Source organism: Sylvia atricapilla, chromosome 10, assembly GCF_009819655.1.
Source record: "Sylvia atricapilla isolate bSylAtr1 chromosome 10, bSylAtr1.pri, whole genome shotgun sequence".
NCBI lineage: Eukaryota > Metazoa > Chordata > Aves > Passeriformes > Sylviidae > Sylvia > Sylvia atricapilla.
The window spans coordinates 2,412,468-2,484,556 of record NC_089149.1 but is presented as its reverse complement, the minus strand read 5'-3'; the positions used below and the strand labels follow the sequence as shown (position 1 = coordinate 2,484,556).

The window sequence follows — 72,089 nt, the reverse complement described above, 5'->3', positions numbered from 1 at the left end:
CTTGTTTGGTTTTTAAACAGCAGCTGCACTGGGCATCTCCAGGGAGTGAAAAAGTGAAAGGATTACAGTTTTGACCCGTTAAAATTGATTTATTAGAGGGATTTTTTTTTTCCCCTCCTATTATGTCTAAGTGATGAATTGGTCTCTCAAGTTAAGGCTCTGTGAAAAACTGATTTGTCAATTGTAGGCTGACCAAAAAAAAAAAAAAAAATTGGAAAATTACCCACTTTGCTTAAAAATATGCAATGATTTGTGTGGTTTGGTCTTTCCTTCGGAGACAGGAGGAAAAAAAATATGTGTTCCCAGGATGTTTGATGGTGGGCAAGAAGAGAATGAGGGATTGAAGGAGGAGCAGAGGACTTTGGGTGTGACACTCACCCTGAAAGAAGAGAGTTGGGCAGCTTTTCCACCTTGGAGGGAACCAAAAGACACCAGGAACTAGAAAGAGGAGACAGCAAAGCCCAGAAGTGATGGATATCTCTCAAATATATATTAAAAAAAGAGTAAAATCCAGTTCTTGCCAATCCTTTCCCCCAACTCTCACATCTCCCCAAGATGGTGTTTGTGTCCCATCCCACGAATTCCAGGAACAATAGCAAAGGGCAGGAGCAGAGCAGTAAAAGGAGGATTTTTGCAGGATTTTAAAGGCGGGGAAGGAGCTGAACTGCAGCTCCTGCAGGAGCTTCAGGCACCAGGGAAATCTGGCCTGGGCCAGGGAGGGAATTCCAGCCCAGTGGGTTCTGCTGCCTCAGGCTCTGACCTCCAGGGCAGGGCAAAACAAAACAGCAAAGGAAAAACAGAAAAAAAAAACCTCATTGAGGAGTCCAGGGAAGGAAATGGAGTGAGGATATAAAGAATTTGTCCCTTTTTTGGGAGGGAGGAAGATGTTTTTCTCAGTACAGTGAATGATGTCCCAGGGCAAGGAGGAAATACTTGGACACACATTTGCTCTGGGAGTCTGGTCACCAGCAAAGAGTACAGAGATTCCCCCCAAAATAATAATAATAATGATAATAATAATAATAATAATAATAATAATAATAATAATAATAATAATAATAAAATAAGCAATAAAAAGAAAGATAAATAATAAAACAAAATAATAAAAATAAAGACACATAATAAAAACTATACAAGTAAGAAAACAAAATGGAAAATATTAAATAATAAATAAACACAAATAAAGCATATAAATATTTTCTTTATCAATAAAAATAGAATATTTTATCATATAAAATAAAGAAAATCATGAAAATAAATATAAATATTAAAAAATAATAAAATAGAAATAAGTAATATAAATAAGTAATAAAATAGAGTATTGGAATAAATAATAAAAATAATACAAACTCTAAAAATACTATAAATTCTAAAAATAATACAATTTTTTTATTATAACTTAAAATTATAATTGAAAAAAAAATCTTAGAATACTGGCTACAAAACCCATCAAGTACTCAGCCCAAACCAGCACAGAGTGATCCAGCTGGGACCCTTAACAGTGACAATTTGGGTTAGGCCAGGGTCTGCCCAGTCTCAGCACAGAGCACAGATGATCCCAGCCATGGAGCCCTTTGTGCCACCCCTCTGGCATTCCAGCAGCCCAGGAAATCCCTGTGGGATGTTCTGTGCTTGAGTGGAGTGCCCAGGGATGGACACAGGAGCTTTCAGGGCTGGTTCCACCAAAGCCTCAGAGTTTGGGCTCTCACAAGGACAAAGCACTCACAAGGACCAAGGTCCCACTGAAGTTTCTCCAACCAAATCCAAGAGAAATCACCAATGGAGCTCTGACAGTTTCACACCACAACGACACAGACGCTGAACTTCACAAGGCTGAAAATGTCTCCTTTATTTTTGAGGTGTGTCTCCCTTTTATACTATTTCACACAGACCAATCTGATTGGTAAAAACAAAGACAAACCTCTTCACTCCCATTGGTCAGAGCAGAGGGACATCAAGGACAAGTCCCTCCTAGGGAAAGGAATGAATAACAAAGTCACAGCTACAAAAACATTTCTCCTGTTTACAGACGATTCTGTGGGAAAAGAATTTCGGAATACCAAAACATCAGGCACAGAACCAGGGCTACGGTGCCCTCTCCCAGCCAGGGGGTAACCCAGGGTTTGGAGACCCCAAACCCAGGACCCACACCCCCAAACCAGCACACCAGAGGCAGCCCTTTGGAATTCCCACTGCCACCCCAAACTCACCCTGCCCCACCTCTCCCTGCTCCAGGTTCATCAACACCTCCCAAACCACTTCAATTCCCACTGGTCCAACCTCTGAGATCCCATTTCACTCACTGCCTTTTCTTTTTTTCCTCTCCCTTGTGATAGATTTCATCCCAATAAATAGGAATAATCTGAAAATTGGTTCTCTCATCTTTACCAACAACAAGTACTTAGAGGAGCGTTGAGAGGATTAATTCTGAAGTAGTTTGAAAATGTCAAGTGCTTATTAATTATAAGCTAATTGGAGTTAGAATTACATTATGGTAAATAACAATAAATTACCATAGCTGATGGGCAAGCAGGAAGATTTTGAACAGCATTGTGCAGGCTCTGAACAAGGCTTTAGGAGAAAAAAAATTCTGACTGATGGCATTCAGTGAATTCACTTCTACAGAGAATTCTTATGGATGTGGAGAACGGAAAATTATTTCTTGTCACCTGCCAGTTTTGATTCACTGTTGGTTTTCTCTCATCTCTGGCCTGGAGCAAAAGGCCTCCATGACTTTTAGGAGAAGAACAAGCTTTAGCATCAACTCCTCTCAGCTGAGGGAGCACCACGGAGGAGGAAGTGTTCATGGAAAACACCTTCATCCTGCAGGGGGGAGAAGAGAAGCCTCAGCATTTGTGATGTGGGCAATAATCCAGGTGAGCTGAGAGTGGATTTGACAAAGGGAAATCTTCCCTCTGCACCTGAATCCCCCACCTTGAACTTCACCTGTCCTCAAAGGCTCCGGGCAGGAGAGCCCCCAGCATGCTCAGAATCGCTAATGAGTCAATCAGGAGTCAAAAATCACACAATAAATGAGTTTGTGCCGCCAGCCCCAGCCCCAGCTCCAGCCGGTGGAAGCCAGCAGCTATCTGGAGCCAAAGATCAGGTGGTGTAAAAATCCCCTTCCCTCCTCAAAGCCCCCAAATCCCTGCTGGAACGAAGGCAGAGGATTCTGTGCAGGCTCTGTGTGAGGAGCAAGGGAAATGTGAGGGATCTCCAGCTCAGCTAGGGATTAAGGGAGTCTTGTTCAGTCAGATTTAGAGCTCTAATAATTTCCTGCTGAGTCTGAAGGCCCCTGCTCGTGGCTGGGAGAAGATCCTGGGAAGAGCAAATGCTGAGATGTGGAAGAGCTTCAGGACCTGCTGCCCACCCATCCCAAATTTCAGCACCCCACTTCTCCCTCTCTACAATTCCACGGAGATGTCAGAGAGGATTGTGCATTTATCATTTGCTGTAATGAAGATTAAGTTTCTTTTCTAAGCAAGCTCATGGGAAATGACTTCAGACAATGGGCTACCATAATTCTGGAGAAAACCAACTTTTTAAATCCCTTTTTGGCCTTTAAAACCGTCCTTAAGCAAGAGAAGATTTTTATGTTCTTTGATGCCAGAAGTTCATACCTTCAGCTTGCCAGTAGTTAAGCCTCTTAACAAAAACAAATGAGAAAAACTTTATAGATCAGAAAGGTTATTGGCATCAATATTCCAAATCACATTTTGAGACCATATGAACTAAATAAATGTTCCAACTGAGCCAAACAGCACATTTACATTTAATATTGTGAGAGGAAATACTGTGCTTATTTCAAAACTGCTACTATTTATAAAGATATTTTAAACGAGTCCTGAAGTGGCTGAAGAGTGCAGCTTATTTAAACCACAATTAAACAGAACACATCACTAATATTCCAGGATTTCAAAACTGTTGCTATTTATAAAGAGATTCTGAACGAGTCCTGAAGTGACTGAAGAGCGCAGCTCATTCCAACCACAATTAAACAGAACATTTATCACTAATATTCCAGGATTTTCCTTCCCTTTTGTTTAACTCGGGCCTGCAATAGAAAAGAGCCTTTCATTGTAATTCTTTCAGCTGGTGCAATAATCCCCTTGTTTCTCAAGCATTACCAGCAGATTAATCCTAAAGTGCCTTTGCAGGGCCACAGGAACAGCACTGAGGTGAAAGGGAGCAAAGTCCCCCCGGAGCACTGTCCTCACTCCAGATTCCAGGGCTGGACATGGACTTTTCCCTTGGATTTGGATGATTTCTGCTGGACATGGACTTTTCTCTAGGATCTGGATGATTTCTGTTCAACATGGATTTTCCCCAGGATCTGGATGATTTCCTCTGCGTGTGGATCACACTTCCACAGCTACAGCTCCATGGCCCACGGAGCTTTAAATTACAGCAGCTCCTGTGCTGGAGACAAGGAGAAGTCATCATTCTCACTTCCTTGATGTAAAGGCTCTCCTGCTTTTATTTTCTGAGCATTCTGGCCAAGATCAGTGCCAGCCTGGTGGAATTCATGATCTCATCAGAGCAGCACCATGACACACCAGCCCGTTCCCTGCGGGACACATAAATCACGTGGGGATGGGTGAAATGTATAAATACACTCGTTTGACACAGTGGAGTGTGTCAAACAAACAGGAAAAAAATAATTTATCTGGAATTGGACTTAGGCCTCCAGTGTGTTCTGTCTCAAAGCTGGAGTGACACGGGGGGGTTAAACCTTTATATTAACTCCCAATGCCCTCACCTCAGGGCTGGGAGAGCAAAGGCAAGCTGTGAGGAAAAAGCAGAAGCCATTTGAGTTTTACAAATGGTTTCTAAAAGTGACTCCCAGGGGAGGAAAAGGCTGCTCAGGCTCCAGGAGAGTTTGGACACCACTCCCAGGGATGCTCAGGGTGGGATTTTGGGGTGTCTGTGCAGGGCCAGGAGCTGGGCTGGATGATCCCTGTGGGTCCCTTCCAGCTCAGGATATTCTGTGATTCCATGACAAGAATGGTTACATTAAAGGACATGGAATAACCTGGCAGAAAACTCACTGACACCTCACATCAAACAGCCACAGCCTAATTTAGAAATTCCTGGGCTTCAGCTTTACAAGGTAGGAGGAGGGAAAAATCATCCTGCAACCAACTTCTCAGATCATCTGTCTCCAGCCTTGAAAGAAATGCCGTAATATGTGTCTGTGCATTGATTGGCACTTCACAAGTTGCACCCAACCCTCTGTCGTGCTCACTAACTTCATTATTGGAGCTGCCTAATTAGAGGCCAACCAGCCTGATGGCACACAGAGGTTACCCAGGGACAAAGTGGGTAAAAGCCTGGTGACATGAGGAATTTTCTTTCTGGGAAGAAAAAAAAAGAAAAAAATCAGAACATGATGATTTTGAAATAATCTCTTTATCAGGAATTTAGCCCAGACTTCCCACTGAGCATATTTATCCCAATTTATATCCAAAAGATGCACAGAATCACACAATAGTTTGGGTTGGGACAATAAAGATCATTTTTTAACCCCCTGCCATGGGCAGGGACACACTGTCCCAATGTCCAACCTGGCCTTGGACACTTCCAGGGATCCAGGGGCAGCCCAAGCTGCTCTGTGCTGGTGCCCCATAATGAAAATCACTTTTTATTCATTTTTATAACAAACACGCAAAAGGCAAAGACACAACTGTTTTTACAGCTTTGAGACAGAACATATTGGAGGCCTAAGTCCTATTCCAGATAATTTTTTTTTCCTATTTTAAACTAAATTTCACTAGGCTTGGGAAAATGCCCTCCAGCTTCACAGGCATTCCACAAAAAAAAAAAAAAAAAAAAAAAAAAAAAAAAAAAAAAAAAAAAAAAAAAAAAAAAAAAAAAAAAAAAACCACCAGTATCAAACCAGTTCCCAAAGCTTAATGCAGCAACAAAAATCAACAGCAGGCAAACAAATTCTCTGCTTAAAACAGCTCTGCAAACGCTCTTTAAACACCACAGCGGAGTTGTGAGCGTGGGGAAGGGGCCCAGGGCACAGAGCGAGGGTGCTGGGGACACTGGGGTGGGGTTGTCACACGTCCACGTGTCACACAACAAGGCTGGCTGTCCTTTGGGAAGGGGAAATCTCTCCCTGGTGCAGCCTGGTAATGTTAACATCCTTGTCAAGGGATGATGGAGCATCGTGACAAGGACATGAAGGGACAAGACAAGGGGGAATGGCTTCAAACTGACAGGCTTGGATGGGATGTTGGGAAGGAATTGTTCCCTGGGAGGGTGAGGTTGGCTCTGGAATAGTTCCCAGAGAAGTTGGATCCCTGGAAATGCCCAAGGCCAGGCTGGTTGGGTTTGGAGCAGCTTGGGATGGTGGAAGGTGTCCATGTGATTTTTAAAGCCTCTTCCCACCCAAACTACTGCAGGATTCTCTGCTCCTGACTCAGAGCGCTCTGCCTCTCTCCGACCTGCAGCAGGAACACCAGCATCCCCACGGGTGTTATTTTCATCAACGCTCCTTTTCAACCCATCTTTCCAGAAAAAAATAAAATAAAATTACAGCCTCGGTTTGTTCTTCCTGAGCTGACAACGCCCGGAATTCTCCAACTGCTGGCGTTCCGTGCAAACACAAACACTCGGCTCATCAGCGCTCTTTGTTCCCTGTGACTCATCCCATTCATCTGCCCCATCTGCTGGAGGATTTCTCCGGGGAAAGGAATGGATCCATCCCTTCCCTCCTTCAGCAGGTTGGGGTTTGCTCCCAGCAGGAGCTGCCCAGCACAAGGTGAAGGTGGCAGGTGGCAGTGGGCAGTGACACTGGTGACAAACCCCACGGAGCATCAACGACGTCAACAGCTTCAGTCTGGGAAATTCAGTTATCAAACTGAACAGGCTTCCAAAATAGATCTGTGAGTTCCATGAATGGATCCATCCCTCAGCAGGTTGGGGTTTGCTCCCAGCAGGAGCTGCCCAGCACAAGGTGAGGGTGGCAGGTGGCAGTGGGCAGTGACATTGGTGACAAAGCCCATGAAGCATCAAAGGGCCTCAACAGGCACGGCTTCAGTTTGGGAAATTCAGTTATCAAATTGAACAGGCTTCTGAAACAGATCTGTGAGTTCCATGAATGGATCCATCCCTCAGCAGGTTGGGGTTTGCTTCCAGCAGGAGCTGCCCAGCACAAGGTGACAAAGTGACACTGGTGACAAACCCTACGGAGAATCAACGGCCTCAACAGCTTCACTCTGGGAAATTCAGTTATCAAACTGAACAGGCTTCTGAAATACATCTGTGAGTTCCATGAATGGATCCATCCTTCAGCAGGTTGGGGTTTGCTCCCAGCAGGAGCTGCCCAGCACAAGGTGAGGGCGGCAGGTGACAGTGGGCAGTGACACTGGTGACAAACCCCACGGAGCATCAAACAGCCTCAACAGCTTCACTCTGGGAAATTCAGTTATCAAACAGGAACAGGCTTCCAAAAGAGATCTGTGAGTTCCACCAGAAAGGTAAGTGATATCCACAGGGAACAGCTCCCTGCACAAACTGATCACTCAGGCAAAAACCTTTTCACAGACAGCTCAATTTTCCATTTTAGTCCCTCCCAGTTGTCTCGACACACCCAGAATGGTTTTATCCTACAAGGCCTCTCTGATTTTTTTTTTCCCCCTTCTGAGGAAAATATTTCCTGAATAGTTATCCGCTCCCACAACCATAAACCCAAATATTCTCTGCGTTTCTGTGCAGGTTTATGTCCTCAAACAGCCTCAGGATCACCCCATAAAGCCCCACGAGCCTGCTTCAGAGCTCCTGCTGGAGTCAATGGCCACTCTTACGCAAATGCTGATGGCTTGTTCCACGGATATTTCCCTGGAATATCACAGCAGCTGCATGGGATTATAAAAAGAAAAAAAAAAACCAAAACACTCCTACTGGGGCTGATGGAACCATTTAGATAAAGAGGGGAAACTGCTGAGGTGGCTTTTTTGGGGTTTGTTGCTAATGCTTTTTACGGGAAGAGAGAAGAGGAAGGTTCCTTGAGGTCACTGCGTTGCAGCTGCCATTTCCAGTGGTGAAATATCTCCAACCCCTTCCCTAGAGCTTGGCTGAAATCCTAGCTGGGCCAAGCAGCTCAAAAAAAAAAAGGGGGGGGGAAAGAGAAAAGAAAAAAGGGAAAAAAAAAAGAAAAAAAAAAGAAAAAAAGGAAAAAAGGAAAAAAAAAGAAAAAAAGAAAAAAGGGAAAAAAAGAAAAAAAAAAAAAAAAAAAAAAAAAAGAAAAAAGGTGGGTGGTTTTTTTTCCTTTTTTTGATGAATTAAATGTATTTCTCTGGGGTTAAAAACAGCTCAGCTGCTCCAGCCCAAGCTGTGCTGGATGCTCACCCAGCTCTGAGCTCCTCCTGCTCCCTGCAGCACCCACACCCTCCGCCCCTGCTGCTCTCCCCAGCTGCAGCAGGAGGGAGGAAGAGGAGGAGTGGGGAGCGAAGGCCATGGCACAACTCCTCCCTCACCCCTGGCCCTGCAGCTTTAGTTTAGAGTAAGGAGAAAAAATAAAAAGAATCAGGAGCTCTAAAATAAGGAATATCCTCATCCAGAGTTTCTAATGATGTCAAAGTCTCTCTGTCAGGGCATTAAAAAGGGTTAAAATGGCATTTGGGGACGTGGTTTAGTGCTGGACAATGCGGCTGTTGGACTCGATCTTGAAGGTCTTTTCCAGCCCTGAAAATTTATGATTACCTGATCCCCAACACTTTTTTTTTTTCCCTTGTATCTTCAGTAAATCAACAGAGTAAAGAAAGGGGTTTGTGACCAGGAGCATTTTATTCGAAGTTCTTGCTTTTTTTGGAGTTCTGGGTTTGGTTGGTTTTGATTTTTAGGCCTTTTTCTGTAACGACAGGATTTGATAAATCACAGTGGATTTACCAGCTCAAACTGGACCAGTCCAGGGTTTTGGAGCCTCAAAATTTTCAGTGTTGAAACACTTTTTTTTTTTTTTTTTTCTCCCACTCTGGAAATCTGCTCAAAAAGATACCAGCAGGACTTTCCATCACTGCTTCAACTTTTTTATTGTGATCAAGTCACCAAAGACCTTTAAGGTGTTTGCTAAAAGTGATTTCTTTCAACTTGTTAATGCAAAATGTTTTTTAAGTAACAACTAAGGAAGCTGGGAATTAAAATCTGAGGAGATGGGAGTTGGCTATTTGGCAGGAAAATCTCCTTTTCCAGCTCAAAAAATTCAAACTTAACAGAAAACTTTGACTCACTTGGCTAAAATGTCTGGAGTATTTCTTCAACCTTCTCAAAATTTACCACCCTTGGGTTTGGTTTCAATATAAAGCTAGTGTGGATTATAATCCAAATTAAAAGATTTCATCTCATCTGCTTTCTCCTTTCTTCATAATCTGCACAGCCACACTGAAGGGCAGAAGCCCAGTTGGGTTTTGAGCACTATTTTAACATGAAATCACTGTGTAAATCAGAATTTCCAGCTGTGCAGGATGCAGTTTGCTCTGTTTGTGAGGGGAACAGCAGCAGGGATACAGATGCTTATTCCCCTTCAAATCTTTTCAGTGAAAAAATAAATTAATTAATTCAGTACTTCCAACAAAGGCCAACATTTGCATCTGAAACCAGTCCCACTGCATTTAGGTAGAAACGTGTGTAAATATGAGGAAAAATCCTGGTGGGTGTTACATTGATTTTCCTAAGGAATTAAATGTTATTCATGGACAGAAGTGGCACAATTATAATGAAGAACCCTGAACAAACCAGACATCTTTAAAGCCAAATATTTTAGCAACTGCACCAAGATTCTCTGCCCTGAGGAGAAGTGGCAGCACACGGCAAATCAAGGAATTCTGATCTGGTTTTGTTTCCTCCCTGCCAGAAGTGGAAACCACCACCCAAAGACACGCAAGAGCCAAAGGTGTCACCTGCCACGAGGCACAATTACAGCAACAAAAGGATCAGGAGAAGCTTTCCTTGTTTTTGTCACCAGCGTGACACAGATGGAGACAGGAGGTGACACTCGGGGACAAATGATGTGCTTTGAACTTCCAAAATATCCCCATTCCCTCCTTGTAAATGAAGATTTTTCTGCTGGCATTGTCACAACACCTTCAAGTCAAATCTGTGAAGCTCCACCTGCACGCAAACATGATGCTGCACTAAGTTTTTGTCAACTCAAACAAGAATTTCAAAAGCTCTGACTGTTCACAACAATAATCATCCTCAGAGGATCCAGAGCAAGCCAAAGAACCAGGGAAAATAATTCCTGCCACTTAACAAAGATTAACTCCTGAGCCTGGGAAAGCCAGAATAAAAATAAAATTTAAACGCCACCACCATACAGAGATTCAAAATATCTCAGAATATCTAGAAATTAAATAGAGAGTTTGGAATTTTTCATTCTTGATCATGTCACCTCACCACAGCCAAGGGAAATTTTCCAGTGTTGACCCAGAATGTCAAAATCCATCCTGGTAATGGTGTTTGTGTCTCACACAGAATTTTCAGCTTGTCCTTGTTGCTGCTGAAACCTTCTCTGCTGCCTGCTCTGTGCAGTTCAATAATGTGCATTTTAGTAACTCATTAAAGCCAATGTTGATAATGCATCGTAACATTAAAGTGAGACCCAGAAATCCCTTCTAAATGTTGATACTACCAGAAAAAACCAAAACAAAAAAACCCAAACATACAAAAAACCAACCAAAAAAACCAAAACAACACAACCCAACCCCCCCCAAAACAACAACAAAAAACCCCACAGAATTTAAAAACAAAACAAAGAAAAAAACCCAAAAAAACCACCCCAAAACAAAAAAATCAAACCATAACAAAAAAACACCAAAAAACCCAAATCAAACCCAAGATGTTCCTAATTTGGCCAGAAATGCAAAACTTTTGCAACTCTTTATCTGAAGTTATGAGAATTTTTAATTATTAATGGCCTCAGATGTGGCACCGAGGGACATGGCTTAGTGCTGGACTTGGCAAGGTCAGGTTTTGCTTGGACTCCATCTTAAGGGTCTTTTCCAACCTAAATGATCCCTTGAATCTGTGATAATTACATTAATGCATCTTGGCAGTCACCAGTGCAGAGAACAGGCAGCAGAAGCACCTTTAACTGGGATAATCTGGAATAAAATACACCCAAAGCATTCAACAGCCTCTTCACGTCCCAAAAATTTGGTTTAAAAATGAAGATCCCCTTTCTTCCAGATGGATCTATCTTATTTCCACTCTCTGAGAATGAAAAGCAACACATCCACAGGGTATTTTTCTCCTTGAACACAATTAAATGTTCTGTTTGTAGAAAGAGATTTCTGCCTCATTTTACCAAGCAGGTGAAGTGAAAAATACCAACATCCACTTGAAAGATTTTTCCTGGGCTTAAGAGTTCCCCTCAAAGTGTCATAATAACTCATTTATTTAGACTTTTTTAATTCCCTGCTTCAGCAGACACCCTGAAATCCTAAATTTGTATTAATCACAGAAATCAGCCCAGTGCTGAGACGTTTTGTTTTCTACATTTCAGCAGCTACAAAATGTGAGAGAGTCCAGTCAAATTCCTGTCTTCTGGAGAACAACATCCCGAGAGGCTCAGGGATGAAGCAAACCCTTCCTTCCCTCTCAGGTTTGGTTTTCTGCCCACCCCAGATTCAGATGGTGGTTGGAGAGAGTCTTTGGCCTCTGAAGGCCCTGAGCCAGACACGAGAATGAAACAAAGTCTTCAAGGTCTTGTTTTTTCTCGGTTTCTCTCGTTGTTTATGAACTCTTCTCTCACAGTGTCTCTGTGCCCGGCCGAGGTGTTCTCTGCTGGGACACAGGACGGCTCCCCCTCGATGGGAGCTCCCTGTCCTCTTGTCCAGAGAATTCCCTGTGTCTTATGGACAGTGATGTGCCAACACCTGTCACCTGCACTGACAGGGTCACCTCTGCTCTGCCCCAGCCCCTGAAACTGCTTTGTGCCACGTCACAGCAGGAGATGGAGGCCAGGGGAGAAGGACAACCCAGGGCACTGCCCTAAACCCTGCATTTGTCCCTCTGTACCTATATTCTAAAACCCAAAACCAGACAATTTTCCACCCCGTGACACACTACACCACTGTCTGTCACACCTTTGTGACTTGGAATTCTTCTCTCAGTGCTGGAAGCTTTTTCCATGGTCTGAAGTCAAAGACTGTGTTGTGTCCTCCAGGGCTCTGTGCCAGGGTCTACAACCCTCTGGACAGACCCCAGACCCCCCTGGCCAGGATTAAACCCTCTTGTACAGATCTCAAACCCTCTTAATCGGGTCCCAGTCCTCTCTGCCAAGCTCTGTGACCTTCCAGGGTGTCCAGAGGAATGCCCTGGATTCCAACACTTCCCGACACAGCCCAAGCAGGAAAAAATGCAAATTTACACACGTGTGGTTCCACCCATGGCAGCAGAAAAGGAAATTCGGGTCAAGCAGAGTAGGTGCTGAAGACAGGAGAGAGGATTTCCTTTTCCAGCCTTCTCAATTCTTTTCTTTCTCGTGACAGAGGCGGAAAAACTTCCCAACTTTCAGCAAGAGGGCACTTGGGGAAGTTTTTACAAATTGCCAGTTGTCACCGTGACATTGACTTTTAAACCAATCCCTCCATCCAATTAATTTGCTGTTTCAGATCTTGCAAATGAAACTGGGAAAAAAGAGCAAATGGAAGGAGAATGATTCATGGTTTTGTTGTTATAAACATCCAAATAGTCAGAGATCCCACCAAAGTCAGGGAGTTCCAGTGCAGGAACTTTAAAGGAGAATAAATCCCCATGCACAGAGATTACAACAGCTTTGATGTGCCTCAAATAATCTGTATTTTTTCCTTGTAAGTTGAAAAGAGTCTGCTTTAGAGAATAGGCATCCTTTGACAAACAGCAATCTCCCCCAAATTTTGATTGTGTGTGCATCTGTAATGCAAATTATGCTAATAACTTAATAGCTAAAACATTGCTATTATTGCCAGCGCCAGATAAGTGAAAAGAATATTTATAATCGAAGCTCACACAGAGACAGAACTTATAAATATTCCAGTTAATTGGTCCAAGTCATCTTTTGTGACCATTCACCTCTGATTTTCAAATTAGCTCCAGATGGGTTCGGCCTGACAATGATGTGAGGAAAATGCTAATGGGAAATGTCCAAATGTAAAACAGATTTACCAGTCTGCTACGGCACAGCCTCGTGTGATTGACTGAGGTTTCCCACCCATCTGCCATTTGGGATCTTGGGCAGCCCAGTGAGGGAAAACTTGTGGGAATAAAACATCCCCACCCGCCTGCTTTGATGTGATCTTTTCATTTATCACGTCAGGAACTGCTGAGAGCTCCCAGAGCCACATTAAAGCTCACAAGGTGTTCCCAGACACCACCTTGAGCCTGCATTAAAATATTGCCTTTTCCCCCCTTTTTTACAGGTCCCAAAACAGGGCTGAATCCACTTCTTGGAGATCATCCTGCAGGGAAAATCAAGTTTGCAGCCCCCACCCCTATCCTGGGTAAAGGCTCAAATGGTTCACTGGAGGAATTTTGGAGCTACCTAAAAACAGAGGCCAGACAGAGTTAAGGGAATAAAAAGCAGTTCTATTTATTGAGGGGCTCCAGGTACATTTAGGGCAGACAAAGCCCCCAGGGAATACACCCAAAATGGACCCCGGGTCACGGGTTTGCACACTTGGATCAGCTGGGGCCATTGGCACATTGGGGGCTCATCTCCCAATTACAGCTCCAGCTAATGAAGTCATTGAGCCCAAGTTTTCCCCCTCAAAACTCCCTTTTGTTCCCATCCCTGGGCCCTGAGGCAGTGAGGGGTCCGTGATTGCCAGGCCTGGAGAGGAATTGTTGTGTCTGCCCAAAGTGGGGGAGCAGCAGCTGACACTGTGTGTGGGGTTTGGGGGCACACACTAAAGGGCTGCAGGAGCACAAATGGGTGGGAAATAGAAAAGCTCAAATCCTGAGGCATCAATTAAAGCACATTTGTACACGACAAAGTGACCTCCCCAGGAGTTCCAGCGAGCACAGACATCTCCCAGTGACCATCAGACTTAAACTGGAGAGAGAAAAAAAAAAACAGGGATGCACCTTGGAAATGAAAAGGAAGTTTAAAACTAGAGGAAGAGCAGCTGATTGCTACATCATATCAAATTATTTCAAATAAACAGAAGAAATTCGCAGACATTAAAACATCACAATGAGAGGGGGAGTAGGAAGTGACAAGATTAATCCATTTATTTCAAGCTGCTTTAAGGCAGAGCTAATAATCTATTTTTCATGACATGGAGTCAAACTTAATAACTGCATTTTGAACAAATTAACTTCCTGTAATGTGTCTCTAATAAAGCATTAGGTTAACAAAACATGATCCAACCTGGGGATTATTTTTTTAACTCTTTTTTTTTCCATGTCTATATATCACAAATTTGAATAACTAATCCAGTAATTCCTAAATATCTGGTGCTAGCAGACAAAATTTCAAGAAATTTCCTTAAAGGGCTTTTTTTTTCCTTTCCTTTTTTTTCCTGGGTTGAGCCTTGTTTGTGTATTTCTCTATTAATCTAAGAGTTGAAGCTCTCACCCTGGAATACTTGGAGTCAAATCCTTCCCTGGAAAATCTCAGATCTACATTATTTTTCTCATTGAGGGAAATTGCACTCACATACCCTCCCTTCAGCTTTGGGAGTGTTGCACAGAAAGGAATTCAAAATGCAGCAAAATTAAAAAAAAAAGCAGGGTCAGAGGGACAAAAATCTCTATATTTAAGGATCAGATTTTAATTTAATTATTAAAATTAATTCACAGAATCATGGAATGGCCTGGGGTAGAAGGGATCTGAAAGATCATTTAATTTCAGCCTCTCAGGCTGCTCCAAGCCCTGTTCAACTTGCCCTTGGACACTCCCAGGGATCCAGGAGCAGCCACAGCTTCTCTGGGAATTCCATCCTTCCCACTCTAAGATGGAAATTTCTTTCCCCCTGATATCCCCAATTATATTCTCCATATAACAATCGTTCCTTATTGAGTTAAATCTCATTAAGACAAAGTTATATAACAATCGTTCCTTATTGAGTTAAATCCCATTAAGACTAAGTTATTAAGAAAACCTACCCAGTGACATCAGACCTCGTGGGGAATTTAGGGCAATGCAAATATTTGCACCCCTGTCTTTTGTTCAGGTTATTCTGGAGTTAAATTTATCCTGGAAGTTTTCTAACCTAAATTTTTCCCGATTTTCCTGGGAGCTGGAGCAATGATCCCCCAGCACTGCTGTGAGCACAGCAGGGACAAGCACATCCTTTTTTCCTGAATTTGGCCCCAAAAGCTCTGATTTTCCTTCCAACACCAGAAGCACAGGTCGGGAGTTCTGTGTTCCAGAGCAGCCCCACAGAAACACCGAATTTCCTCGCTCAAATTCACGTTCTCTGAACGAAGCTGCAACATCAATTTTCCAATTTTACGGTCTGCTGCCTCCCAAAAATTATATTTTGTGGGACCTCAGCAAGCCAATACACGTACACACACGACTTTCCTCATTCCAGCAATACATTGATCCAAACTCCAAACACTTGGACAGTTTTGACTGTTTGACTCCTCAGGCCACTTTTCACTTCCTAAAATCCATCAGGGTTTAACTCCCTGGCGTCTGATCCCTGCCCGGGTTGAGGTTGGGAGCAGCTCCCCATCCTCAGCATCTGGCAGTGTTTGGGGGTTATTTTAAGGAGGTTTTGGCTCCACCAGGAATGCCCAGTTCTGAACACGTTGCTGGATGTTCAGGGATTCACAGCTTTGGAGAGAATCCTCAGCCTCTGTGTGCTCAGACCTCAGGATGGGAAGTTCCCTCTCCTTGGAACATCCTTAATGTGCTCCTCCCTCACCTGCTGACTGCAGACCCCTCATCTTTCCTTAAACCCACTGCCTCCACCAAAGTATTACAGATTTTCACCAGAATTTCCACAATGTTGTGCTGTTTTCAACTTTGGATCCCCTTTCCCACCATGATCTCATTTCTGTTTCAACTGCTGCTCTCCATTCACCTTCAGAAATACAGATTTAGTGATTTCTTTTGATGCTTGCCTTTAAAAAGAGGGTTTTAAGCAATGTCCACCTTCCCTGAAGAAACACAACTCTGTTTTTAAAGGTCTGACTCTTTCCTCGGCCAGTTTGTTTATGGACACAAGACATAATCTCTTTTAAGCTCACTCTTTGCTTGCTCTCTGTAGTTTTATGTTTCCTGCCATCTGGTCTCCCAGTTCTTCTCCACCCCTGCCAGATTTCAACTGCTCTTCTGTACCTGGATGATGGGTTTGAATTAAAACTGCCATAAAACCTCTCAGCTGCACAAAAACAAACAGAAGCAAGGAGGGGAGAGAAGCCTTGGAAGGATTTTTTTGAGTGGCTCTATTTGTTTGTTATTTTCTTCTAAATTATCACCTGCATTTGCTCCAAGTTGACTTTGATCCTAAAGATCCTTGAATTCCAAACTGGCAAACAAAACATTTCCCCACCACCTCAAACAAAACCCTCTGTGCTGTGGGTCGGGGTTTCCTTTTGCACCCCATTTTGGAATTTTGGTTTTAAGGTTTTTAAGAGAAGCACTGTCTCATCCTCTAGCATCTTATAATTAAAATAAAGTGACCAATTTCAGAATTCTGTATTTGCCATTCAATACCCAACCCCATCCTTCTGAAGGATGGGCAGCAGCAGGCCTGGAACAGAATTAATTCACTTTACTAAAGGGATTTGTCTTAAAAGAATCCCTCAGAATCCTTGGACTCCTAAATGGCAAACAAAATATTCCCTCATCACCTTGACAAAATCCCTCTCTGCTGTGGGTTGAGGTTTCCTTTTGCTTGGTGAAATTTTGGTTTTAAGTTATTAAGAGCAGCACTGCCTCATTCTTTAGTATCATCTTATTAAAATAAACTGACCCATTTAAGAATTCTGTATTTGCCATTCAATACCCAACCCCATCCTTCTAAAGGATGGGCAGCAGCAGGGCTGGAACAGAATTAATTCCCTTTACTAAAGGGATTTGTCTTAAAAAGAATCCCTCAGATGACACCAAAGAAGTTTCTGCTTCATAAATGCTGAGTCAGCCACCAACATATTTTATTTTTTGCTAATTTTAGGAATTTTTTTTTTTACCAAAATTAACTTAAAACAAGATGATGAGCTTGCCTCAGAGTCACAGCCTAATTGAAGCTTTGTGGCTCAAACCCTAAACTGAATTTCTTTTTTATTTCAGCTTTTTGCTTAACATCCATTTGCTGAACATGAGAACGACTATAACAGGGAATTACTACAAAATCCACAGCTCCTCGAAGAAACCCAAGGCAAAACCCCATTTCAAAGAGAGTGGGAGGAGAGCTGCATTTCAGATCTGTATTCTTACACTGTTTCTCTTTTTTCAAACAACAAAGCTCTTCTCCTCCTCAGTCTTTGCTTTCTTATCGGCTCAAACAAACAAACAAACGATGGGAAAGGAAAATAAAGCAGCCAGCTTGGAGCACAGAAATAACACTGACCCATTGCAGCAGCTCTGTTAAAATTTATTACCTTTTTTTTTTTTTTAACCCGTTTTTGTTCATGTCTCCACCTTCTCATGAGGTCCTGGCTGACCTGCAGACAGAAACCCCCACAAAGAGATTTTCAGCATTTGTGTTCAAGATTCAGCTGGAACAACCCAAGTCCACCCTGAACTTCTGCTTCTCCAGCAATTCCTCCTGTCTGTAACTTTTCCAAACCACGCCACTCCCTTTCAAGCCCTTCAGATCATTTCCCACAGGAATTTCACCCTTTGTTTTAACAGAATTGGTGTATTAGTCTCATCATTCATTAATATTATACCATGATATTCTAGAGACACGATTAAAAAAAAATCATAATATCTAACCACAGAAATCATCATTAAGACAACTGAAATTCATCCTCTTTGTGTGGCATCTCATCATGGAAACGCTTTTTTCTCCAGGCATGAGTTGTCAGCTTTCTGAACATTATACCTGACTTGCAAAAAGCTTTTTCCATGCATTTTTGGGAAGGATGGAATGTTGTGTTCTGCTGTGCCCACTGCTGAGCAGGCAAAAACACCTTGTGAGATGGCTGAAGCTGCTTTGGCTCTCTCTATTCACTTCCCAACCTCCCTGTAACGCATTCAAAGAACAAGCCTGATTTCCTGCCAGTTTTCCAATTCTATCAGAAAATAATTATTGCCAGAGAAAATTAATCCTTCCATGGTGAAACCTTGGAAAGTTGCAAAGCTGATTAATGGGGAGCTGCAACTTCTGCCTGTGAGGTGACTCATTCTTAGAATTAGCAACGTGACCTCCAACAACGACAGCAATGCTGGAAAGGCCATTAGAAAGTGTTAATTAAACACAATACCTCTTGGCAATGGGGATGCAGCATCTCTCTGACTTGTAATTATGGTATTTTTAAACGTAAATAATCTGCAGCATGTATTTTCTACGGAGAATATTCACTGGAATGATGCAAGAGGAAGTTTTTGAAAAGTCTTTTTGGAGAGATATCACCAGACACTTCTGCTCTCACCTGTTCTTCGGCACAACACCTCACCCTAATGCTTTGTTACCTTCCCCTCCCAAAAGGAAAGCTCATTCCAGTTTTCTTGAAGATATCCTCGTCCTTTTGAAGAAAGGTGGAAGAATTGTCAAGACGTGGAAGAGTTTGGCAACTCAACAACAGCTGCACAGCTTTCACTCTGCCCCTCCTGTTCACCCAGCCTGATTTGTGCTCCCCTGGAAATTTATTCCCTGATGTGGTTTGGACAAATCCCCCGAGCGAGGGTTGGCTCTGTCCCTGGGAGCAGCACTGACCAAAAGCAGTGTGATCACACAGGGACAGATGACACTCCACTGACTATAAATCCCAGGACATCTGAAATAGTCCAAAAGGACAGCCTGGTCCATGGGGGTCCTTCTAAGGGATGCCCACAATGCTGAGTACCAGCTGAGGTGGCTGCTGGAGAAAACCCTGGAGCAAAGGCTGGCTCTGTCCCTGGGAGCAGCACTGACCAAAAGCAGTGTGACCACACAGGGACAGATGACACTCCACTGACTGTAAATCCCAGGACATCTGAAATAGTCCAGAAGGACAGCCTGGTCCATGGGGGTCCCTTTAAAGGATGCCCACAGCGTTGGGCACCACCTGATGTGTGCTGGAGAAATCCCCCAAGCCAGCCCTCACTGCCCAGGCCAGGAGTGTCCTCCTCCAGGTGTGGCTCTGAGCAGAGGGGCTGCACAGAGCAAGGCTGCTCCTGCTCTCAGGGCATCCAGTGGTACAGCCTCTAGGATCAAGGCAAAGAACAGTGAGGAGCCTTCTGTGTGTTTCTCAAAGGAGTTTATTACCTGAGAATGTCAGGGACTATGGCACAAAACAGCATTGGAAACAGTTTTTTAAGGTGAAAGGACCATGGAATGAAGTAGTGAACTTGAGCCAAAATGGCTCCTTCAAACTCTTGGCTGATGAATCCCGTTTTTCTCACCAGCCGGGACATATCAACACCTCCTCTTTAGTTTTTTTTTGTCTCGTTCCTTCCTCCCTCTCCCTTCCCCGAAGGTATATTTGGGGCTTTTTAAAAGGACAAAAACGCTTAAGGTGCCCTTCCTGCCCACACTGAGGACATTTAACCCTGCCCTCCCCTGCAGGTGCTGCTGTCACTGCCCTCTCCCTGGGTCCAGGGTCTCCGAGAGGAGCCTGGCAGTCGATGAGGGCTCGTTCTGTGCAGGCTCCGAGGATCAGGTCCAGGGTGGGAGCTGGCTCCAGGGGAAGTCCCAGGATGACACGTTTGCAAGCCTCATTGGCATTGACCCGAACCATCTCGAGCACGATCACTTGGTGGATTTCCTCGTTTTCAATCTGCCTCTCGACCGCTGCAAAGAGCCTGTCAACAAAACCTAAAAACGGCTCCGAGGGAGATTGCTTAATGGAAATAAAACTTGGCTGGGGGTAACCTGTGGGCATAATCCTAAATGCCTTCTGGGCAGCTCCTTTGATACGCTCTAACACACACTGAGGGATCAGCCCAGCTTGTTTATCGGCCTGAGCCCAGTCCCCTTCACCACACAAATGATCCAGGGTGATGGAACCACCCTGTGCGTCCAACGCACAACCAGGCTCCTGCAGGAGCCCAGGAAGGAGGCCCCTGAGCAACCTCTTTCACGTCGCCTTCCACAGAATGTATTCTGTGCCAGAGAGGAGACACGAGAATAACTCTTTGAGGTCGCTGGGGACAAGGATGTATGAGGACAAAACACCCTTTAACAATCCTTTAAAATAATGGCTCTCCCTGCCGAACTCCTCCTGGTCCATACAGAGCTCCTTCAGATTCTGGTACTTGAAGTGCTTCCATAGGGGAATCTCCCCTCTACCACAGTCAACGACTGGGGGGGAAAAAAGCAAGGCCTCCTGCTCCGGGTTCTGCTTCCCAGACCCGCCACCTCCGGCCACCACATCCCGGGAACCGGAAGTTGGAGCATGGGGACAGGAAGTCAGAGCATGGGGACAGGAAGTCAGAGCATGGGGACAGGAAGTCGGAGCATGGGGACAGGAAGTCGGAGCATGGGGACAGGAAGTCAGAGCATGGGGACCGGAAGTCATTGGGGCGGAGCATCTGTGGGAGGTGTCAGGTGATGTCACCAGAGGAGGAGCCATGGGCAGAGCAGTAGGAGGAGCCTGACATGCTGATGGAAGGGATGGGGAGGTCCCTGAGGGATGGAAGGAGTTGGGAGGAGAAGAGGAGTCAGGAAGAAGAGGGGGAGAAGAAGCATAAGAGGGGGGCCCTGCCATGTGGCCACCTCCATCTTGTGCCCTTTGGGAGCCATCTTGTGAGGTTGGGTACAAACTACTTTGAGGAACAACCTGAGGGTTTTCAGCTGGGGGAGAAAGGTTGGATTGAGGGTTTGGGGAAGGATCGCCGGCAGCTGGCACCTTGCTGCCAGGCCAAGGGTACAGAGGAGGTTGTGGGGAGCCAGGGAGTTGATCACAACCCTGTGCTTTTGTATTTCTGTGGGTTGCTCCCTCCAACCCACCCGGTTTAGTGGATGAGGGGTTAGGACAAGGGGACTGGGAAAGAAGGGCTTTGGGGAGAGCTGGAGGAAACCGGGATGGTTCTTTTCCTACTTTCCCTTTCTCCTTTTCAGTCTCTTGATCTTCTATAACAAACAGGATCTTGATGAACAAAGGATAAAACTTGTCCCCCGAGGGGTCTCCCCTTTTTGTCAGATTAGTCAATTCAGTCATCACAGTATTCCAGAACATCACAGTTTTAACATCCTTGGGGGACACGTCTGGGAAGTGAAAAAACAACCATCTAACAAAACGTCTTAACAGATCCCGAGAAAACTTCATTCCCCCTCTCACCAGGGCAGCCGCAACTTGGTCAAAGACCTCCCTCTGCTGCGCTGACAACCGCGCACCCATCCTGTCAGCAACCCCTCTGCCCTCCCTTGCAGAAAAACAGAATTAAAGACAAAAGGGTCCAGGGACCACCTTGGAATGTGCCCGCTCCCCTGGGGAACTCTCTCCCCCTTATCCACCAAACCTGGCGACCCTGGCACTGAAAACTGCAAGGAAGGTCCCCGATCCTGAAGAGATCCTCTTGTGTGCTGGAGGGTTGGCTCTGTCCCTGGGAGCAGCACTGGCCAAAAGCAGTGTGATCACACAGGGACCGTTCACACTCCACAGACTATGAATCCAAGGAGATCTGAAATAGTCCAAAAGGACAGCCTGGTCCATGGGGGTCCTTCTAAAGGATGCCCACAATGTTGGGCCCCAGCTGACAGCTGCCGGAGAATCCCCCACAAGCCAGCCCTCACTGCCCTGCCCAGGCCAGGAGTGTCCTCCTCCAGGTCTGGCCCTGACCAGAGGGGCTTCAGGGCTGCTGCTGCTCTCAAGGGCAGCTGCTGGGACAGCACCTAGGATCAGGGCAAAGAAAAGGGAGCAGCCTTCGTGTGCTTCTCCAAGAGTTTATCCCACAAGATTGTCAGGGATGAAAAGGCACAAAACAGCATTGGGCACAGTCCTTTAAACAGGGGAGGTACCACAGGAGGGTACAGTTCTTCAACCAATATGAGATACAACAGGGAGGAGATTAAGAGGGGCTCACAATGTGACAATCAACAGGAAAGACAACGGGAGTGGAAAGGGTCATATGGGCCAATGGGGTCTCATGGAATAGGGGAATTCCTGGGAGGAGTTTAGGCAGGGGGTTGGGACAACAAGGACAGACAGGGAACTTTCTAGAAAAAGGGCAGGGATTAGGAAGGATTGGCATTTATGTAGATGCCGTAAAAGGCAGGTTTAGAGAGTGAATGACAACCAGGCAAGGGAGGAGAAAACTCTGAGTAAAACCATCCACCTGAGGGGAGAAATAGGAACATGGGGATTCGGTGTTGCTGAAGAGGTTTTGGGCTTTGTGTCTATTTGAAACTGCTTCATATATTACCTTACATACACGGAGAAGCCACACCATTTCTAAGAGCTGCCTGATTATAAAGCCTTATACTGACAGAGTCCCACAGAAATGGATGTAGAAGCAGAATCTGCCTTTGGGAACTGTTCTTGTACCCAGCTCAGGAGGTCTCTGATCTAATCTCCTGAGACAGGGTGACTTTTCATCATGGACTGTAGCCTATCCAGGCCTTCTTTTTGTGTTTTGGACATTGGGTTTCCCATTCTTACACCGGATTAACTCTGGAGGAAAATTTAGAAAAGAAGTCCTACCTGACTGGTACCCTCACCTTACTTCTCGGTCTCTGAAATTCCCGTCCCCGACCAGCAGACAGGCGTTTTCTGGATCCAAGCTGTTTTTCTTTTCCCCGGGGATTTTTTCTTCTTTTCTTCCCAGCTTTCCACTGCTTCTTCCTTCAGAGAGGTCCTGACGTGGCACCAGCAGGTGTTTCTCCTCACACTGGGCACCCTTTGTGACGGTTTTGGCTTCTTGATCTCTGCCGAGGTCAGGGTGAAAGACACAGAAAACGTAGGACTGAGTTTGGACTTGACTGTTTATCGTATCTTATCTATTTACAGACTCATATACCATGAGCTCCAATTAGCATGCCAGGAAAACGAGGTGAAATGGAGATTCTAACTCTTTCCAAGGTTATTCAAGTGATAATCCCCCAATAACGAGGTGACACCTGTATTTTTATTTCTGACCCAATAATGACCACCAAGGCCTGAAATGAGGACCTTTGTCACTCAGTTGCAGAAAACCACCTAACCCAAGAAGAAGGAGGAAGAGGGTGGTGAAGAAGGACTTAGACAACGCCCAAATCACTCCATCTTGTCTCACACGTTATTACTATATACTAAAATCTTAAATCCAAGTTTCACCCTGTGAGATCACACAACACTATTCAGTCTGCACACCCACAACCCCTGTGCTGTCACAGCTCAATCTCAGGACCCTGTCCCAAGGTCTCAGGTCAAAGTGAGGGTGCTTGCCTGAGGGTCAGCACCCCTCAGCTCAGAAAGCCTGAAATTTTCAGCCTCCAGGGTTCCAAGAGGAACAAACCATTCAAAAGGGCTAACAAAAATATGCATAAAGGAAAACACATCACCACAACTCCCCAGGAAAACTTCAAGCAAGAACTGAAGCATTAGCATTGGAAATAGGCAGCAATATTTTAGTCTCCAGATTGCAGGAGCAGATTTTTCTCCAAAGTGAACAATAAAGTCGTGGAACTTGTGCAGATAAACCAGCAGGAGAGTGATGTTCATTTGGAACCTGCCTGAGTCACAGAGCCTTGAGATTCCCCAAACCCTGGACAGATGATCCCTTGCTTGCTCCAACAACTCAGCTCTTTCAGGGTGGGGTTTGACTGCTGCCTGCTCATTCCACAGGGGAAAAGGCCTCTCATCCATCAGGCCATAGACCAGGAACTGCAGAACGGTGTGGGGTGGGAAGGATGTTAAAGCTCACTTCATTCCACCCCCTGCCATGGGCAGGGACACTTCCCACTATCTCAGGTGGTTCCAAGCCCTGTCCAGCCTGGCCTTGGACACTTCCAGGAGTCCACACTGCTTTGCAGTGCAATGGACTTCCAAGAAGCACAGACCTCTTTCTTCTTTAAACACCTTCATGATGGCAGTGGGGAAAAACCCTCTTTTGTCTCCTAAATCTGGTGCTTTTGAACTGAATATGAGAGACACAGTCCCAGCAGTGATGCAACTGCTTGTAAAGAACATTCTTACAAGAATTCCCTTCTGGAATGAGTTGTCAAACACTGCAGCTTCCACATCCCCACCCTCTCGTACGAGTCAATGTCACTGCAGCTTTCCAAATCCTCTGCAAAGACCTGGATTTCTTAACCTACTCCTTTTGCTGAGGAAAGGATTTAGTCAGTAATAGAGGATAAGTGATTCAGGATTCAGGAGGGTTAAGGACAGAGCTCTGCAGAGCAGCACTACCCCAGAAATACCTCAGAGACATTTCCCAGGTCAGGATCCAGCCCTTGGCCTGGCTGGGGAGCAGGATCACAGGGACGATGCCTCAAGGTGTCTCAGAGAATTAAAGAATTATTTGGGCTGAAAGAGACTTAAAAATCACCCAGTGCCACCCCTGCCATGAGCAGGGACACCTTCCATTGTCCCAGGCTGCTCCCAGCCCTGTCCAGCCTGGCCTTGGGCACTGCCAGGGATCCAGGGGCACCCATAGCTCTGGGAATTCCATCCCAGCCCTTCCTTACATGGAGGAATTCCTCCCCAATATCCCATCCAAACCTCCTCTCTGCCAGTCTGAAACCATTCCCTGTGTCCTGTCACTCCAAGTCCCTCTCCAGCCCCTTTAGGCAACCAAAGCTGAAGTGACCACACAAGGAAAAACCTTTTCAAAATCCTTTCACCACCACGAATTTCTGCCATTACAAAACCAATGGGTTTTATGCTCAGTATTTTTCAATTTACATTCCACAAGGGCCACAAATAAGGGGGGAAAAGCCCTCATTTTGACATCTACCACTCAAGTGTGAAAGTAACCTTTAGCTTTAATAATTTATTCAGGAATCATCCCGACGTTTTTAATTAGCTAATGCCTCACTAAGATCTGCAGGCCCCAAAAGAACGTAATAGTTCTATCAGCCAGCTCTGGTTTAATTTCTCTGGTTTTAATGTAGCACACCATCTCCCAGCCCACATCCCAACTGTAATTAGCATGGCTAATTACTGAAGCTGGATGAAGCATGGTTGCAGTTGCTATAATAAGTATATTTACTGTATCTCGAAGTACATTACTGATATTACAGAATTTATGATGAAGGCACAGCAAGGAAAACGCCAGTGCCATTGAATACTCATGGGACTGGCAGGGAGGGGGGAGAAAAAAGGGATTTTTATGGAAATAGCAGATCTCTCCAATGAATTAGGTGATTTCCATGATCCTCAAGTGCTTATGAAATTTTTGTTACATAAAAATCTGTTCACTGAGGGGGGGGAAGGAGGGGAGAGAGAGAGAGAACACAAAAAAACCTCTTCAAACAACTGGTAAATCACCACTTTAAAAACAACTGTTATAAAAGGGGAAGAAAATGTACTTCACAAGCTTTAAACCACATCACAATATTACTTCCTTACAGAGAGCCTATAAAGTTCAAAACCTATTAAAAATGGGTTTCACATCTTTGAGATTCGATAATAACTTCCAAAGATGTGAAATCCCTTTTTAATAGGCTTTGGATATTAACAGTAACATTTCCCTATAGGAAGATTAGAGCTGAATTTACAGATCTCCAACGATTTCAGAGCCAGTCAAGCAGGCAGAACTTCCCTCACCCTGATCTGCACCAGGGATAAAGACACTGAACTCTCTAAATTTGTCTTTCATTGATAAATATTAATTCCTGTCAAAGATCACTTCCATAAATGGAGGGATATTCACTCTTTGCAGCTGGATCATGCTCTCCTGGGAGAAGCAAATGTAGCCATATAGGTTAATTGGAAAAAATCCAAAATTATGAGTTTAGCAGGTGGTGCTACAACATCTCAGACATCCTACCGTGATGTTCACCAAGCACATTGAACAGAACCTTGGTTTTTATTTAAAATATTGAGCAATTTAAACACAATCTTGGCAAGGAGCACGTGCTCACCCACCACTGTTTAGTGAAAATAAAATCTAGGGTTTATTGGAGAATCTTTGGGTTTTATGTATGGAAAAAACTGCAGGAATGGGCTTGAAAATTGCAGCATTTAGGGTTCTGAAGCTAAGCTTAATTAATAATATTTTTTTCACCTTATTATTCCAACAGGAATAACTTGGAATTCTCAGCCTCACAGAGGGGAGGGATGTGATCACTGACCCTCTGCTGATCCTCCTGCAGGTCACTGCCCCAGCTCAGCCCCGTGCATCCTGTGCTCAGGAAATTCCCCCTGTGCCCTGCATTCCCAGCCCCTCAGGCTGCTCCCCTGCCTCCCAACACAAAGCTCACATCAGCAGGAATACAGAACAAGCCATGGAAAAAAAAAAATTAAAAATCCCCACCTTCTGCTGATTCATTTGCACAGGATAAAAATGCCACTCATTTTGCCAGCATCATTTATTTTTTCCCCCTGATCAGACAAGTCAGATCCTATTCCAGCTGGCAGAAGAAGGCCTCACCTTTTCACGATTTCTAAAATAAAGCCCAGTGTGAGCAGCTGACAGTGTGAATTTCAGAGCGACAGCAAACACTGGCACCACTTAAACCTCACTATTCCTGAAAATCACCCATTTGTTTGGTGGAAGCAAATGCAAGCAGATTTGCCAGCTGTGCAGTTCCACAGAGTTTTCGTGTCCGTTGGGGATTTTTTTTTAAGCTGTTTTAGTCATGAAGCCCAGGCTTGAGCTGTTATGGAGCCTGCCCAGGTCAAAGAGAATTTTTGCAATGACTTCAATAGGCACTGGATTAGGCTCCAAATGAACTGAGCTTGATTAACAGCAGAGCTGCACTTGAACCTGATCTTGAGTTGGTGTTGGCACTTCAGTGGGCACTTCTTCAGCAGGGAGAGCAGCTGCTGAAGAGGGCAAAAATCAAAGAGCAATTTCCTCCACAATACGACTCATCAGGGAAAAAAAAAAAAAAAAAAAAAAAAAAAAAAAAAAAAAAAAAAAAAAAAAAAAAAAAACCAACCCTGGAAGAGATCAGCTTTCCCTGAATTCATTCAGCCTTCACTGCAACAGGCACAGGAGAGGTGATTGAGAATTTGAGCTCTGTACCCACACACCTATGAACATTTGTTGCCCTAAAACTCCTACAGTTTCATGGGAAATCTGGATATTGGCATCTCTGATTGGTAGGACTCTGCATTTAAAATGCAATTTCATTAATTTAATGCTGTAAAACACTTCTTCCCTTCAGGCACGCAACTTGACTTAGACTTGGCAAATAATTTAAGCCGCCAAAGTTGTGTTTTTTTTAAATTATTATTTATTTTTTTTAACAACCAGTGTTGCAGCCAGGATCTGAGGAGCTGCTCATCCCACCACACCACACTGTCAGGTTCCAATCTGGCAGAGGTCTATAAATGGCCCTGTGTGTGCAGGATGAGTAATTTCCCTGCCTCACAAGGGTGGCTCAGACAATACTGCTGAGCAGATGCACAGATTTGGGGGCTCCAAATACACATGTCCCTCTGACAGCTCAGGGACGCCCTGAGCCTGTTCACATCTCACAGCTTGCATGGTTCCAGGCTGGCCTTCAGACATGCAAGGGAAACTTGGCCAAAATCGCTGGAATTTGTGAGGAAAACACACACCTGGGGTCCAGCTGGGTGAGGGGCGTGAGGGACTCACCTGGAACCAGAGTGAGCCCATCATGTCCCTTTCTGCTGCTCTGTCACACCCCTTCCTCGACTACAATCACCAGGATCTGCTAAAAATCCCCCAAGATAACCAATATTCTCCCTCCATCTCCCTCCATCTCCCTGGTGGGGCCACATCAGGGATGAGTTTTCACTGGGAGGAGCAGAGCTCTGCCTGGGCACAGCCTCTCACCTTCACAGACCTCTCTGCCATCCTTGGAATTAATGCTCAGCCTCTCCTGCTCATTTCCACTTCATTCTTCTCTCATGAGAAACATTTCCAAGATGGTCCACACTAATGGATGTCCCGAGCCTAATGGCCTTAAGGTGAAAGAGGGAAAGTTAGATTTGATTTTGGGATGGAATTCTTGTGGCACAGGTGCCCAGAGGAGCTGTGGCTGCCCCTGGATCCCTGGCAGTGTCCAAGGCCAGGCTGGATGGGGCTTGGAGCAGCCTGGGACAGTGGGAGGTGTCCCTGCCCATGGCAGGGGTGGGATGGATGGGATTTAAGGTCCCCTCCAACCCAAACCACTCTGCGGTTCCACGTGTGCCCTGGATACCTGCTGATTCCATCTATGACATAGAAAACAGAACTATATAATTAATATTATTTGCGAGAGGATCCTTTTTACTTGATCTCTTCCAACCTCCTTTTTCACAAGGAGCTGACTGCAGCAAACATATTCCATAAAAAAACCTTCTACCTCCTGCGTTCACGTAACAACCACCCAAATAAAACATGACATGAACACTTAAATAACCCACCCAATGCTAATAACTGCTTCTAAAGAAACACCTTTCTGAATTATTATTATTTCATCTAGTTCATCATTTGTAGTTATGAGTCGTAATTCTGGAATTCTGGAAGTTACTCTAATTTCTTTTTCTGAAAAATATGAAGTTCAATTTATTTGCAGAAGGAACCAAATAGAAATAATGACTGATTAATACACATCTGGGAGGGAAGCAAACAGCACAAAATAGCTCTCTCTCCATGCCTGTGGATTCAAATTTTGACTTCATTTGCTGCACTGAGAGGTTCTCTCGAAATAAACAGCAAACAGCCAAGTTCACTTGGAAGGAGAATTTCAATATACGTGTTTGCTGAAGAGTGTAATCACATCAGAGGCTGAACTACATGAGAGGGAATACTTCCATGGGTCACAGCCCATTCTGCAGCTGTGTTACTCCACATAAATTCAGTTTATGAAACACCTCCTGTGGGGCTGAAGCCGCCAGACTCGGAGAGAACTCCCAGGACAGGGAGAGTCCGTAACCCTGAGGGCATTTGATACAAAACCTGCAGAGATACAGTGAGTTCTGATAAGCTCAGGAAATCCTTCATGGCCAGCAGAACCCTTATCTTTCTCCTTCTGATTATGAATGGCTACTGTAACCACGGAATCCGTGTCAGACTGGTTAAAAACATTAGGAAAAATCTCAAGAGTGACCATCTCGAGTTTTGCCTAATCCATTGAAGAGTTAATTCCTCCAGTCCACAACAAAAGAGTTTGCAGTGAGATATAACTGAGCTGAAGAAACCCACTCCAATCTAGAGAGTACAATGAAGCCCCTGACTACACAATTAAAATTCTGAAGCATCACACACCTTCCCTCATCCCTGGAACTGCCCAAGGCCAGGTTGGATGGGGCCTGGAGAAACCCATGGTTGTGGAATGTGTCCCTGCCCATGGAATGGGATCACTTTAAGGTCCTTTCCAACCCAAATAAGCCAGTGATTCTCTGATCTTCCCACCATCAGAATCTGCAGCCTTTAAATCCCAGTTTTCCCCTCCCATTTAACGCTGATGTTCCCTCACCTTGGAAGGGAAGGGTTAAACCCGGAGCACAGGCTGCAGATTTGGAAGGGAGCACCGTGTTCTGCAGGGAGGCCAGGGGAAGCACATAGTTCATTAAATAATGTGAGTAGCAATGAGGGTTTACACAAATCAAACAGGGGGTTAGGTAATTGTGATGTTGCTTTGTGCTGAACCACCTGTCAGGAAGCACTTCCAGCCGAAGACTCAATCTGCCGCAGAGCCTCCAGATGATTTCTAATTAGCGCAAACTTCAGCTGTGCCACGGAGCCAACGGATTGGAAAGAGATCTGGGGGGTGTTTTTTGTCGATTCTTTCACTCTCCTCCTCCTCTCAGCATCGTGAAAATGGCTTTTTGTCTTCCAAGCTCCTTTATCAGGAATGCTAAGGGATGCAGCACACTCCTCTGAGGGAAATGTCAGCTGTTCGTGGAAATGGGGAAAGGAAAGCCCAGCTCTGCAAAACCAAAGAAGAGTCCTAAAAACTCCAGTTTGACACCAAATGGAATCCAGAAAAGGTTCAGGCAGTGCAGGCCAAGAAATACCACTTATGGATTTGGGGGGTTTTGTTTAAAAATCAAACCTATTTTTAGTGGTTACCACAGGTACTGTGATGCTGTAACAACAGAACAGCCCAAAAATCCCAATTCCCATTCCCCCTAAAAAACCACGTTATTTCAAGGTGCAAAGCTGAGTAACTCGGGGTGGTCCTGATGAAAGATGACCCCAATAACTCATTTCACAGCGGCAGCAGCAGCATCCCCACAGCTCCTCATGAGCCAACTGCTCAACAAAACCTGCGCTGTATCCTCTGAATTTTCTATGCCTTTATTGTTTTGTGAAGTAATTACAGGAGTCTGGGGCACCCAGACATATTCAAAATTAATAAACCGCTCCCCCAAATCTATTCAACCCATTATTCCACAGCAACAAGAAACCAAAAGGGCAAAAAGGGTTCAAAAGATGGAATAAGAAGGTCCAACAGATCCCAGAAAATGGCTTTTCCTCTGACTCTAAAGGCCACACAAGGCACGTTCAGACCAGGAGTGGTTTCCAGCTGGGAAGTCTCAGGTCTTACAGGCTGCCCAGGGAATGGTGGAATCACCACCCCTGGAAGAATTTTAAAAGTGAGTGGATGTGGCACTTGAGGACACGGCTGGATGGTGACCGTGCTGGTGCTGGGCTGATGGTTGGACTTGGTGACCTCAGATCTTTTCCAACCTTCATGATTATACAAAGCTGCAGAGATTCAAGATTTTTTTTTCAATTTCAAGAAAACATACAGAGACAATATTCCTCACCTTTAAGCTCAGAGGAGAGGTTTAAAACACTGGATAGAGCTTAATTTTTTTTTTTCCCAGTAGCTGAAAATACCCCTAGAAATACAACCAAAGCTGTTTGGATGAAACACAATCCTCGCTGCCCATTCATCCATGCCTGGAGCCAACTGTGTGCTGTGCTGCTGAAGCATCCCTAACACTTCTGCTGCACTCCTTTTTGCCTTATTAAAAATAAAATAATGATAAAAAAAGGATTAACAACCAGGCTCGGGAACAGCTGTTCTAATGAAACTTCTGGCCACAATAAAAATGGGAAACAGCACAAGTCTCAAAGCCTCAGTGTAACAAGAAGTGGCAGAGAAGTACACTTGACAAAGAAGGTTAGCACAAATTTCAGGGTTGAGTTTAATCAGTGGGGCAAGGAAACTCATTTTGCTCACAGAGTTACCCATCTCAGCAGGAAATCACTTGACAGAACAACAGACACCATCTGACAGTGGTTATCCAAGTAATACTCTTTTTAATTATAAAAAAGTCCAAATTCCTTAAATCTGTGTGATCTGCCTCATCCAGGAGCACAGAGAGCACCGAGCAGCAGCAGGAACCAAACTGGGGCACCCCAAAAGCTCCTGTCCCCCCCTAGAAGCAATGAGGATGTGTGTGTGTGTGTGCTCCCAGCCCCCCTGGAATGATTGCTGGTGGTCATGAACTTGAGAGGATCTCGCACTCAATGAATCTCCAGGCACGGGCACAGCATTTGTAAATGACCTCACCAATTTCTCCTCCTTCTTCTCACCATGCCTGGCCACCTGGAATTCGGGTTTCCAGGCCTGCTCAGAGCAGTGAGAGGGGTGATGAATTGCAGCAACTCTCACTGTGGCTATTTTGGCATTCTCCCGACAACCTACAACAGGGGCTTTCTAATTAAAGCTCGGCAGAGTGAAGCTTCTCTGGTAATAATAGATGTTGTGTGCTCTGCTGGCTGGGGAAATCTGCTCCAAGTGAAGTTCTGGGCTGTCTCTCCCAGAAAACAGACTGGGGAATTGTTTGAACAGCTCAGCGTGGAAGTTCCCACATCCCCAGACACCTTCCTGGGAGAATGTGACTGGGTTTTGAATTGGGCTCTGGCCCATCCAGCAGGAAATGAAAAGAGAACACCTGTGATGAACAGAAAATGCAACAGCAGCAGCTCCAGGCTGATCTCTGGTTCCTTAGGTGTGAGAGCTGTAACCAGGAACCAAATAAAATCACAGCCCCAGCTCCTGGCTGTGCAAAGCTGTCCCAAAAATCAGCTGGGACACCCTGCTGGAATCCTGGCAGGCTCCTTCTTTTTCCCCCCACCTTCCAGCACCTCTCATCGGTTAGGAGGTTGATTCATCCCAAAAAACTGGGGCAGAAAAAGAAAGTTCAGCACAGAAATAAACACCATAGAACAAGTACAAAACACCCATTTCAACAGGTGACTTACAGTTCAAGAAAACAAAGAATAAAATGCAAGCCCTACCCTCACCCTCTTCCCCCCCAGGAAGTTGGAAACTAATTACAAAGTTTGGGATTTTTTCCCTTTTCCCAAGCCACGTGCTGATCTGCTACAGTTAAGTTTAAAGAACTGTCAGAGAAGGGTCAGTCCACAAACCCTCATAAAAAGCCCCTACATCATCCCACAAAAAAACAGCTTCACACAATTTGTAATAAAAAAAAACTCCTTTATGATTATTTTCAGGCTGCTGACTTGATAGCATCCATATAATTCTTGCTTTGTGACAAAGCAATTCTGAATTTGCCAGAAGTTCTTCACTTAAAAAAAAAAATAAAAAATCCAGGATTAAAACTACACAAAATGATGCACAGCAGAAATTTCAGCTGTACTAATGAGTTACAGCTACTGGAATTAGTTCAAGGAGGTCTGGAACAAACCAGTTGTGCTCAGTCTTTATCTTCCCTTTCACTCCCAACAAGGTATCATAGTCCAAACACGTTGAAGTGGGAGTAGAAACACAAATATTAGAAATGGAGAATAGTAGAAGTAAAGATGACAGTTGCTGATCTCTTCAAGAAAGCTTTTAAATGGGCTCTTACAGGAAATTATTCCACCTACCACATAAAGCAGCACAAGCTTGACTCTAAGAAGCAGCTGACGCTGAATTTTAATCATTTTCAACCTGGGTAATTATTACAGAAAATGACTTACAAGCTTCAGAAATTAATCAACCCAAACAGCAGCTTGCCATTTTCAGCTGTTCCCAGGAAATGCTCCTGCTCTATCTGGGAAGGCCAGAACAGGCAGGAACAGCACACAAACTCCAGTTTTATCTGGGAAGGCAGAACAGCAGCAGCTGACACCCCGCACAGAGCTTTGGGGGCGATGGCACCGTCCTGGCCCATTGGCAATCCTGGTTTGGGGGTACCAGAACGGCTCTGGGATGTTCCTGTGCACATCCCAACTGCCCCAGGCAGCTCCAGGAGTCCCATCCTGAAATAATGCTGGCATTTGGGTGCCAGGATGCCGCCACAAACCCAGCTGCAACAGCTCTCAGCTCTTCCATCCCTGCACAAAGGGCAATTCCGAGATGTAAATAAGGTTTTCTCGCTGCAGGAGCCAACTTTTTCCCTCGGCCACAGATTAGGGAAACTCTGGAATCCTTGGAAATGGTTTCACAGGTTCCCCATCACGTTGTCAGGGAGAGGAGGAAGGAGCCAAACCACAGCTTGACAAGGACAGCTGGAAACCGAGGCTGCATTAAAGAACTTGCACCAACACCAATTCACTCAAGGATGAAGAAGAATGATGCAGAGCTCAGCTCCTTCACCTGGCACAAACCTCCCCTGAACCCTGGGCTCAAACCCTGCATTTCCAAACCACCTCCTTCCTTTTGGGGCTGGGAGGGTTTGGACTGTAATTCCGCCAGCAGCAGCCCACAGGCAAGGAAGATTTCTGCCTTGTGAGGAAGATTTCTACCTTGTGAGGAAGATTTCTGCCTTGCACAGGACAATAACCAGGAGTGACAGAATTCTTTTCCCACCACATTTCAGCTGCCAAATTACACAGGAAACATTGCTACGATACCACAAGGCAAGAGAATTATATTTAAAATTATTCAACAGGTTCTACCACCAACTCTTTGCTGAAGGAGGGACTGCCCAGCGTGAAGATTAAAACCTCCTCTGGTTCTGGTCAACTCAATATGTCTTTATCCTTTGTATTCTCCATTGCCAGTGTCTAGGAAAAATAATAACCTCTGCAGCAGATCCCGATCTCAAACATCTGCAGTGCTTCATCTACACACAGAAATCAGCAGGAGATAAAGGAAACTTTTGTCAGACTGGCCGCACTTAGGAGAATCCGGCAGAGCTGGAGAAACAAGGGTAAAAGGATATAAAAACTTTCGCACTCAGAGAGGCACTAGATGAGACCAGTATCAAAAGTTACCATCATTTTTCTTCCAGACAACATCTCAAGCACTCGTGGAGAGGGACAGGGAGGAGGTGTCCTTATCCAGCATCTCAAATTCTCCACTGGGTAAATAAAACACACCCTGGCCCATCCTGCCTCAGAAAGGCAGGTTCAAAATACAGACAGCACTTTCCAAAGAGTGATGAAGTGATAAGAATGAGCAGAATCAGATTCTCCATGGTCCTTTTCCTTTCTGCTGCCAAATTTGTGCACAGGGAGAGAGAAGATGTGTGACATCCACTGGGAGACAGGGAGAGAGGAAGTGCAGGGAAAACAGGGAATGTGAAGATGAGGAATCCTCCTGAAGGGCAAAACTTCAGCAAATTGTTGCTCAACTGATTAAAAACATCACCAAAAGGTGGGAATAAATAACCAAAACAAGAAACACCAACGTTTTCTGTAACCACAAGCCAAGCTCCTGTTTTCTCCACAGGAATGAGAAACCAGAGCTTCGCACCACTGATACACAGGGGAGGAGTAATGCACATTTTTTAAATCTCAGTCTCAAATTAAAGTGCATTTTGTGCCTGAAAATGAGGTTATTCATCAGGCTTTTTTTTTTTCCTCCTCCAAATCTGCATACGTTAAATAACAACACATTCTATTCCACAGCAGGTAGCAATTATCCAGTTAGTGCCTACCCAAACTGAACCTACAACTTTTAAGGCAGAGCTGACATCCATTGTGCTTTTTCATAACACCCAGCACACAGCTGAACCCTTGGAAAGAGGGATTTGTTTCCAAAGCAGCAACGAAATCTGAGTTCAGGTCGGAGCTGCCATAAAACCAACAAACACTATTTAATTTGGGGAATGAACCACAAGAAATGGGAAGAAAACTTGCCCACAGATGAGCAGATTCTCTGGTGATAAAGTGCTGTGGTCCAGTGTCTCCTGGACCCGTGTCCCGCGTTGCCTGGCCACTCCTGGGTATGGAATAGGTACAATTCTGTATCCTGGGATACGTCCCCAATGCTGTGGGGTTTTGCAGGAGCATGAACGGTGATGAGGAATAAAAAAAGCTGCTTCACTTCCCCACACACGAACTTTGCTCTGGCCCAAGACCCAGTAAAATACTTTGCAGTATCTTTGTGTTGTGACAGATTTATTTCTCACCCAATACACTATTCTGAGAGGACCCAACCCTGACAGTCTGGGGCTTGCATCACCTCACAGCACTGAAAATTCCCCCTGACTCCTGCAGCTCTGCGATTTATACAAGATACTCATTCTTATCTACAGAGAAAAGGTTATAAATTATCCACCCTTCCTACCCCACTCTGTCTTTATTCTGCCAGGGGAAGGTCACCTCACTTGTTTACGTCAGAGAGAGCAAAGTCACAACGAGGAACAGACAAACCTGTGTGTACACACAGCCTTAATCCCCTTCAGAACCCCAGATCCACTTAAACCACTCTTTATTAATTTCTATTTTTATATTCTTTAGGGAATAACAGGGGACATCCTGAATAATGTATATTATTCCACGTCCTCTGCAATGCCAAAAAAAAATGAGACTGTTTCGAGATACATTAAGTAGCTTAGTACTGAGGCATGGGAACACATCAGCAAAGCCATTCCACTGAACAGCGGGGAAAAATCATGGACACGGCACTGAAATTAAGAAAAAGAACTGGAAAATTCTCCCACATAGTGATTGTTCAGGTCAATTAAAAATAACTGGCAACTCTCAAAGCTGGAATGTGCTGGTGAAGTTTTTGTGGGATGCACAAAACTGGAAGTTGGGAGTGGAAGCTAAGCCAGGGAAAATGCTCCTGGGCACGACCTGAAGAAGCCTGGAGAACTCCCCACCTGACTCTGGTGGGTGTTGGGTAAACCCCCTCTTCAAAACCCAATATTTCTTCTGCAACAGTCAAAAACAGACTGGGGAAAAAAAAAAATTGTTTTGAAAAGTGTTCCTTCCCCTGAACTGCTCCAACCTGGACATCTCTTAAAAAGACATTGTGTAAACCTTGCCCATCTGATGCAGCTCAGCCAAAAGGATCATTATTTCCAAAATCAGGGGAAGGAATGGCTGTGCCATGTGTTTAATGGGCAGCTCCACAAGGACAACAGGGGCATTACCTGGTGGATAAATCACCTCATTAAACAGAGCAAGATGCACCAGGAATTGGAGAGCAAGGCCCAGAGTTGCTTTCACCCAGCACAAGTTTTTGCAAGAACATCATTAAAATCAAATGCAATCAGGATGTCCTGACTCCAGCAAGGTTTCTGTTTTGAATACTGATGTGTAATTAAATTACAATATATGTTTCTCATCCAAACAAAGTTTATGTTCATCCTGCACCAAGCTGCTCATCACTCTTTCACTTGGTCTATCATTAAGCTCAGGTAAAAGCAAAGGGTAAATTCCTGGAGTGAAAACACAGGTTCATTACATTCCTTAGGACTGAACTTCCTGCCATCCCACCAATACACACTGAATTTTCCTACCAGCTGCAAACCTCAAAGCTCAGATCGTGCTCTTACATAAACATTCATCCTTGACCAAAATGCAACCACCCATAACTTAAAAACACACAGATTTTGCGCTTTTCCTCAATATCAGACTAACCCTTGCACCAAAACCAACGTAATTTCCCTCACAAACTTCCTTGGATTTTGGAACGAACTCTTTTCTTTTTCCCCATGCAAGGTAAGATCCTGTTTCTCTCCTCTTGATGTGCATTTGAATTTCCTCTTTAAATTCATGAGGTTCTCGTTTCTGAAGGGCCACCTTGTTAAATCTGTGTTCCACAGCCACAAGTTGTGACAGCAAAAAAGAGAAAGAAATCCCACCAAGTCTCTTCTATTAACAGGTTTCATCACATTATATTCAAATTAGAAACTAAGATGGCTTATGAATATTTCCTTTTGAATTAAAAGACCAGTTTCTGATGTGAAATTGAGTTTATAATCATTCAGAGCTTATCTGCACAGCTTGGTGTCTTTGTCCTTCCTTAAATAAATAGTCTGTGTATCACATACCTGATAACTGTCCTGGGACTTAATCTGCAACTCAGCTAAAGTTCCCTCCACACAGGGTTTGATCGTTAATCTCTCCTCAAATTTTCATACCAAATGGAGGAGATATTTTAGAGGTATTGAACCTAAGGAGGAAAAAAAAGTTCTTTCCCTCCTTTCCAAGAAAAATTTTTAAAAAAGGAAGTCATTCTTGCCTTAACTTTTGCCCGCTTGAAGTCACAGCCCGTTTTTAAACTCCGTGGATCACTCTTTCCTCTGGCAATTTTTCCACTGGCATTTGTGGCCACAGCCATTGCCATGGATGGGACACCATCAAACCTGCTGACCTTGGCCATGGCTCATCTGCAGGAAATCAATTCCTTTCCTAGCTCTGGGGCTGATCTCCAGCTCCTCAAGACAGACTCTTCCCTTATACACAAACTGACCATTTTATCATTACGAGTTTCCCAAGAACAACTCAACAAGAACACGCACTAAGAACCTGAATTTCCCTCACTCTTGCATTTCCCTGGACCCAAAAGCAGGGGCTGCTGACTGAAATGAAAGTCCCAGGCACACCTTTTGTGCCGGAACAAAACTCTTCTCTTCACAGAGGTTTCATGCACCCACCTCTTAAAATCCACATCTCTGAGACCATGAGTCCTTCTTTAATCTCCAAAAGCATCACCTTGCTCCCTTTGATTGGGTAATTCCTCCTCTGGATGATGTGCAGCTCCTGCCACATCTCCTCTCCTAAGGACACCATCAATCCACCTTTCTCAATCCACACCATTTCTGACCCACCTTTCTCAACCCACACCATTTCTGACCCACCTTTCTCAACCCACACCATTTCTGACCCACCTTTCTCAACCCACACCATTTCTGACCCACCTTTCTCAATCCACACCATTTCTGACCCACCTTTCTCAATCCACACCATTTCTGACCCACCTTTCTCAATCCACACCATTTCTGACCCACCTTTCTCAACCCACACCATTTCTGACCCACCTTTCTCAACCCACACCATTTCTGACCCACCTTTTTCAATCCACACCATTTCTGACCCAGCTTTTTCCTCACTTTATCAAAGTGCTTTGTAAAAAACACACAACCCTGCACTCACCTTTCTCTCTCCAGCTGAACTCTCCCAGCAGACCAACTTTTCCTCTCCAAGGGTTCTGACCATGCCTCTCCCCATTAACCTTACATATCTGGTTAATCCTCTGAAGGCTCTTCATTACCTAATTAACAGCATTTAAAGTCCCATCTCTCCCACACTGTCTACTGGTGTCTCCTGGTTACACACACAAAGGCCAAATGGAAAATAATCAAAGAAAAATATCAGGACTGCTCTTGGTTCAGATTTATCACCCAACACTTGGGTGTTGACTTACACTTGTCCATATGAAGTAGAACTGAATTAGGAAAGGCCACAGTATTTTTTCCCCCTCTCTTTTGAAACATTTGAAATTATTCCCTGTTCCTTCAGGTTCTCCCAGGCAGCTGACAAGCATTTAAATCATGTCTCATGAGCAAATTGAAAAGCTGGGAGGAGGAACATGTGTAGGGATTTGAGGAACTGAAACAAGGAGCAGCTCTGCAGGAAAATGAATTTAATTAAAGTTACTCATGCAGGCTCTCAGCCTTAGAAATCTACAAATCTGGAAAATCATTTCCCTTTCAATTAAGTTTGTATTTGTCATTTTGGGAGAGATAAAAACAAATCCCCACTGAGCAGGTTTTCCAATAGTGAGAAACTAGGAGAAATTCGTAACATGGAACTGTGAAATGTTTAATAAAAGAAAAATTCAGAAAGGCCAGTGAGGATCTCCAGACCTCCAAGTCCCACCACAGCCAAATGATTCTTTTTTTCAAGTTGAAAGTACAGCTGTACCAACTGGAGATGTTTCAAGGCAATGTCTGTGTTATATGACTAATACCCCGAGGAGGACTCATCACCTCACTCCCACTTCTTATGCAATCACTGCCAAAAAAAAAATTAAAAAAAAAAAAATAAAGGGCTCTCTCGGAGGGTTTTCTAGAACATCTGAATTAAACACCTGAGCTGAGCTGTCCTCTCAGCCCTTTCTCTTCTACAGAACTGTGTGGAGCCTGCAGAGACCCACCTCCCACAGCCAATATCCACAGCCAAATGGATCAAAGGGCCAGAGTGAGTGGAAATTATGCTGCTGATGCAAAGTCATTTATTTCAGAACAAGTTCTGGATGAGTCCATTGAGCTCCTTCCTGAATATTCACACAGGGAATCCTGACAGGCTCCTTCAGTGCTGCAAACTGGGGGGAAAGACTCTTCTAGGAGTCCCAAGTTCACTCTGTTATAACCAGAGAACCAAACTGGTGGTGATGCCATCCCTGAACTCCACCAGGCCATTCCCTCCTCTCTCCTCACTGACACTTGTAAGGCTGAACTCCTGATTCCCAGCCTTCACAGGGCTGGTATTTCTCCTCCACACCACGGAGAGCAGCAGTGAATGATCTGATAGTTCTGCACGTGCTCTGAAAATCCAGCACTAATTCCAGCCAGGGGCATCAAGGGCTCCAACTCCCTCCTGTTCAGACCTTCCCGAGCTGGTTTGTGGTGATCACACACAGCAGGAACAGCCCCCAGCACTCCCAGATGTGGCATTCACAACCTTCTGCAGGATCAGCTGGGTGTTTTTCAAAGCTGAGCTTGAATGAAATCAAAGGCAAAGAGAAGGTTCTCCGTTTTTCCCCCAGGCAGAATTCCCACTGAGCTCCAGCGAGGACTGAACCAAACTCCTCAAGAGCTGATTTGAAAGCAGGGATCCAAGGCTGGGGTTTATCTGTGCACACACACACAAAACCCCACACTCTGCTTGACCTGGCAGGGAGTTATTCATTCCGAAGGAATCCAAGGCTGTCACTAAAAAAAGCTTCAAAGGGTGGAGAGGAATAGATATTTTACCTGTTCACCTCGGGACTGGGAGTGAGAGCTGCTGAAGTTTCAGTAAACCACAGACAGAGCCAGTCTTCCCTGCAGGACATTTAAAACCTTTCCCTTTGCCACAAGGGAGGGCCACTTGTTAAACAAACCGAGCAGCAAGTGGAATATTTGGGATTTTAGTCCCTCTTCCATATCCTCCGGGCAGAAGAACGGCTACAGAAATCTGGGAGGGGATGAAGTTTATACATTTCATCACATCTGTACAACTGTGGCATGGAAATCCTGGGCATGGAAAACCTGGCTGGAGTTTTAAAGCGAAGATTGGAGCCTTAATATAAATTTGGGGCAGTGTCCTAATCCTTGTCTTAGAAAGAGGCTGAGAAAGGAGCTGGGGGGATACTTTGCTCAAGTTATTTTATTGACTGAAATGAGCAAAAAAGTTGCAACCTTCTTTTCCCTCTTGAATTTAACGAAAATAAAACAGGACTGTGAAAGTAAGGCTGGAGGTAGAAACTTGTCTTTACATTTAGTTCTGTTGTAACATCATGTCCTGCAACACTTCAGAAAGTTCAGAATCCTGCAAATACTCCAGAAATACTTCAGATTTCACCTGATTTCCACGTGGCACACAGAAAATTCCCCACATTGTCTCCTCTGAGTGGTGTTGATACTTTGCACTGGGAGGGTTATGGAATCAGAGGAGACACCATTTGCTCCCTTGGCTCATTCCCTGTTTCTCTAGGATACAGAACTCTCACAGAGCTGCTGGAATGAGCCGGGCACAGTGAACAGTCTCTAACACCGTGAGTCCCCAAACATGGGGTTAAGATCTAACATCCCATTTTATTTGCAGCAGAACTCGTCAAACACAAGGAGGAGGGAGAGGGAACTGCTCCAGCCAGGAATTCCAGATGTTCCCTGGGGAATAAAGATGTCAAACAGAGGGGATGGCTGGGCCAAACACAGCGAGTGATTCACAGCCCTTTATCAGTGACCTGACACAAAGCCTTGAGCCATTTGTGCTCCAAGGTATCTGCCTCGGGGGTTATTTGCCCCAGAAGGCTGCAGAGACATCCCTGGAATGGGAATTCCGCCCTTGCCATGTTCCAGGGCCTGCTGTAAGCACCAGCAGCACAATAACCACACTCTCCTCTCCCAACCTTTGCTGAGCCAGCTTCAAATAAACACTCATTTCACTCATTTCAATTTCTGTAAAACACCTCACCCCACTGCCCTGAAATGTTCATTGCTGGCCACAAGAGAACAGTTCATCAAGTCACAGAATCACAGAATCACAGAATGTGCAGGTTGAAGAGACCTTCAAGATCATGGAGTCCAGCCCAGCCCCAACACCTCAATTAAACCATGGCCCCAGTGCCACATCCAGTCTTTCCTTAAACACACCCAGGGATGGGGACTCCACCACCTTCCAGGGCAGACCATTCCATTTATCTCATCACTCTTTCCGTGAAAAACTTCTTCCTAATATCCAACCTGTATTTCCCTTGGTGCAGCCTGAGGCTGTGTCCTCTGGATCTGTCAGTGCTGCCTGGAGAAAGAGCCCAGCCCCACCTGAGCACAGCCACCTTTCAGGGAGTTGTGGAGAGTGACAAGGTCACCTCTGAGTCTCCTTTTCTCCAGGATAAACACCCCCAGCTCCATCAGTCATTCCTCACAGGGTTTGTGTTCCAAGCCCTTCACCAGCCTCGTGGCCTCCTCTGGATGTGCTCAAGGGTCCCAATGTCCATCCTAAACTGAGATCCCAGAGCTGGACACAGCACTCAGTGTCCTTCCTAAACTGAGACACCCAGAGCTGGACACAGCACTCAGTGTCCATCCTAAACTGAGATCCCAGAGCTGGACACAGCACTCAGTGTCCATCCTAAACTGAGATCCCAGAGCTGGACACAGCACTCAGTGTCCATCCTAAACTGAGATCCCAGAGCTGGACACAGCACTCAGTGTCCATCCTAAACTGAGATCCCAGAGCTGGACACAACACTCAGTGTCCATCCTAAACTGAGATCCCAGAGCTGGACACAGCACTCAGTGTCCATCCCAAACTGAGATCCCAGAGCTGGACACAACACTCAGTGTCCATCCTAAACTGAGATCCCAGAGCTGGACACAGCACTCAGTGTCCATCCTAAACTGAGATCCCAGAGCTGGACACAGCACTCAGTGTCCATCCTAAACTGAGATCCCAGAGCTGGACACAGCACTCAGTGTCCCTCTAAACTGAGATCCCAGAGCTGGACACAGCACTCAGTGTCCATCCTAAACCGAGGGGCCCTCACGCTCCTCCCTGAGTGTTTTCACACTCCCAGGCTCAGTCTGGGCTGTTGGGAGCAGCTCATTGTCATCCCAAGATGCCCACGGTCCCTCCAGGCTCAGCCAGAGGGACTCTGACAAACAATTAATCAGCACTCAGGACTGCATCTGCCTCGTGTTTACAGCCAAGGAACGAACTGGGTTGAGAAAGCATCTGAAAGGATAATACTTCAAACCTGATGACTTCGTGGTTGGGCTTTGTTTTCCTGGAAGGAATCTGCTCACAGATCGTGTCAGAGAGACCCAACAGACAGGGAATTGATGAGCTTTTAGGTAAACCAAACATATGGTGCTTGCTACGTTCCATCTATCTGGTAATCAGTCATTTAGCAATAAAGGCACAGGAAAATGTGGCCAGCTCCTCAAGACACGACGTCTGAGGAGATCAATTACGGCCTTAATTTAGACAAATTTTTTCACGGCGATTTTTTTCTTTCTATTACGTTGTCTTTCCTGTTCCATGGAGTTTTCATTAGCTTCTGTGGAAAATGAGAGCTGGATTCTTCAAAACGACACAAAACATCTGTGAGTTTAGGGAATGAAATGCTGGATTAATCGAGGCACTGACCAATAACAGCTCCAGGTTGTTCTGTGTGCAATTATTTTGCCAACTGTATTAAAAAATGTACACCGAATATTGTTATTTTAGAACTCTATTAACTGAAGCTTCTCAGAAGGAAAAAAGCCCATTCTGGATGCACGATTCCAAAAAAAGGGGTCAGGGTCATCTTCTGCCAGCCTGGGGACAACAGGATCACAGGTAATGGCTCCAAACCGAGATCTGGCAGAGCAGAGAGAGCTGGAGAAGGCCAAACTTTGGCCAAACCCATTCTTCCTCCCACATTCCCTGCAGGAGTTAACGCTTTCCTGAAGGTAAATTTAGACCTGAAGCCCAGGAAATGAAGGTGATGACACAGAGAGTCAACTACATCTTAATAGGCAAAAAGAATAATTCAAAATTCCTATTAAATATCTCCCTCTATTCTATTCCCCACACCTCTCCAAATCCCCCCAAGGCTGAAACTCTCCAAGAGCGCCAGGAGATGCAGGCAGCATTTCCCCAGGCAGTCTGCATTAGAAGAATAACTTTTAAATGGCATTTTAACCTGACTGTGCCATATAAAACCAGCCAGTGCTTGTCTGCCACCATCCTGTGTGTGTGCACATCCCTGCTCCCAGCACTAGACCAGATTTCTTCACGTCACTTCTGCTTATTCCTGAGATGCAGAACAGTGAGAAATTATTAAAGACTTGAAGAATCAATTTGGGCATTTTAACTCCGAGCTCAGACTCCTCAGCTCCTGCAATTTGTGTAACACAAGACGCTGCTAAGACGGCTCCATAAAGTGAATTAGAGCAAATAATTTCTTTGTTCAGCTCCAATATGCTCCGAAGATGGATTCTGCATTATATTACATCAAGGGGGTTTAGCATTAATACTTCAATACCAAAGAGCTGGGAAGGCAGGCAAAACTGTGGGGGAAAAAAAAAAGAAAAAAAAAAAAGGATTTGCTTTGTTTGACTGCAATAAACCTTCTTTAGAAGAGCATTTATTTGACTGAGAAGCACTGTTAAAAATGAGTGTTTAATTCGATTTCCCATACAGTGTTTAGGAGGTTGGGGGTATGGGATTACCATTAAACATTGTGTTAGACATTCAAAACCTGCAGACAAGAAAACTGAGTTTATACAGCGAGTGTGGGTGGGTTTTGTTTGTTTGTTTTATTTCCAACATTCCTCGGTTCATTTCCAGCATCCTCCATTCTGAAGAGATGATATTTTAAAAGGTGGTTCGGCGCTGTAACACAGCACCCAATCTATAGTTCAATATCTGCAAGTCTGGGAGCCTGACATCAAAGATAAGAAACAGACGTAGGGTGAGATGAAGAAATGTCTCTATTGAGGAGTTTCAGCGCGATTTGGCACAGAAATAATTGAAGTCAATATGCAGAAAGCAAAGCTGTCAGCAAATTGCAATGCTCGGCTGGAGCACAAATGTATTTACAAAAAGGAGTTCTGGTGGAGGCCAGACGTGGTCTACCAGTTTAAATGGATTAGGGGTGCATTAGGATTCGACTGCTCTGCTTCAGCCAGAGTGCTGACCCGGAATGCACAAAGAGAAAACTTTTATTCCGTTTGAAGCAGGAATTTCCCACCAGAAACTTCCAGTTCTGGAGGTGCCAGACTTACTCCTCCCCAGTAAGAGCATTGGGACAAGTCCCTGCAGAGCCCCTTCCATGGAATTCACTGACACACAAAACCAGCTCCTCCTAATTCTGCCCAAACACAGGAATTCAAACATTTCTCAACCCAGAAAACTTTGCAGTGTCCACAATTCTGCCTCACAGTTTCCTGAAGTGGCTCATCTGAGGAGTCACATTTATTCCAAGTTTGGATCAGTAACGTCTTTCTAGAGTTGGGATTAATTCCCTCCATCCCAGCTTGTGTCACCTCAAGCTCTAAGAAATTAAAACTTTAAATTAATAGCAACCAGAAGGCAAATATGGAAAACCAAACCCTGCTTGGAAATATTGTCCCCCAGATCACAGCAATCTTTTTAATCTTATTTTTTACACTATCATCTTATCCTCTTCTTGTTGTTTATACTAATGCCTGAATTCCTGGAATTTCCAAAGACAAGAAATTCCAAGTGACCAATCCTTTACCATATTAAGAGAATTAATCAGGAAACTCCCTAATGAGCATCCCTTTGTCCCAGTCTGGCGTGGTACCACCCCACTGCTTCCACTAAATATTGATGTTTCAGTTAAATGACCTGATTTTTTTTACTATTTCACCGAATTTCTGCACAGTTTATTCCCAGTTCATTGTACCAAACCCACTCTGCTGTCCTTAAAGACATTTCATATTGTTTTTTAAAGAATTCCTCCAGCAGCACTGCTGTATTTGCAGGGTGTGACACCACCAACAGAATCATTGATTTTGATTCCCTTGTTTCTTTAGGCCAAATTCCATTTACAAAGGGATGGGAGAAGACCAGCTCAGCCTCCCAGTACAGATCTGTCCATTCCTGCCTCTGGAATAAATTCCACATTTATTATTAGTATTAAATTAGTATTTCATTATTATTAGTATTAAATTCCACCTTCCCAGTGATACTGGAGAATATTTTTTTTTAAGATGTTGAAAACTTGACTATAGATTTAACAGCTGATTTGAACAGTGAACAAAAGCAACCAAATATTTGAAAACCAAATTTGATCCTTTCCATTCTTTTCCTTGGAAACAGGAGTCAGCCTTGGCTGCCTCACACAGATTGCATTTTTTATTTTTTTAATTTAATATCAGTTCACTAGGAATTGTGGCTCACTCCCTGCTGCTTGAGGCAATATCAAACAAGCTCACACACTCTTCTAATTTGCTTTGTTCTTCTGAGTGGTGAACTTGTTCCAGGCCCATTACAGACATGTTAATTGTTATCTTAACAAAGAGGAATGAATTTGCAAAAAGTAACACTTGTCTGATTTCAACACAGCTTTAAGCCTGACAACTGCTCAAGAAAAGCAATTTAAAGATTATTTTGGAATTGGTTTTATTTATGATTATTGTGTTTTATTTATTATTTCTTCAACTGACAATAACTGCACCCCACAGGCTACGGAACTGCCACTGCTTGGTTGGTTTTGCCTTTTTTGTTTTTAATTTATCTATTTTTTGTTTATCAATTTTCCTCTTGGAAAAGTGACACTTGATAGTTCTGCAGCCTCAACGGTTTAGCAGCCTCCAAGTTCATTTCCTAACCCCTGGGGAAACAAGAAAGGCCTGAAGATATTTAAAACTTTAGAAGTTTGGGAATGAACTCCTGAAACAGAGCCCCTCCAGCCCCACACATCAAGGGTCATTTATAAGAAATCACTGGAAAATTTCGATTTAATGACCTGTGCCTCAAGGATTCTGGGGTTCTGTCGCAAGTCAAGATATTTTTGTTGGTAGATACTGGTATTACCAAGATATTTTACTGGTAAATCCTCTGAAACAGAGCCCCTCACATCAAAAATGGCCATTTATGTGGGAAAATCCAATTTAATGACCCGCACCTCAACAATCCTGTGGTTCTACCTGAAGCCACAATATTTTTACTGGTAGATCCCAAGGTATTTCTGTGACAGCCACTGGATGAGCAATTACTCACTGGTTTTGCTCTTCCCCAAAGAGCTGCAGCATCACCAGCCTTAAAAAAACAAACCCAAGATCACAGCACCCAGAAAAAAACTTTTCCCTAAATTCCTCAGGAGTTTTTGCATCCTGTTAGAGACTGTGGGCAGCAGTAACCCCAAAGCCTCAATATTTGACAGTGCTCTCAGCAGCTGTGGTGACAGCACAGCAGAGGAGTGTTTTAAGCAAAGAGAATTAAACGGGAAACAATAACAAGAGCTGAGGAGTTCAGAGCTGGCCCTTAACAGCAGCTCCATTTTCTGTAATTAGGCAAGCACAGAAAGAACAATCACATTTGCCTGAACCAATCTGGGTGAACCTGACCTGACTTAAGCTCATAAGGTAGATGGAAAACTGGATTTATGACGCTCACATTTTCTAGGAAGTCGTTCTCCTTTCTGCTTTAATTCACTGGAAAGCCTCTGGCCCCAACACAGCCAATAAACTCGGGTCTTCACATTCAATATTCATGAAAGCAACATCACACCAAAATTAATACCGTGCTCACTTCTCTTCAAATGATTGGAAAATCAGCATTTAATTCCTGCTTGGGTACCAATAATAAAACTGAATTACAAGACTGGCTCAGCCTAACAAGTGTGAGCACAAATGTTGCCTCTCCTGACAAACTCACCCCAAAATGAAGTGGCTTTTTTGGCTGAGATTTGGGCATTTCTGGTTCAATCAAGTTGTGTTGCAGCTTTCACATCCCACCTGCCCCACAGCAAATTAAGATCTACAGGGTTTAATTCGTGACCACATTAATAAAGTTCCTTTGGTATTACCAATCCTGCAGCAGAACTTGGATTTCCATCATTCCAAGAACTGGAATTCTAGGACATTTGTCCTCTTCCTGCAGCTCTCAATCACAGCATCTAAGGAGCAACTCCAAAATAGGGTCAAGAACCACCTAAATTTACATAAAAGTACATTAAAAATAATTTAATTTTGAAAGATGAAGCAACCTTAGCCCTGCTCAATCAGAGCTGGAAAATGAAAGAGTGGCGACTTAATTTTTAGTTAATTTTCAGTTAATTACCAAGTCCCTTTAAATTCACTGAAATGCTTTTGTGGGGAGAAATGTCTATGAAGACCCAGCTGCTCTCTGCAAAACATTTGGGGATGTCTCTAAGATGCCACAAAAGAACAAAGCTGCAGAGAAAAATTCCTCTGAGTTCCAGAAGGGTCTGAGCACTGGGGTGGTGAGAAGAAAGGAGTTGATGGATTTTTGTACAATAAAACAGAATTCAAGTGCCTGGTAACATGAACCAGAAAGCTGATTTGTTGTCCATGAAGCAAAGAAAAAAAATCACAGTAAAGATCTGTATATTCACTTTCCTGTTAATTCACAGATGCAGGAACCACAGCACCAAAATAAAACCCCACTGGAGGATTTTGAAAAGGAGAAAAAAAAATAATTAGGCTGAGTCTCAACAGAAAGAAAATATTCCAAAAATCCCAACTAATTGAGCTTTTCAAAATTAGATCAAAACAAGCAAGGAATGAAGTGCCCTGCTTTTGATTTTTTTACAGCTGTATCCCCCACTGAGCCACCTTTGCAGGGAAACATCGTCTGCATTTTATATTTCAATTAGTGCATTAATCTTTCCCTGATTATTTATTCACTTTTGAAAGAGTTTCCTTGTTCCATTTTGTAACTTGGGAGTGCAGAGGAACGAGGAGAATGTTGCTGGGTATTTCCAAAGGACATGCAGGCACCTCTACTTCTCTTCAGACAGATCAACCTCCTGAAATTAAGATTAATAATAATCACATGAGCAATGAGACAAATAATTGGTTTGGATTTCATTATTTATTAAAAAATGGAGCAAGTCTTGTTTTGTTTGGTTTTCCTTAACGCTGCTTCCTCCCTTGGCAGAGGTTCCTGAGTCCTGTAAGGAACGTGGATCTTCCTTTAAAATATCTTTAGTACCAATTTTACTGAAATTCTTCTCTGAAATCATCAATAGGAACTCACTGATTTCAAGATTTTCAGCTTTTGAAGGCCCTCAAAAAGTAAAGCTCCGGTGTTTTAGAGATCTCACTACAAACAAACAATTTCTCTGTAAAATAATCTGGATTAATTTCTTCCCAGCAAGGGTGGTCAGGCACAGGGAGGGAGTTTTGGAGTCCCCATCCCTGGAGCTGTCCAAGGAATGAGGGACTCTGGTCTGGTGGAACTTTTGTTGATCCTGGAGATCTTTTCTACCCTCAGTGATCCTGTGAAATCCACTCAAAATCCATCCAGCATCTGGAGACAGGCAACCCTCAGCACTGCAAATCATTTCTTCTAAATCCCTCCTCCTCCTCCTATCTGGATATTATCTGGACACAGATGGAGAAAACAACCCAACAATCATTAACTGCATCATTTCTGCCACGTCCAGGTGAGAAACAACGAGTTTCAGGCAGCTTTGGCTGAGTTTCTTGATCAAACAGCTCAGGTCAGTTGTGACCAGAAGGATTTGGATCCCCCTGGGAATGCTGCAAGTCTATAAAGATCTTTATCAACGCACATTTATTCTCTCAGCAGAAAGTATTTGTGCTTGAAGCTCTTTTACAGTGCTTTCCCTGATGAGTGGTTAAAATAAAATAAAAAAAAATAGAAATCTCATCACAACACTCCAACAACTTTTTCTGTTGACAAAAAAAAAAAAGAAAAAAAAAAAGGGCATCAGATTTCTGTCGGCTGTGAGCAGCTGAGGTGATTTGTCATCTGTAAAGCACGGTGATAAAACACCATGATCACACAGGGCTTCAAAAAAACAACTTTCAAAGCGCTCTTCAGAGCGTGCTTTGATCAAAATGTTTACAAAGCAGCAGCTTTACAAGAGGTTCCTGAGCATCAATCTTGATTAGGGTTATTTACCAACACAGCAGCACTGGGGGATGCACCTCTGGAGCTGCACTTCTCCCACCAATGCAGCAGCTGAGCTCCTTCCCTGGCCCTCAGAAAAGAAAGTTTTCATTCAGCTCATAAGACAAAAGACAACGAATGAGGCTTCTGGAGTTACTCCTGAGGAAAGGCCCGAAAAAAAGATTGCTGGAAAAGGGTGTGCAACTCTGCTTCTAACGCAAAAATACAAGGAAAAGAACAATATTGAATGTTAAGAGCACAGAGGACGTGATTTAATGTGACTGTGGCTGATTGTGGCAGCAAATCGTGGAGTCCCTTCAAGACCAGGAATTGTGGAATCCTCCGGGATTCTCCGTGGACCTTCAAGATCACCAAGCCAAACATTCAACTGAATACCTCCAAAGCCCCTAAATCTCATCCCAAAAAGCCAAATTTACACATAGTTTGAACACTTCTAGGAACGGTTTGAACATTTTCACTTCCCCCAGCCCATTCCACCACTCCTCCAGTGAAGAAATTCTCCCTGATACCCAACCTGAACCCCCCTGTGATGCGACTTGAGGCCAAAATATTCATCAGTTTTATGCTCCTAACTCTGCCCAGCCCTTATTTCAAATACTGCAGAAGAATTCCAGGCCAAAAATAACCAAAACCAAAAGCTTCCCCAAAAGCCGGTTTAATTTAACCAAGATTCAGCTGGGATCTTGGATCACAAAAATACGCACAGCAGAACACATCAAGAGGCCGGGAGGAAACAACACAAACAGTGAGTCAGGAGAGACCTGATCCCAAAAAAACCCTCTTCCTGTTCTCCCAAGGAGGCACCAGCAAGGAAAAAATCCAAGACCCCCAGATCTTCACAAGGCGACTGAGCTGAGGGAGATCCTTTCCTGCCTCCAAAACCCTTCACGTCACCAAAATTCCTCACTCAGTTCATCAATCCTGAAGCGCCACAAGGCCAGCAGGAGTTTGTTCCACACACATACACAAATATAAACCAAAAAATAACACAGTTCACACCCCACCTCTCCTAACTCAGGAGGTAATTCAGGTTTTTTCTGCTCCTCCCTCACTGATCAGTCCATTGCAGCAAAGTTGCACGAACGTAAAATGAGGGCAGAGAAGGTTTATTTAAAACACTGAGCATCCACTCCTGCTCCAGGTTGTGTTTTATGGGCTTGCATGAATTTTGGTAGCAGAACACCAAGATAAAAGCCCATAATTCAGTTTTTTCTTGACTCTCCCTGTTTGCCTACTGCAAATCTCTGTTGACAGCCTTCTCTCCTCGGCTTGTGCTGATTTAATACAGCTGCAGCCTCTCTCCCTCCACCTCTCCTGAAATCTTTTCTTGCTTTGAACAACCCCAAAATTTCCTTTCCACTTCCACTGGTTATTTCATTGCATGTGCAGCACGTTTGGGATACTCAGTGTGGTAAACACTCCACAAACTGTGCCACACCCAGAGGAAAAAGAGCTTTTTGAGCTCCTGAGATGAAGCCAATTAAAGGAGGAGTTTTTTCCTATGAGTATTATGAATTAACAGAAGGAAATAATGGCTGGACTTCCCCAAACTGGACTGAGAGGATCTGCCCTCTGATAAAGAAACACAGAAATTAAAATATAAAACAACATTTCTGACAGTTCATCTGAAGTAAGTCATGCCTTTAAGAAGTTACAGGTTTCACTGCCTTGTTTTGTTTGAAGTCCATTTTTCCCACATAACACACTACCCAGAGATTACAAGGGGCTGAAAAACCCCACAGTGCCCCCCAAAACCACCTCACTGCCAAGGTCATCACTGCTCCCACCTGGGCTCCATTCCTTCAGGCCACTGGGCTGGAATTCTGAGCTGGAAAACAAAGCTGAGCTCCTGAGGACACAGAAGCAATTGCACAGCCATGAGCCCTTCTGCCACTTCACCTGAACAGGTGAGAAACTCCCAAAGCAGCTGGAGCAGGCAAAAAGAGCCCAGGAGATGCAGAGGGAACATTCTCAGGTCCCTGGGCACTCCTGCCACCCCACACAACTTCAGTGTGTGCCTCAGGGCAACCCCTCAGGAGAAATTCAGAGGTTCCAGGCAGGAAAGGCACCAAAATCACAGCCAGCTGCAGTGGGGAGTGTGCACACTTCCAGAGAGCCTGGAGTGAAAATAAACCTGACAGGGCACACAGGGGTTGTGTGGCATTGCAGCCATCCAGATTTTCCAAACTGAAAAGGTTCAGCTTTTATTCCAAGTGTCTTTTTAAAAAAATATTCAATAATTTCACCCACTTCACCCTTTTTTATTGTGATTTTTCTGTGGTGTATTATGCCCTGGGCTGGAGCAGATGAGTCACTGGGGTCCCCCCTTCCAACCTGACCCACTCTGGGATTCTGTCCTTCCAGACCTTTCACAATCCAGCTCCAACCAAATTTTTTTTACTACCATCAGAAGTTTGAATTCTGCACCCTGATATATGGAACTCGACATTTTTCGTTTCTCTTCGTTCACTGTTTGGTCATAAAGGTGTCAAAGACAGCAAGAAAAATTATCTGCACCTGCCCAATCCTATTTTATTAAAAAAAAAAAAAAAGAAAAATCAGAGCAAAGGAATTTCTTACAAAGTCACACAAACATAAAAAGTCACAGTTCTTCTTGAATAAAGCCAAATTCGATGGAGCAAAGTGAACTGCAAAGTTTTAGTCAGAAATTCTTTCCAGAGTTTGAATTTCTTCTGCTGGATGCAGGACTAAGCTGCACTTCACTAAGCTGGAAAATTCTAGGCATCAGGATTTGCTTTTGTCTACCTGGTACTTTTCCAGCAAGCAATGAACTTTTCTTGTGCTAAACCAAGTTCAAAAGGGCAAGGCCAGGCTTGGAAAAATCTATCCCTGGCTTTGCACCAATAATTCACCATTTTTCTGGTTTAACTTCATGACCTTTTTTCTCCCAAGTCAGTAGAGGCTGCCACCAAGCAACTCGGCCTTATAATGAAGGCGTCAGCAAAAGGAGATACTAAAAGCAAAAAGATTTTTAAAAACCATTAGTACTGAATGTTTAGGACTATTTCTTTATCATTTAAGGTGATTCGAAGCTTTTTCAATAATAGTCGTGGTGCCACATCCCTGCTTGGGAAAGTGTCCCTGCTGCTTTCAGTCAGACAGTTCAAAAATGACACATTTTTCATCTGTAAAGCCCCCAAAAAAGTTGTAATTTATATGGGAGTAACACAGAAATATTTTCCCCTCTTCTCTACATGGGACACTAAACCAGTTCAAACATTTCAAGAAGATAAATTATGCTTCCAACAGTTTTATCCGCTGTAATTAACTATTTTCAGGAGAAGCAGAAAGGAAGTTTAAATATAAAAACGACTAAAACCTGTTTCCCTCACTGCAGGATCTGCAGGTGGTGGCTCCTCACAGATCAGAGGTGCTGGGGAGACTTTCCTGCACTGCTGCAGAAGTGCAGAAATGCAGCTGCACCGAGGGGAAACTCCTCTGCAGAGCTGGATAAAACAAGTGCAGACTCTAGAGGGAGTTCTAACTTTGCCAGATTTTTCCCCTTACGGAATTTTTACCACTCGTTCCGAACAAAACAAACAACAGGAAAAGGCAAATTTTCCCCTGGATATCTCCTTCTCCCCCCCCTGCATTTGTCCCTGGCAGAGTGGGAGCTGTATCCTGCTGATAGAGAGAATTCTCTTCCCTTCCTCACTTGACCATGATGCAGAGGAAATGTGGATTTTCAGCTGGTTTTGGTGACTCTGCTGCTCCTTCGGCCTGAACATTCCACCAGGTCTGGGAGACTTGTGGTTTTTAAGGAGGACAAAGCACATCAGAGGGCAGCTGGTCAAACACTGAAGAAAACCAAATTATTTTCATCACCAGTTCTCTCTGTTGCAAATTGCCAGGGTGGGTTTGTGTGCACTGAGCCATTCCCAGCACAGGAAGAGTGGATACAGGGATGAGTCTGCCTGGAATTCCACACTCCCTGGAATCCCTGAACTGGAGCTGAGCTTTGCCAAGGTCTCTTGAACAAGGGGATTTATTTGCCTGCAATTATGCACTTGGCAAAAATCAGAGTGTCACAGAGTGGATAAGGCTGGGAAGGTTCACAGTGGGGCATCTGCTCCGGGAGGGTCATCCCAGAGCTCTGGGCACAGGATTGGGGCTGGAATATCCCCAGAGATGAGACCCCACAGCCTGTCTGTGATTGGGGCCAGTGAGACCCCACAGCTTCTTTGGGACTGGGGCTGGATGGGGCTGGAATATCCCCAGGGAGGAGAAAACCCCACAGTTTCTCCAGGATTGGGGCTAGATGGGGTTGGAATATCCCCAGGGAGGAGAAGACCCCACAGCCTGTCTGGGATTGGGGCTGGAATATCCCCAGGGAGGAGAAGACCCCACAGCCTGTCTGGGATCTGTCCCAGCACTCATTTATTACTGTGCTGTCCTGTTAATCCAACAGCTCCTTTCACTTCTGGTATTAATCAGTGTCTCAAAACCAGATTAAAACTCTCCTCTTCAGGTACAGACAGCAATTTACAGTGAGGGAAGAACAGCAAATCCCACAAACACACACAGTCCTCAGGGACGTTTTCTACCTGTCTAAATATTCTTTAACACACACACACACAAAACAAGATATTTGCATTTCTTTTTTTTTCCTCTCAGAGGATAATGTGACAAACTGCACGGACATAAACTATGTGTCGGAAAACACTCATGAATTCAATATATGGAGTTTAGGAGTTATCTTATGTTACCAGGGAAGAAAGAAGAACACTTGAGACAGCTGTCTACCTCTCAGCCTTTATCTCTCACTTCTGCAGGGTTTTTATGTTGCCACAGCAGCACCAGAAACTACAAAAAATTCATCTGTAACATCTCTGAACCACGGCTGCCCCCCGACCACTCACTGGTTTTATTTTAAGGAGTAAAACCACTCCAAACTTAGTCACTGGAGCAACGGGGAGAAGGGGAAAAAAAAAGCAAACTGCACTTGGAGTGATTTCTGAAGGAGCGAAAAAAAAGTGTGCTGAGACAGATACTCCTCCTTTTTCGAGTGCTCTTTCATCCTATTTCCCCAACTTGACTCTATTTCAAGTCAGTGCTCCAGGATGGAGCTCAGCTGAACTCGGGAGAGGCTTTCCAGGCATCAGGAACACTCTGCTGTCAGCACTCACTGCTGAGCCCACTGCAGGTGCTCAAGGCTTTTCCCATTCCTCTGTTCCATTCTGTGGAGCTGCGGATAATCAGAAAAAGACCTGCAATCCAATTTTCAGATGCATTTGGAGGGTGATTTTCCCCAGAACATGACAGGCAGCACAGAAGTCTGGAGAGGGAACTCCAGCCCTCCCATCTCTTCGCTCTTTCCCTTTTTCCAAACTCTCTCATCATCCAGAAATTAAGCCTTTGCACAAAGTGCATTTCTTTCTCCTCAATATTGATTTAAAACCATTTTTCATAACAAGCTCTGAATAGCAGGAGGGGAAATACAAACCACATCTTCCTCCTGCCCAAAGGAAGCGACGGGATAATGGACTGGCTGAAAAAGTGTTTTCCCCAAAGGCTGCAGCTCTTGGACCAAGTCACTCCCTCCAGAGCCATGAAGGAAATTGCCTGCTGGTGTAAATATGCCAAATGCTACTTAGACACTCGATGGCTGCTCACAGGCTGAAATATTCCTCCCTAACTCTGGATCACAAGGGTTTTATTGCTGCTGGCACAGCCTGTGACAGCACGGGAGAGTTCTGTGGGTACCGCAATGCTGAGGGTCAGTGGGATGTTGTTTGAGCAGAGGATGTTGGCCTGAGCAAGTGTCACAGGGCTGGGAGGGACAGCAGGAACACAAGACAGGCCTATTTGTAACGCAAATCAGAAATGAATCAGAGAAACAACAGAACAAAATGTTTTAGGGCTTTGTTTTTTGAGGAAGTCTGGAGCCCCAGGAGGGGCTGAGGGAGCTGGGAAAGGGGCTGAGCCTGGAGAAAAGGGGGATCAGGGGGGAACCTTGTGGCTCTGCACAGTCATTGACAGGAGGGGACAGCCGGGGAGGAATTTGGGATCTTATCCCAGGGAACAGGGACAGGAGGAGTGGGAACAGCCTCAGGGGAGGCTCAGGGTGGACACCAGCAGGAATTTCTCCATTGAAAGGGTGAATAAACACTGGAACAGACTGTCCAGGGAGGCTTGGAGTCCCAAACCCTGGAGGTATCCAAGGAATTCCTGGATTATTCAAGTCTGCCAAACAGGGCACAACAAACCCCAAAGTTTTCAGCTGAGAGGGAAGACGTGTGCTGGTGTCTTCACAGACAATTCCACGGGTGAGGGGATAGGTGTTAATGGATTAAAAATGGGTTATTGTCTCCTCTCACTTTGAGGAGCAGGTTCCTGACAGAGCCCAGACACTCTGACCCCTCACACAGACAAGGAGGAGTTTCTGGACTTTGGGGTTGATTTCCAGCAGCAGGTTCCTGACAGAGCCCGTTCCTGACACTGCTCCTGACACAGACAGGGGTCTGCACAGGCCTGACCCTCTGACTTTGGGGTTAAATGCCGGGTTCAGGGGGGATCTGGGGCACCTCCCTGTACCTCAGAGTGGGGAAAGGAAGAGCACAACGTGCGTGGGATAAAGGATGCTGCACTCCCCGAAACCTCGAGAGAAAACCCAGTGGGCTCTCTCTCCCTCTGGTCAAGTAAAAGTGCAGGATTCTCTGTCTCTTTTATGGACTCTGGCTTTTCCCTGCGGGATTTTCCATACCAGGGGTACAGCAAAGTCCCTCTGAAGAGCTCCCACCATCACACCCATCCCCAAACCTCCAGTGCCCTGGTACCAACCCAGCTCTGCCCTGTCCACAGCTGACCTGGGACGTTCTGATCTGAGCAAAAAGCGAGGAATTTTAATTGCCAGGCTGGTTTTTACAATCGTTCCGAAGTAAATGATACTTACACTTGAATTTTTCCACAGTCACAGACCGGTGCATTCCAGTGACCACTGATGCAGTCTGTCCATGCGATGCCCTGTTATGAGACACTGAGGGCTGCTTAAAATGTCCTAACCACAACCTTGAGACAACGGGAGCTCAAAGCATCCCATCATTACATTCCTCAGCAGGAAGCAAGTTCCACAGCTGACACATGGAAAGGCCAAACCGCTCTTCCATTCAAAAGAAACAGAAATATTCCTATTATTTCAACTGCTGGCTATTGAATATTTCAACTGTTTCACTGTAAAGCACTCGGCGAGTTTCTCAAGAGCGCTTTGTAATTCTCCCTTTCAGAAGCACTCGGGAGAGAAGCACAGAACTACCAGAAAAAAAAAAACCTTCTAAAGACACCTCTGACTTATAACCACCTGACAACCACCATCGTTAAAGCATCTGTTCAAATGGAGTAAATAATTCAGGGAACACGATGAGCTTGATCACCACCTCCCAGGCACAACCTGGCTGAAACCCCCCTCAGGGCAACACTCCAAACTATTTCAGCTCTTCAGGATGGCTTAAACCTTCTCCTCCACACCCCACCCTGGCCCCTTTGTCATGCAGACCCACCGAGATGCTCGCAGAAGGTTTCATGAATAAATGGAGACTTGCGCCTCAAGCAACATAAAGGACAAATCTCAACAGCTCAGGAGAGAAATACCAACACTCGCCTATGCTCGGACAGCCATAAATCAGGCGAGACTGCCTCCAGCTTCTCTTCCAACACGGCACTCAAATTCAAAGGTTGTCCCTTGCAGGAGGAGAACAGGAAAAAAAAAAATTCTAAGCCCAGGAAAGGAGCTGTAGAAGAAACCCAGCAAATTTATGGAGCCAGCAGCCAGTTGTCAGTGGAGAAGCCGTCGGCTTATTCATTAGCCTGCCTCCACACGGGAGAAATAAAGGAAAAAAAATAAGAAACAGCAAAATCCAGCCCCTGTGACAAGGTTTTAACAGCAGTGGTTAAGATTAAAGGTAACCTCCAGACCCCTCCCAGCCTCCAAAACACACACTTTTATTCCTAAGGTGTGCTTTCATCCCATTTCTCGCGCTTTGCTGTTGTTCGAATCCGCATTGCAAAGGACATCTCGGAGGAACTTAAGAGGATTTGGGGGACATCAGAAATACTCTGCACATCCCGCATTAGGCTGCTAAAGCCGCTCCCAAGTGCGGGGGATTTCTTCCCAGCTTTTCTGCGAGGTGACGGGTCAGGAGCATTTAGCACCTGAGTCCCGGTCAATGAGCTGCTAAAGCCTGGCTTAAACCACTCTCAATGGGCAGAAATCCCAACGCCTCTGAAAAGCTGGAAATCCCCAGGGAATCGCTAAAAAAAAAACCAAACCGAAGCAGGTCACTTTTTTAAGAGGCAAACCAGTCTGGGGAGCGACGCCCAAAGGTCTGGAAAGCTGCTTTTGGAAAGAGGCAAATAAGAGAGAAGCGAGGGGTTCAAAGAGTTTTCCAAAGAACAGGTGAAACTCTGAACGTTCATTCCAACTTGATACATTCCCGAATTTTCACCCCTTTGATAAAACGACAGAAAACACGCAGGAGCTGAGAGGGAGGCGATGCAAACAAAACACAGAAAGTAGCAGCAGACATCTCTGCCACTTCACCAGATGGACACAGCGCCATTTCACACTGCGGATTTCTCCAAGAACTCAGAAAATCCAAGGAATTCCAGCCTTTTTTCCCTGAGGGATTCACCTTCCCAACCTGCCTTCCAAGCATTATTTTCATGCGAACTGTGAAAAACAAGGTTCACTTTCTACGTAAATTTTAAGAAATAGGTTTAATAGAAAATAAGACAATTAGGAGATAGAAAAAAAGCAAAGTACGGCCGCCCAGGCGACTTGGCATTAGCCAAGTCCACACCCTGCTATATTAGAGACTTTCTTTAAATACCCTTTCTATTGTATCAATCTGTTGAATATTCGTATTTTTCCAATAACTAGTTTTTATATTCCAGGAGCTGTTTAGCATGGCTCTTCCCTAGATCTGCCCTTTTAGAGCTGTGTTTTTCTTGGCTGTGTCTTCATTATCACCTCCAGCTTGGGCTTTGGTTTGTACTTTCCTCAGATGGGAGATGCTGATAGCTGGGATATCAATAGCAGAGTCTTCTTTACATCTTCACTGGGTGTTATCCCAGCCAAACACAGTTTAAGCAATTACTATATCACTACTACCACTATGCCTAATTTCCTTTACTAACAGCAGAAATAAAAACTTACATCCTTACCACAACGTTATTAATCATACAGCACGCATTCTTGCGAAAAGCCAGCTTTATAATACGTATTTATAACACAAACGCAAAAAAAAAAAAAAAACTCCCTAAAAAACCCTCCACAAAACAAATCACGTACATTAATAAACAACCAAACATCAGGAAGAAGCCGAAATCTCAATTTTTTGGTGAGTTTCTAGGGAAAGAAGCCTCAGCCTAAATCCAACCGGCTGAAAAGAGCATCTACTCCTTCACACCCTCACGCATGATGTAGCTTAAATTATTAAACACTAATGATAACTTTATCCTCCCGCTTGATCACCTCTCTCGGGCAGCTCGACATTAACATTGTTCTTCCCAGCTCGTTTAGTAAGCAGGAGCTCATTGAAATCAACATATCCTTCAGGAACAATCCGCGTGAATAACGATGCCTGGCTCCTTTCCACACTGCAGCGATTTATTCGGTGTTTTAGGGCACGGAGTTAAATCCCTGACCGGGAACAGCGGGGCAGCGCCAGCCTCTCCTGTTTGAGAGGGGTTTGGCGGCTCTTTTTCCGTGTGGGAGGGAGCTCCAACAGCCAGAAAAAGGCTCAAATATTCCTTCCTACTCAGGCCTCCCCGGAGACACCTTCCCTTCGTTTGTGCTCCCCACAAGAGCTAATAAATGTTCTTTTTGTTGGCCGCTGTGCGGGCGAGAGGCGCGGAGAGGAGAGGCCGCGGTGGGAAGGGCGCTGCTCCTTTTCCCACTCAGCGTTAATTTATCCTTCTCTTGTACCGATCCTGCTGGGGTTCGGATTCTCCAGCAGCCCCAAAACAGGAGGGGATTGCTCCTTTTCCCACTCAGCGTTTATTTATCGGTCTGTTGGACTGATCCTGATGGGGTTCGGATTCTCCAGCAGCCCCAAAACAGGAGGAGACTGCTCCTTTTCCCACTCAGCGTTAATTTATCCTTCTCTTGTACCGATCCTGCTGGGGTTCGGATTCTCCAGCACCCCAAAACAAGAGGAGACTGCTCCTTTTCCCACTCTAGCATTTATTTATCGGTCTGTTGGACTGATCCTGATGGCGCTGAGCTCCATCAGACTCCTCAGGAATCCCTAAACAGGACGGGAGTGACCCCCACGGGTGCTCCCACCTTCAACTTTTATCATTTTCTTGTATCAATGCTGAACACCACCAAATTCCTCAGAAACCCCTAAATAGGAGGGGAGTGACCCCCCACGGGTGCTCCCACTTTTATCATTCTCTAGTATTAATGCTGTGCTGAACACCATCAAATTCCTCAGAAACCCCAAAGCAGGAGGGCACTGACCCCCACGTGTCAGTGAGTTTTTATAGAAAGAAACCTCAGCCTAAGTGCATAGGGCTGGAAAGAGCCCCAGCTCAGCCTACCTGTGTTCCTGGGCACAGCTCCCAGCGTGGCTTCCCTTAGAGTGTCATTTGTGTCCTCCTGCCCCCCAAGGGCAGCACAGATGCTCCTCAGGAACAGCACTCCATACACCTTCCCGGGGGCACCTGAGGAGGGAATGATCCCGAGCAGATTCCAGGTGTCCTGCCCCTCACTCAGCCCGCCCTGGGCTCCGGGCCAGCCCCTTCCGTGTGTCCTTTTTCCCCGGCCCGACCCCGCTCTTTGCCGGTTTTTTTTTTTTTTTTTTTTTTTGCTTTGGTTCCTTTTAAATCTATCCGGGGTCGAGGGTCCCGGCGCCTTTGCTGCTGTCTCCTTTTTCTCCTCTAGGAGTTCCTCTATCCGAGAGCCGCACAGGGGTCTTCACTGTGAAAAACAAGGGTCACTTGCTGTGTGAATTTTAAGAAATATTTAAGAAATAGGTTTAATAGAAAATAAGACAGTTAGGAGATAGAAAAAAAAAAAGCAAAGTACGGCCGGCCGGGTGACTTGGCATTCAGCTTTCTTTCAATACCCGTTCTATTGTATCAATCTGTTGAATATTCATATTTTTCCAATAACTAGTTTTTATATTCCAGGAGCTGTTTAGCATGGCTCTTCCCTAGATCTGCCCTTTCAGAGCTGTGTGTTTCTTGGCTGTGTCTTCATTATCACCTCCAGCTTGGGCTTTGGTTTGTACTTTCCTCAGATGGCAGATGCTGATAGTTGGGATATCAATAGCAGAGTCTTTTTACATCTTCACTGGGTGTTATCTTGACTAAACAGACAGTTTAAGCAATTACTATATCACTACTACTACTATGCCTAATTTTCTTTACTAACAGCAGAAATAAAAACCTATATCCTTACCACAACGTTACTAATCATACAGCACGCATCTTGCGAAAAGCCAACTTTATATTATATACTTTTAACATTCTCTAAGGCAACGCGGTTCCAGGACACAGGGAATGGCCCCACAGTGGCAGAGAGGAGGTTTAGATGGGATTTTGGGAAGAAGTTCTTCCCTGTGAACGTGGGGAGGTCCTGGCACAGAGTGCCCAGAGAAGCTGTGGCTGCCCCTGAAAGTGTGCAAGGCGCTTGGAACAACCAAAAGTTTAATATTCCCCCCAAATCCCTTCAAGATCTATTTTACAGCTCCTCTAGCAAAATATCATGCATTTCCATAAAAACTCCAATTTTCCCCTATTTCCTTCCTAGCGAAAAATTAGCAAATCCATCCATGATGTTTTTCCCACTCCCATTTGTAGTCTGCTATGGGCTCCAGCCTGTGTAAATAATGTCATGGGCCCATTTTATACCATCATCCATAAAATGTGCCAGCAGAAGAGATCCCCGCGGGCACGAACAGTTGTTGCACTGAGAGATTCCATAAAGCCAAACCCTTGGGATGTGCAATCTGCCCGGAGCACTTTGCATTAGCTCTGTGACTTTTTCCAGACATAATGACCTTGGTCATTACTGAAATGACTGCTGCTCAGATTTCCATCTCGCCTGCTCCAGAGGCAGCTTTGAAGCGGCGTTTCTGTCTTTTCAGTCTCCTGCTGTGGCTCTAGAAGGGGTTTTTTAATCCCTGTGAGCAGCAGTTAATGACAGGTGGACAGGTGAAGTGACACCAAGCCCTGCCTGGACATCACAGGCACCGTGAGAGAAAAGCTCTGGACATTAGACTCAGTCTGGACTGTGTTTTAAAGGGGAGGAGGAACGATCTTGTCTGACCTTTTGTGCTTGTTTTGCTTCTTCTCTGAGCTCTGTGCCCTGGCAGTGCTGGGCTGCTGTCACTGAGCAGCAGAGCATCTCCTGATGGTTCCAGGGCAGAGCATCTCCTGATGGTTCCAGGGCTCTCCAAGGTGTTTTAGTCCAGCCTACTGGACTAAAGGGTTTTAAACCCTTCCTGCTAATTGAGCTCATCTCACCACAACCCTTCATACAGCCATCAGTGGTATCACAGATACTGACTGAGAGAGAGGCCACCTGAGTTCAGCCTGGAACCCCAAAGATCAGAAGGATAAGGAGCTGCTGGACCCAGAGCAGAAGAGGCTGTGAAGGTGATCAGGGGGCTGAAAACAGGCTGGGAATATTTGGGTTATTCATCCAGAAGGAAAGAAGACTCCAGGGAGAACTCAGAGCCCTTTCTGGTTCCTTCACAACTTTCCAGTGCCCAGGCTTAACCTAGAACTGGGTTCAGCTCCTCAGGGAGAAAACCAAATCCTCAGGCAGCACCTTGGGAAGCTTTACAGGATTTTACTGGAATTGTGGATTTGGGTTCAGTGCCAGAAGAACTGCTCATCATGCCTTGGTGCCCTGGGTTAAATGAGCAAATAAAGAGCTTTTACCACTCTGGATGTTAAACCCCTCCTGGAATCCTGTCCAGAAGCAGGAGTGAGGCTGAAGGTTTGTGTTTCTCTCCTTAAAAACACTGGGAGCAGCTGGATTTTCATCTGGTAGCCCTGTTGCAATCCCAAGGAGGACAACACAATTATCCACCTGAGTGCTAATTGCAGGAGTCAGCCAGTTGTGCACAAATGGGGATATTTATTATCCATAATATATGGGTCTGGAGCCTCAATTCTTGCCAAGCAGCTGTTTGTTTTCCAGGAGACAGCTGTTATTGGGATTCAATTCCTGGTTTTTCCAAATGTCACAGGAAGAAACGTGGCATGTTAGCTCACAGTTGCATAAACTGCTCCCTGGAATTAATCACATTTCGGAAAACCACACATAGATTTGCATTATTAATGAAGATAACTCATTATCATCTCGAGGTTTTATGCTGTGACCTGACAAAAACTACATTCAAAAATGACTTTGAGCCAGCACAAAGCTATTCTTTTGCTCTTAATTTTCACGTTATTGGAAGTTCCATAGGAAGACTCAATTATAAGTTAGATTCTGCCTCATTCAAAAGCATCTTTAATTCCAAACATGTGCAACTTGCTCAGTGTTTACAGCAACAAAAGTTTAACTGGGGTAAGAACCCCATTTTATAAAGTCCGAAGGCAAAGAGAGCGAGACAAATTAATTAAATTAAAATGGCAGCCTAGAGCAAGGGCAAGTAAAACTTTCCACATGGCAAATAAATAAATAAACATTAAATTTTTTTTTTTTTCCAAAATACAAGTCTGTCCTTTCTCATTGAAAGAAGTGATTAATGCCTTTGAAAGCACCATGACACAACTTTGCCCAACCAAAGTTGGAGCTTTTTAGAAAAGAGGTGAAAATTTGGGCTCTAAATCATCTTCGCTTGGCCCAGGTCAGAGGAGATCACTGAAAGATCAAATCCCTTTTCCAGTGTCTCAGGAATGAGCTTTTCTTCTCTGCCTGGTCTTCATTTCATTTGTACAATAAAAGCTGAGTTTTCAAATTTGAGTTTTCAAATTTGAACTGCACGATCTGTTGGAGGAGAATTTTTAAACTTAACGTGGCTTTACAACAGTTTCATAAACCCCCAGGAGAACAGACAATTCTCTTGCCATTATACCAAGACTAAAAAAAAAAAAAGCTTTTTTTTAATAAAAAATAATGAAATGAGAGCACATAACTTAAATAGCAGAGGAGACACCTCCCACTGTCCCAGGTTGCTCCAAGCCCCATCCACCTTGGCCTTGGACACTTCCAGGGATCCAGGAGCAGCCACAGCTTCTCTGGGCACCTGTGCCAGGGCCTGCCCATCAATTCCCAGGGATCAATTCCTTCCAAATATGCCATCTAAATCTATTTTTTTCTCATTTTGAACCCCTTTGTTTTATCACCACAGTCCCTCTTCAGCTTCTCTGGAATGCTGCTCTGAGGTTTCCACACAACCTCCTCTTCTCCAGCCTGAACATCCTCAACTCACTGAGGCTAGAAGGATCATCAGCCATGGATCATCCCGTGGAACCACCCTGGCACTCCTGGGAGAAGAGGGAAGGAATCCTCCTGTGGAAATAGGACTGTGAAATCAGCTGTGAGAGGAAAAACTGCCTGGTTGGGGGCAGCAGCTGGGCTGGATACAAGGGAAGGTGGAGCAAGGGGAAAGAATGGCTTGGAAATTAGTAGCTGCTGTAAAATCTACACTGGAAGTTCTTAAAATGACTTTAAGACACTTTAAATATCCAGTTGGCTCATCCATTAAAATAACATCATTGATTGAGCCTGTTCCAATGAACTATGAACTTCAAGCATTTTTACCTCTGGCTACAGCTCCTTCCTTCAGCATTAAAAATGACGGATCCGTGATTTCTATTTTTAGTCAGAATTTTAACTTCAAAATAGGAAAAAATACAAGCAGTGAAAAGAGGTTTCCTGCTTCCATCCTACTCGGTCTTCATGGGTTAATCCCTCATTACCATCAGTGCTGAAGGGGAAACCAGCAGCACAGGGAGGATAGAAATATTAATGTCTCCATTTGGGAGCATTTAAAACATGATTTCTTTTCAGTGCTGTTGCTCTAAAGGGTCACTTAAATGCATGTATTTACATATGTAATAGAGATAATATTTTGGCATGGATTTCCATGGCATCAATGTACAATATTTTTGCCGCCCTGTAGAGTTGTGGTTCAAACAGGGAGTGGGAAGTTAAATGTTGGCAAAAGCTGTGGCAGCAGCTTTATGTAGTAAATAAATAAATATTTGTTTCTTTAGTGTGTGATGCAGTCAGATGTTCCTACAGGGCAACCTTGGAGCCTTGGGCAGGCAGGGATATGGATCTGATCCTGGATATGCACTCACTAATGGGATAAGTTGGAACTTAATTACTTGCTTATACTTTCAATTATCTGACTGAGCGCGTGAGCGTGGGATTTCCTGCACCCAGGAGCTCAGGGGAGGATGCTAACACACATTCACACATTGCCCTGGCCAATTTCTCCTTCTACTTCCCCCAAATCGAATCATTTCAACAATTACAATAACAACAAAAACCAAGCATTTAATACTTCCTCCCACTTTCCTGGCTCGTATTTTACAGGATGATTTTGGGATTGAGGCACTAAACTGAGGGGAAAATTGGCTCAGTTCAGCTCTTGGTTTTGCTCCAGACTGCTCGTGTCACATCAGGGAAGTCATTTAACCTCATGGTACCTCAGGTCCCATCTGTGTTGAGGGAAAAACACAACCTGCCCGAGAGACACAAAAAAAAAAACCCAAAACCTGAGGAGAGTGTCAGACACAGCAGCAATCTGGCCTGGAGAAACACACACACTGAAAACAGCTTGGCATTCCCTCTGCCTATAATTCACAGGTGGCTACTTCATCACCTTTTGCTGTGAAGGATAATTTACATCAGCACGAGGAGGAATTAAACATCAGTGCCTTCATTCTGAGGCCTTTTATACACAGCTTGCTCTGAGATGCTGGTGGTCTAAAAAGCCACGAAAATCCAAAGCAACAGGCAAGAAGATCCTGTGCTTTTAACTAATTCAATAGCAATGCTTAATTCCTAGCACTCCTAAAGGCCATTTTCTTCTTAAATCCACTGCTTTTAGCTTTAGAACCTGGTAAAACATGCAAAGTAAATAGCTGGTAGCGTGTCTGGGCTGTGTCACTGCTGGGATCGCTCAAGAGAAGGTTTTCTGAGGGAATTTTTAACTTGCAGACCACGCTGGAAATGCTCCATGCCTGCGTTTTGGAGTGGTTCATCTTCCCTGATAACCCAGCAGTGCCTTGGGCTGGTCATCAGCTGAGCCAACTCAATAAAGCAGAGGCAGGAGTGCATTAATGAGAGGCAAAGGTGTGATGGGTGAATCTGCCCTGCACTGAAACAAGGAAAGCTAAAGGGAAAGTTCAGAGCTGGTTACTCTGGTTACAGAGCTGCTGTCCATGGCCAGCCCAGCCATCCAGCTGCCCCCACACTGGGATTGATAAGGTTGGAAAGCATCTCTGAGATCATCAAGTCCAAGAACTGCCACAGATCCCAAGTGCCACGTCCAGCCTTGGGACACTTCCAGGGATGGCGGCTCCACCACTGCCCTGGCAGCTGTGCCAGTGCCTGATCATCTTTTCAAGGGAAGAAATTTTCCCTAAAATCCACCCTGAGCCTCCCCTGGCCCAGCCTGAGGCCGTTCCCTCTCCTCCTGTCCCTGTTCCCTGGGATAAGATCCCAAATCCCCCCCGGCTGTCCCCTCCTGGCAGAGACTTGTGCAGAGCCACAGGGTTCCCCCTGATCCCCCTTTTCTCCAGGCTCGGCCCCTCCTGGGGCTCCAGACCCTTCCCCAGCTCCCTTCCCTTCCCTGGACCTGCTCCAGTCCTGTTGGAGCCCTGGGCACTGAGAATTTCAGCCTTTCTGTGCTCACAGGCACTGACCCCTGAGCAAACACTGCAGTGACCTGAGGCCGTGGAAAAGGCTCCCAAAATTGAGTGACAGCCCTGGGATTGTGGAGTTTGGATAGAAGTGTGGGATATCACAGGGTGGAAAACTTGGAGTTTAAGGGTTTAGAATACAGCAAGATGGAGGTTTTAGGGCAGATTCTGAGCATTGGTGATTGATGGAGAGACGGGAAGACTGATTCAGTGATCAGAATTCGATTTTACTCAGGTTTTTCAGAAGCCTATACACCATTTCAGGAAGGTTAATAATTGCTACTACAGTAATTAGGTTAAAAGACCATACAAACAACTCATGCATTTTACAACATCTTTCTCGTAGGGGGTTGATTAAATCTCTCCTCTTCCCATAAACAGGTTTAATCCCATGTTCTTGTAATCTCAGAGGTGTGTTTGTTCCTGCCATGGCATCCTGGTTATCAAACTAGCTATGCTAATTAAATCTGTTTTACTCTCTGTCTTGTGTATTCCCGCAGCTGAGTCTTTCTTTTTCACCTTCTTCTCCATGGGTCTGAGTGGGATTTTGTAATTGGATAGAAAAATCCACATTGCAGGCCAGGGGTGGTTGGTTATTGGGTTAAAAGTAAAAATAATTTAGGTGTCATTTCATAATTGGACAATTTACCCTTACAAGACCTTGTAGAGAGATGGAGGCCATTTTTCACATTGTTAACTAGAACTCACAGCTTGTGAGACTGTACTGTAGATAAGAATTAATAAACATCTGAGTCCAAACAAGAAATACTGTCTGGTGCATTTAATCCCAACTCTGGCAGGAAAAAGGAGATTAAAAGCTACACATCCCCTCATGGGGAAGCCCAAAATCCAGTGCCCATCTTTTGTCCATTAACTGCTGAAACTCCTCTGGGCAGTGCCTAGGAGCAGGTGAAGAAGAGCCACAGAGTCTCCAACCCTCAGAAGGAAACTGCAGCCACCAGCCCTGATAAAAACGGGACAGATTCCCATGGATGTGATGGAGCAGATTGATCCCTGGGGCTGCTCTTTGTGGTGGGAACTTCTGAGGAATGAGAACAGAGGAAGGATGGACAGGACACAGCCCTGGGCTGTCACCTCAGGCTGCCTCTCCTATCCCTCCCAGATGCTGGCTGGAAAGAAGGAATGACCCCAGATGTTAAAGACAAGAGGCAGACAAGGGGAAAATTAAAAGGGCTGAGAGTTTGTGGAGGGTTTTCAACCCAGAATCCCAAAATAAGTAAAAATAGGCCTGGTAAAAGAAGTGAAAATGCAGATTTTTCTCAGGCAATGCTCACTGGTGCTGTGGCCACAGCTCCTTCTGCAGAAGCCACAGGGAGACTCAGGGTGGTGCTTCCAGAGCTGCAGCCTGGATTCAAATGAAAGCCCAAACATCAGCATCGAAAACAGCCTAACAAATACCTGCCTCAAACTGGGAGATGTAATGAGGCATCCTTTGTAACACACACAGAGCCCTGCAGGAACTTGTGTTTATGGAGTTCTAGAAGAAAGTTGTGATTTAAATTTTATACATTACTTGGGTTTTGGTTTGGTTTTTTTTTACATTTATCCCTGAATGCAAACAGCAGCGCTTTGGACTTTGTTCCTGTCTTCATACAAAATGCACATTGGGTTCCTTCCTCTAATGAATTATTCTAATTAAAGCCATTGTTTTTTATTTGTTAGCCTGGGTTGCTGTCACTTCTTCAGGTTTTGGCTTTGTTGAAATAACAAAAAAACCTTGAGCTGATCCAATTTATCGTTCTTAAAATTTAATCACGGTTACTCAGAACTTACAACAACAACTAACAACAGAGGAACTTTTCCCATATTCCAGCCTGCACAAATATTTTTCCTTGATGTCACCAGAAAATTTTTTTCAAGAGCAGAGCAATTTTAAGTTGGAATATCTGAATTTTAAGATGATTTTTGCACAGTGAGATACTCAGGGGTGAATAATATTGTGAAGAAGGAGAAGTAGGGAGAGACTGGAGCAGGGAAGGAGTGGTGGAAAAGGAGATGGGAGAGGGGAGCCAGCAGTGAAATTTTGGAGAGCAGGACAAGAAGAGGCTGCAGAGTTTGCTGGCAAAACCTGGCCAAAAGAAATGTTGGCGATTCAAACAGAGGAGTGGAGATAATTTATTGCTATTGTTATATTTAATAAGTGCATTGTGGAAGGAGCCAGAGGAAAGAGGAATGGAGACAGCTGGAGGGCTGATTTACAATGACATTTGAGGACGAGAGAACAAGGAGAAAACTGCAATTCTGTTGGGGGGAAGAAAGGAAAGACAGAAGGAGAAAGTAAAAAAAACCCAAAAAACAGGTTTGAAGGTTATTATCAAGAATTCCTGTACCTTGTAACTAAAGCAGAGGAGATTCATGACCTCAAGTTCCTGCTCTGTAGTAAGCTAAAGAGAAATATCTTTGCTATTCATGAGTTTTAAAAGATGACGTGGAATAAATTCACAATTGAAGTTTGGATTCAGCAGCTCCGTAAATGCATTGCATGTACAATCTGAATCTCCAGTACAGACACCCTTTACCTCCTTTTTTTGTCCTTTCTAAGCAAAATTCAGATTTTTCTTGCAGCACTTTCCCTCTTTTTTTTGTCTTTTCTATGCCAAACACAGAGTTCTAGAACAAAAATTGACATTTATTATTGTAATGTCAAAGTTCTGTGTTATATCAACCTATATTTAAGTTTCTTCCACTAAGGCTATGAGGTTTTCTTATTTTATATGAAATATTTCATATTTTAGGCTGCAAGTGGTGTTTCTCTGATTGCTAATAAAAACATGTACCCAAAAGACAATTATATACAGTAAAGAAGGGATGAAATTACATTTAACAATGGATGAAATTACATCTAACATCCAATAAAAAATGGATTTTTTAATGGCTCTCTACCACTTTGGGTATTTTAGCCAGAATTCACCTTGTTAACTGCAAATACAAAGGTAGGACTTAATGATCTTGAAAGTCTTTTCCAGCCTTAATGATTCTCTGATTCTAAAGACGTGTGGTCAGCTGTGACTCAAATCCTCACTCTTCAGCCCACAAATTACAAATTAATCTCCAAGGTTTTTGTTCTGAGAGTTTTACATTCCCTGGACCCCAAAAGGGAGAGAAAAAAAATCACTTGTATAATATCACTGACATAACTACTGTAATATATTCCCCCCGAGAGATAAATTATTTCTTATCTTTGCTAATGATACGCCAAAAAAAAAAAAAAAAGAAAAAAAAAGAAGGAAGACTCATCTAATTTGGCCCAAATGAAATTAGGAAATCAAATACAGCAAGTAGAGACATTAGAGATGGGAATGAGAATGAACTCAAACGCTTCAAAATAACATAGCTGTGGGAAAAAAAAATATGATTGGAAGCACGTTAATGGGAGGAAGGAAATGCAAATGTGGATGTGCTGGAGCGATGAGCACTGACTGATGGAATGTTCCTCAGCTGGGGCAGCAAACACAGCAAAAAGGGCACCAGGGCTCAGCTAAATGAGCCAAAAACCCAAAATGCTGGGCCACAGAAATGAAGTTTTCGCATCTCCAGCAGTTCTCAGAGTTCTGTGGTCGGCTCTGCACACACACTTTGTGACAGCACTAAAACATGAGGATAAATATCATTTTGGTGGAAAACACTGGCAGCAACACTGAGGAATTCAGGAATCTTTTTATTAGCACAGGGGATTAAAGGATGGCATTGATTAGGGATTTCTGCACTGCATCTTTTAAGATAAGCACTGCTGAGGGTACAGAGATAAAAATTAGGTGACCACAGAATGGCCAAACTGTTTGCAGGATACAGAAATAATTACAGAAAATCTTTTTGTGTGTGTGTGTGTGTCTACAAATGCTTGGTCAGCTCCTTAAAACAGAGAATTATTAATATTAAAGCACTCCAACACTTAGAATTTGCTCCCACCTCAATGCTTGTTTCCCTCAGCATCCTTTGAACCATCTCAGCCACGAGATTTTTGTGACACACTCTGAAGCTTCTGCAAAAAAAAATTGATTTTGTTTCATCCTAAGGAGTTGCCACAACTTGGTGTTGTGCTAATATTTGATTTATGGGGTGGGAAATGTTTCAGGAGACACAAGAAGCAACTTGTTGGTAGAAATTCAACATGTTGTGGGTCTGAGGCACCAGTGATTTGTGTTATGTGGAGGGACATCACTTTGATTCCTCTCCAAACAAGCTGGCAGCAGTGATTATTCAGCACAGCAGTGAAAATAGATATTTAATGACACAGAACTAGATATGTTCATTAGAAAACTCATCCAACAGAAGGATATTTTTTCAGTCTGAGGGTTGGAGTTTGAAAATTAATGAAGGGCAGCATCAGCTTCACTAGCAGCAAGATCAAGATTTTGGGAAAGGGTTAAAGAAACATAAAAACTTGGTAGATTTGAGTGAAAATCAAAGTTTAAATCTCCTGGACAAGCCTCAGGATCAGCCAGGCTTGACAGAAGGGCTATGGAATTGCAAAAGGGAGAAATGGAACCATGGAATGAGACAAATTCTGCCCCAGCGCTCTCTGGGCTCCCACATTTGCTCGTTTACAGATCTGTCCTCTCCTCATGTGTCACTAAATTTTGTTACAGTGCAAATGTAAGAAATGAAAATCAGATGTGCTCTGGTTTATGGGTCAGAAATTTCCCTCAGAGCTCAGAAGAACCTTCACCATGACCCCGAATGCCGCGTGATGATGATTTTAGCCGTGGTTCAATGAGCAAGACTAAATTTAAGATATTTTGTGGGTTTTTTTTTTTTAATAAACAGATCCTAACTGCAACAGCATGAAACTCACAGTACTGATTAAAATGACAACTTCAAAGAGCAGGGTTTAACTTGCAATGAATTAGACCTTGAAGGAGGCCAAAAATGGAGCAGGAGCCTCAGCAAACAATGAAATCCTTCCCTCAGCCAGGCTGGGTTTGGGGTTTGGGATGAAAAGGGCTGTTGGAGCTCATTGGGATGCCTTGGGAAGGCTGAGATGGAACAGAGACTCAACACAGCTAGAGAATGAGGTAGATATTTATTAAAAGGCCTTTAAGGGTACACCTTGGGCAGGACAAGAGCTTGACCAGGGCTACACCCAAGATGGACCTAAAATAGTCACAAAATGGACCCAAAATGGTCACAGAATGGACCCAAAATGGTCACAAAATGGTTGACCGGTCACACGGCCTCACACTTTTATAAATTTTGGTCCATTTGCATATTGGGGTTTAATTGTCCAATTACAGCTTTAGGTTATGAAGTCCCATCCTTCTGAGGGAGCCACATCCTTCCCAAAGCACCAGCAGGAATTTGGGATAACGCCGGGATGGCACATGGAAACAGCTCATGAGAAAAGAATGTTAATAACTGAAATTTGGGGTTAGGTGATTCAAAATTTGAAAGGTAACTCAGCAAATCACCATTACTCACTGTTAATTACCATAAAACACTGATTCAGGAGAAATCTCGAGATAAATATTATGATTATAAGCACTTTTCAAGATTCATGGCACAGCAAAATCTCTGCATTTTATGTATCTCATTAATAATAAAAAAAATCTTTTGGCGAGGCTCAGCTGTTTATTTCAAGGGCTCTCCTTATGTTTCTTAAATG

The 72,089-nt window shown here is 44.3% G+C and overlaps 2 long non-coding RNA genes across 2 annotated transcripts; both read right to left on the bottom strand.

Annotated features, from left to right (window-relative positions):
- Window positions 1–13,801: 13,801 nt before the first annotated feature.
- On the bottom strand, window positions 13,802–18,296 carry LOC136365724 (uncharacterized). Its single transcript, XR_010744395.1, has 3 exons — window positions 17,988–18,296; window positions 17,542–17,604; window positions 13,802–14,032 (listed from the first exon to the last, which is right to left on the bottom strand). It is a non-coding gene; the product is annotated as an uncharacterized lncRNA (long non-coding RNA).
- A 2,311-nt stretch (window positions 18,297–20,607) lies between these two features.
- LOC136365334 (uncharacterized) lies at window positions 20,608–60,301 on the bottom strand. Its single transcript, XR_010744347.1, has 3 exons — window positions 60,173–60,301; window positions 22,729–22,952; window positions 20,608–21,709 (listed from the first exon to the last, which is right to left on the bottom strand). It is a non-coding gene; the product is annotated as an uncharacterized lncRNA (long non-coding RNA).
- Window positions 60,302–72,089: the final 11,788 nt, after the last annotated feature.